At 52.3% G+C, this 69070-nt stretch overlaps 3 protein-coding genes across 4 annotated transcripts in view; 1 reads left to right on the top strand and 2 right to left on the bottom strand.

The window, feature by feature from the left end:
- Positions 1-17222: 17222 nt before the first annotated feature.
- Positions 17223-20089, bottom strand: AEN (apoptosis enhancing nuclease). Of its 2 annotated transcripts, none has more exons than XM_074156218.1 (4): positions 20057-20089; positions 18932-19572; positions 18431-18631; positions 17223-18056 (listed from the first exon to the last, which is right to left on the bottom strand). In XM_074156218.1, the coding sequence occupies exons 2-4, from the start codon at positions 19568-19570 to the stop codon at positions 17853-17855; spliced, it is 1044 nt and encodes a 347-aa protein (XP_074012319.1). In that variant the 5' UTR covers positions 19571-19572; positions 20057-20089; the 3' UTR covers positions 17223-17852. The 2 variants fall into 2 exon arrangements, with proteins under 2 accessions (XP_074012319.1, XP_074012320.1); XM_074156219.1 differs by having other exon boundaries at positions 17591-18056; positions 18932-19575.
- A 20598-nt stretch (positions 20090-40687) lies between these two features.
- On the top strand, positions 40688-53457 carry DET1 (DET1 partner of COP1 E3 ubiquitin ligase). The gene is made up of 5 exons (XM_074156408.1): positions 40688-40773; positions 41555-42663; positions 46254-46444; positions 48089-48280; positions 52054-53457. The coding sequence occupies exons 2-5, from the start codon at positions 41581-41583 to the stop codon at positions 52241-52243; spliced, it is 1656 nt and encodes a 551-aa protein (XP_074012509.1). The 5' UTR covers positions 40688-40773; positions 41555-41580; the 3' UTR covers positions 52244-53457.
- Positions 53458-65525: 12068 nt separating this feature from the next.
- MRPS11 (mitochondrial ribosomal protein S11) overlaps positions 65526-69070 on the bottom strand; it is a 3927-nt gene continuing 382 nt past the window's right edge. The window contains exons 2-6 of the mRNA XM_074156191.1: positions 69035-69070; positions 68714-68803; positions 67832-67961; positions 66316-66381; positions 65526-65913 (exon numbers count right to left, since the gene is read on the bottom strand). The exon at positions 69035-69070 is cut by the window's right edge and continues 63 nt beyond it. Of these exons, the coding sequence (XP_074012292.1) occupies positions 65806-65913; positions 66316-66381; positions 67832-67961; positions 68714-68803; positions 69035-69070 (430 nt within the window). The 3' untranslated portion in view covers positions 65526-65805. The remainder of the gene's footprint in view (positions 65914-66315; positions 66382-67831; positions 67962-68713; positions 68804-69034) is intronic.

Here is a 69070-nt window from a genome sequence, read left to right as displayed (position 1 = left end):
GAAACGCCAGTGTGTCTTTTTCAGGGTTTCTGAGGAGCTGAGCTGGAGGCCAAAGCAAACCAGGTATTGCTATCAATGGCTCCATTGAGGGCTGGGGCAGGCACAGCACAGAGCTGCAGGGCACAGACACTGAATTGGGGGCGGGGGGGGGGTTGGTGTCCATCTGTGGATTTGTAGGGTAACAAGGTACTGGGAAAAGGGGGGGAAGGATGGAGAGATTGCTGCTGAAAGTGTGGAAATTGCACAGATTCGGAGTTTCCACTCAGAAGTTCTTACAAGGTGCGAATTTTGGCAGAGCTTTGTGGCTCCCATGGTAACCCGTGGAGGATGGAGCCAGGATGTCTGGGGAGAAAGATGGCAGCGGTATGTTTTAGAGTCCCGGTAGCTGTCCCCTCACGTATGTGAACTGGGAGCCTCTGGCGTGACTCAGCACACGGGAACACACCTCAGGTCCTGCCAAGATCGCCTGCCCCTGGGGCACAGGAGGCCAGTATGTGCGAGGCTCTGCCCTGGGTGCTACGCTGCCTTCAGCATCACCTTTTACCCCTGCCTACAGAGTTCACCAGCAAAAAACACACCTCTGTGACCAGCCGAAGATCTTCTGGCCGCCCACAGGCACACAGGGAGGTCAAGACTTCGTTCCTCTCCTGGCTGCCTGGGGTGGGACAGATGGGCAGTGAAGCAACAGGACGAAAAGCAGAGATATGTGCTTTAGGATATCAAAACTCAGCTCCTCTCCTGCTCAGTTAAGGGCTCTGAAACATTTATACACCAAATACTTCCCTAAATATCCCACCTCCAGATATCCATCTCTCTCCCTTAGGAGACACATGGTGGTGCAGAAGTCTTGCTGCCACTGCTGGCAGCTGCCTTCCCTGATCTCCCAGCCAGGAGCTCTGCCCCAGATGAGGGGAAGATAAAGAGATGCACAATAGAGGTGGGAACAAGGTATTTCCAGGATAATCTTGCTTGCTGCAAGGCACCAGGGTCCCTTGTCCCTTCTGCAGACATCAGGCTGTCACATCTTTACCACGTAAACTGAACACACTCTTCTGAAGTCTCAGTCTTGGAGACCTGCTTTCCCACTGCTTCCTCAAAAAAGACAGGCACAAAGGAAATTATACTAGACCTTGGGCAGGAGGAACAGCCTGTCCAGGACAGAAACACATGTCCTGTATTAACTGTCTGTCACACAGTGACTGCTGGAAGTGTTGTCCGGTGTCTCTAGGCAGAGGTGCTGCTAGGAGAACATCAGCGTGTACTGTGGTGTTAAAGGAAGCTCAGGTTCCTTTTCTCCAGCAATCTCTGGGTTTTATCTCTTTGTAAAGCACGGTCAGACACAGCTTGTTTCTGAACAGCCAGAGCTCTGGGAGGGTTGTTGTTGCTACAGTCAGCATGGATGAGTGAGGTGTGGGTTTGAGGGACTCTGCCCAGGGAAAGTCATAGATACTTCTGCTTTCCCCAGTCCTGACATGATGGGACAGATCTGGAAACAGAAGCATCCTCTCCATGTGTGCCAAGCCTTGGAAAACAAGCATGCTACTTGAAGAGGAATTCTTCAGGGCTGTGCTCCTAATGATGGTCAACACTGCTCAGGTTTCAGACCCACTTCTCGTTCTGCAGCTGGGTAAGTGGTAAGAGGAGGCTGTGGTGTGCACACAAGCCGGGGCTGGCCTCAGGGAAGGAAAACAGAGGGGCTTGCATTGCTGGGACGCACACAGCATGCTTTGGTAGAGCATACAGCCCAGGCTACGGCTCATCCCAGGGCTCGGCCAGCCCAGTGAAAGCCAGAAAGAGTCCTGGGATGACAGAAGGAGCTCTCAACTCTTCGTCTGACTACGGCTTTTGTGAGTCAGGTTGTGTTTGCATAAACTGGACCTGGTTGCTAGCTGCAGGTTTTCCTGCCCGTAACCACCATGTCTTTTAAGGCTTTTAGCAGCGCCATAATAGTAATTATTACTGGCGACTCTAGTTCTGCCTTAGTGTGGGCACATCCTGGATGGAGCAGCCAGTGTGTGATAACACTAGGGAATAAGATTATTTGGGCAATTTTTCTTCTTTTGAAAGCACTCAAACTACAAGAGATTCCAGTAAGAGAAATTACTGGCAGAATGGACATGGAAAGAGTGATTTTTTTAAGCAAATATTGAAGAGGGTGTTTGGAGTGAGAGATTGAGAAAGAAATTTTACCCGTGTCCCATCAGAGCAAGCAACGCAGCTTTGACACCACTGATGTCCTACAGTCTGACACCCACAGAGGGAAGGAGTTCAAGAACTCATTTCAAATAAACACACACTTTGCAGAAAGCTGTGGGTTTTTTCAAGCAGTGGACAAGATAAAAAGGCAAAAGCCTTTAATAACCTGTTGGCTGACAGGTTTCTCCCCATATCTATTGGGTGAAGGGAAGATATTCATGAACGTACCTTATCTAAATGGTGGGTGTGCCAGGTGGTTCTGAAGTTCTGCCCTTGTTCATAGGCTGAATCTTCCCCCAAGAGCTTGTTGAGTGGTGGATGGAAAGTGTCCCCTTTGCAACCTCCACGGCAGAGCCTTTGGGTAAGCCCATGGCATTGTCCTTATGGAAGAGTTCTTGATCTTCGAAGCCTGCAGTTGTCTTGAAACAGAAAGCCTCTTTTCACTGTGCCTTATATCTTTGCTTTTCCCATACCACAGAGATCAGAACATGTGCCATATGTCCCCATCACCTGAGGTCTGCAAGACTTGCTTTAGGATGACATGCTGACATTGCTGTGCCACAGCACCATTGGGATGCTCTTGACTCAAAGCAGCACAGTCCAGCTGGCAAGAGAGGGGGCATCTATATTTTGGCAATGTGGTGCTTTGCAGCAGCACATGCATATGTCCCGATCATGTTTTCAAAGCCTATTGCTCTTCTTATGCAGCTTAAATTCACTTGCCAGACCTTCCCTGGGGCAAATGACTGTCTCTCCAGAGCCTGGCGTGCTGGCTGGCACCTCACCCGCTTACAGTAGGGAAGCACAACTGCCAGAGGACTGAGTGCTGGGAAAGGCGGGACCGTCTCGGGGAAAAAAAGACATGTTGGACATGTATGTCTGTTGGAAAAGAAATGTCAGAACAACAAAAGAAAATCCAGATGTGCTGCATTCACATGGTAACGGGCTAATTGGAGACAGCCCCACCTGATTTCTAGCAGCTTAGCGTTTCTCTTGCTGTTTATTGACTGAGGATTTTCTCATTATTGGCGCATCTTTAGGAGAAAATACTATTCTTACTTGGCATTTGATTTTCTTTCAGAAATACTGCTTTTATTACTGTACCTTCAGCAAGATTTCCTAATAAGAAACTGGAGACCTTTTAGCTCAGCTGGAGTTTTGCCATGGACTTCTGCAAGGACACAATCTTGGCTTAACCCAAAGGGCTGAGAATAGGTCTGGAAGGCAGTGGCAGCAGATGCTCTCCTGCGCTGCAGAAGCTACAGTTATTGCTGTGCAGAGTTGCTGTGCAGTTATATCAGTACATTTGTATCTCTCACAAGGGGCTAGAAGGGCATTGGACACAAAGCGATATCTCAAAGTCAGGCACAGGGTGCAGGATTAATCCAAAACCCTCCTGGTAAAGGGCAGCAAATAGAGGGAAGCCTCTCTGGGATGGGGAGCTCACCAAACAGGCAGATACACCTTTCCCTGCTTGTGCATCTCTTAAGAGAAAGTTTTTGATTTCCAGTTTGTTCTAATGAGGCAGGTCCAGAGGGCTTTCGATTTTAAAATGCAGTACATTTTGCAGCTGTCTGCTCCAATGGGGAATCTAGCCCCTTTCCAGTAAAACTCAAACACCTGCAGCTGGAGACTCACCTGGTGCTGAGCTGTGACTGCTGCTTTGTGGGCCAAAGTAGTCCCACCTGTGTTCCTGCTGCCTCTAGGGGAGCTTGGCCCCATGTAGCCAGCAAACCTGCTCCTGACCTGAGGAGCAAAGCCTGTGGTACCTCCCATTCCCCACAGCCTGTTTTTGCCCCCTAAGAACCAGCCCCACTGCATGGCTGGCCCCTTTGCAATGCAGAGGAAAGCTCATTTCCAGTAGGACAAACCCAGACTGAAGTGGGTTTCAACACAAACTGAGGAAGCTGTATTAATTTCAGAGATTTCTGGAATTTCAACTATTTCATCAAGCAGCTGTACCCTGCCAGAGGCTCTCAGTCACCAAGGGCTGGTGAGAAGCAAGCTGATAACCCAGCCCAGAAAGAAACACAGGAGGAAAGGCCAAGGCCAGGCTGGTCCCATCCTGGTGCCAGCTGCACTCTCATGCCCATCTTATTGTCACCCTGCCAGCACCTCATGGCTTCTGCCGGGTCCCCCGAAACACTGAAAAGGAACAGGTAGCAAGAGACAATCTTTGTCCCTGGCTGATAACGCACCCTTTCTCAGTGCCCTCCCCACTGCCAAGCTTTAAATCTTGCTCTTGGGGCCATCTGAGCCTGAAGCAGATGCTGGCTGAGCAAACCCACTGGCAGGTTGTCCTGGGGCCAGAGCCGCTAGTGCATGACAGCAGGCACGTAGGCTTGGTGGCCCGTCAGAGGAGACATTTCTCTAAGAGGTGGAACAGGCAAAAAGAAAAAAAAAAAAAAAAAAAAAAGATCAGTCCCCTTCAAGGTTTTCAGTGGTGTAATAAAAGTCCCTGTGTCCTGGATGCCAGGGAGGTCTGGGGGAGGGGGAAGAGAGGGTGAAAGTGAATTAAATGGGCCTTTCAGGAGCAGAGAGAGCACTTAATCTTCTCTAGCCCATTTAGTGCAGATGCTGTTGAAGCCTCCCTGCCATGATGGCCAGCAGAGCTCGGCCCACATTGTCCTTTGCAGACACCATGCAGTCCCAGAGGAGGGCTGGGCTGGCAGAGAGGAGCAGGGGAAGGGTGTATTTTGGCTTGAGAAATTGCGATCAGCTTCGACACGCAGGATGAACCTGGGAACACGGTGTGTCCAGGAGCATAGGGACAGCGTGCACCTCACCTTGGGATGAAACACAGTGTTTCTCTCAGCACTTGCGTACTTCTATGCCAGGTTCACCCACCGATGAGTAAGATCAGCAACAAGGTGGGGTGGGTTGTTGGAGGAGCATAAGGCTGAGAATTGAAAGCCTTTGTATCTGAAAGTCACCAATGATGCCAGAAGGGACCAAAGCCTGGAAGGCTTGGTCAGTGTACAGCCCCAACGCAAGCAGAGGGGAGAAACAGGCAGACCCTTGTGTTGTGTGTCCAGGGCACAGGCAGTGCTCTGGGCAATGCCACTAGGGATGAGGAGTGGGCTACAGCTGCTGGCAGATCTTCAGCTGTGCCTCTATTCCACGGAGGCAGCAGAACCCCCTGCTCACAACCGCCGTGCTTCCTGACAACATCTGCACAGCATCCTCCACTTAGGCCACTTGCCTCACTCTGTAAATATTTAGGATGCTCTGTCACCCGTCGATGGATAGAGGTAAGAGCAGGAGGTAGACCCCAGGGGCACAGGCTGGCACACTGTAAACCTCAGCTATGACCACAGCCCTGTTGTGCCGATCCTTGCTATTCCGTTGATCCATGGTTATCCTGCTCACAGCAGCTGTGCCCCAGATGTGCCTCTGAGCATCTCTAGCTCTCAGTACTGGTGGTGCACCCCTATTATCATCAGTACAGCTCTCTCCCATGACCATATCCCAGCAGCTCAAGAGCATCTCTGTTGCTTTGGGTTTTTTTTTTGCTACAACTGTCTGTCTGGCTTCAGCAGTGAAGGACTCCTTGCTCCTTTGATCAGCCCTAGAAAAGAGGCAGTCCTAAACCCTGCTGCTGCAGTCAGTAAGTAATGTAAAAAAGCACTAAGTAGCTGTAGGACCTGCTGACACCCCAGCACAGGGTGTTTGCACAGGATGCAGCTGAAGAGCCACCTCTGAAAGACAGAGATACTCCTTGGGAGTTACACCCCAGCGCATCCCTTCGAAAACACATTCCCAGCTCACATACTCACTATTTTTCTAGAAGAAAAATAGACCCCCCAAGTGCTTTTTCTCTGATAAGCCTACAGAAGAGTAAATAGCTAAAACCAACTCAGAGTGAACAAGGCTGACTAGCAGGCTCGGATAAGGAAAACAACCCATCCCTCCTCTAGGCACCACAGGCTCCCACATGCTCACTTAAAACAGCCCCAGAGGCAGCTCTTGCTTCCATTCAGGACAGAGGCTACAGGTGGGCCAGTTCACACCAGCACCAATGGGGTATATAAGACCCAGTTCATCGGGGACCTCATCTTTTTGGGTAAGGGTTTAGGTGATGTGGGAGGCAAGAGAGATATTTTTTGTTAGGCTGTTGGTGTACAGCCAGCAGTACCTGTAGAGTCAGGGAAAACTGAGCTGAAGTGTTGTGGAGAGGAGGAGTACTAGGAATATCTAAAAATAAAAGACTTTGGATTATAAAGATTTAAAAGAAAGCTATTCCTTAAACAGTTGGTAGCTGCAACCTATGGTCAGCAATGCCTTCTACCTGAGGCCGTGTGAACTAAGAACGTTAATTGAGCCTCCTGGGTATGTAAGCCTCTTATCTACTTATACACAGTGCTTTATCCGAGCTGGGAAAAAAATGAGATTATTAGCTACTTTTAATGAACAGCAGTAGGATGTGCATACTCACCTACTCTTTGCTGGAAGATGCTTCCCTCTCTCTATATTTCTCTTTAAAACTGTTAGCTTTTTAGGATATAAACCAGGACTTCAAAAGGTTTGTGAGTGTCAGAGGAAGGGAGATGGCTCCTATTCATCATTTAGGGGCTGAGGGTGCCCTCAAAGCTGCTGCTCAGCTCCTTAATCCTACAGGTGCTTCTCAGTTTCTCAGATCTGACATCTCAAAGCTGTCAGGTGGGGTTGTCCCTGCCTTCCTGTCATGCTTAAGTGACTCCCCATTTAGTGGGGCAGCCTTTGAAACCCCTTTCCTTGGCACCTCGCCGTGCCTATGCTCTGTGTCTGGGGTGCACATCAGAAGGAGAGGGTGGATGGACCACAGCTCCTGGTAGGCACAGAGACCTTGAAGATGGATGTGGTGGGGTGGAGGTGATGCTTTTTACATGCCACTTGCAGGCTATGAAAAAGTCTCTGTAAGACACAAGCTTTTACATTGGAGAGTAGTGGACACTGGTCTGGGTTGTGCTTATGGCCTGGTGCCCCGGTGGGCTTGGGGATGGGGTGCTTGGCTTCAGGGGGCTGGCTGGGAGCTCCCCCCAGTTTTGCTCCATGCTTTTTAGGGAACATAGGAAGCAGAGCACTGTGAAATCGGTACCAGGTTGATGCTGGCCCTGAGCTGCTCTCTTCCTCTTGCCACCAACAGAGTGGGGGGACGTGCTGGTTCACCAGCCCTGTGCCCGGAGGAGGAAGCTGATAAGGAAGAGCCTATCTGCAGGAGCAGATTAAACGCCCCTGGCCTGCAGTTTCCCAAGGCAGCCTGTCGCCAGCAAAGGGCTCACGGGAGCCCTGTCTTCACTCTCGCTGCCAGCCCTGCCTGTCCCCCGGCTGCTGGCGTGCCTCCTGATGTGATACCCGTGCTGGATGCCCTCGTGATCCGAGGGTGACTTCCACTGGCTGCTGCCTTTTCTTTCATGTCTGAGAGCGTTGTGTTTGCTTTTCAGATTCCTTTTCCTGATTGTTTTGAAAGACAGATGCCCTCTGCCCCAGCTCTCTTTAAAAGCCACGGCTTTTCTTGCTGCTAGTGGGCTGTAAACATCTTTCCTGTTACAAATGTGCCCTTTCAGTTGCTTTCTGGCTCTAAGTGGTGTTGCTTTTTTTGTTTCTCTTTGGAAGTTGATTCTCATTTATTGCTGCCTTCTCCATAAGCTGCTAGTGCTGGCCAGGAGAGAGGGGGTAATTTCCCCTCTGCTAAGCTGCACTTCCTGACTAAATTATACCTGGATCCACTGCTAACCTTAAAGATGCTGTACTTGAGAGAGCATTCAGGCTGGATGAGGGTTTGAGAGTGCTGCAGGGCTTTCTCCTTGCCCTCCTGTTGTGTTTGGACCTGGAGACTAATTGGGAACCTCAGCTGTGGGGAAGCAGCAGTGCTCTGAGGCTTGGCCAAAATGATTTCTAAGCAAGGGCTGGGTGAGAGGCAGGAGCAGAGCAGGTCCCCAAACAGGGTTTTATCATCCTCTCTGCTCACACCTAGGTTCAACCCAAGGCTTTGGTCAGTCCCTCTCCTTGCAGGGACCAAGCACACCATAAAGCTGGCCAGCGATGGAGCTAGAGGCAGGGACAGGCACCTTGCAGCTCTGCTTCCTGGCCCTGATCCTGCTCTAAGAGGCTGATTCTTCCCAAAAATCCTTCAATCATTTTTTAGCTCCATTTTCAGCTTGGTTTTTCAAAGCTGCCTCTCCTGCTGTGTCTGAGGGCTGATCTAACATCCCTTTTGCACATCTTGCTTCCTGTCCATGCTTAGCTGCTTTTGCCCATAGGAAGCAGCAGGGGGAAATAAAAAACCCCATAATCGAGGATCTCAAAGTGGTTTGCAAACCTCCCTTCTCCCCACTGTGATGCTGCTTGTGGGAAAATTGAGTCAGGGAGCAGCGATGTGCACTTTGAGCACCAAATGCCTGGCAGTGTCGGAGCAGAACTGGTTTGCAGGATCCCCAGTGCACAGTCTGCTTTTCCACCCATCTGCTTTACCCCACTAACCAGCCCCTGCCATACAAAACAGGCTGTGGTTGGCAGTGGTTGCTTTGCACTGGAGCCTAATAGTGCCAACCCCTGGGATGGTGACGATCGTTCAGGCCGGGGGGGGGGGACACAAAGCAGGGAAAGAGCTCTTAAAACACTGGGGGATTGGCACGAGGCAAAGAAATGCAGTAGAGAGAAGGCTCTCTTCCAAACTTATGTATATGATTTAAAAAAAAAAAAAAAAAAACAAACCAAAAAAACAAACCAGTACAGAAACCCAAAAGCTGGAGCTAAAAAGGCAGCTTGAGGAACGAAGCTGCTGGAGTTTTCCGAGAAGGCTCCCAAGATGCACAATGGGAACATCTGTACCTCGGCCGGCACCTTGGAAGGGTCTCAGGCCGCAGAGCGGGGCTGGCGTCAGCCGGCTACAGCCCTGCCTTGATGCCTGCCTTCTTCCCCAAAAACCCCTGCCTCGGCACGGCTCCTCCCGCTGCCCAGCTCTCCTTGCAGCAAGCCGTAAATCCCCCTTCCCACCTCTCCTCCTCTGCCACGGGCTCCGTGGGTTTTGAACAGCTGAGTATCCCGCGGCAGGAGCCCGGGAGAGACAGGTTTGGCCCCGGGAACAACCGTCCTCTGTGCTGCCCGTGAAAGGCGGTTTCATAAGGCTCTTGCTCAAAACGGCCCGTTATCGGGATCCGCCGAGCGGGTCAATCCCGCTCCCGGCGACGGAGAGACAGGCCAAATAGGTGCACACACATGTAGTGTCTTGGTCCTGGCACCAGTGTTTTCCAGCCTCGGGGGATGCAGGCAGCCAGGATGGATCCTGATCCTGCCTGAGAAGGCTATCGGGGGGCTGGGGGATGGCTATCTGTCCCTCTGCCTTTGTACCTGGTACCTGCTCCTGGTAAGGGGGTAAATGTGCACCCAAAACCCTGCAGTGGAACCTGGCAAAACCCTGTGGGTTCCTGCTGCAGCAATTCCTGTCCACGGAGCTGTCGGGAGGTGAAGCGAGTGCCTTGGGAGAGGCAGTGGTGGCCTGAGATGGGGGACGTATTTAGAGGCAAGTCCAAGAGGAAACTCCCTCCCCTTAAACCCGTTCCCCATCAGCTGCTTCATAAGCATAAGTTACAAAGGTAAATTATAGAGATGACAAGGGTGTGCAGCTTTACTCCAGTATTTTTCCTGACACTGGATGTAGGTGCTAAACACGGGTTTTTATTTCCAGGGTTGAAGGCAGTGGATTATCAGGTCCCTGGGCGCAGAGGGGCAGGTCTGTCTCCTGCCCAGAGGTGAGGGTTTCTGAGGGTGGGAGTCAGTGGGGAGGAAGGGGCCATTCCTAGAGGTGGGATGAACCTGTGTCCAAGCAAGAGTATCGTTCCATCATTGAAGAGTGGCCCCCATGGAGGCACCTGGGATTGAATTCCCAATTTAATGGGTTGGCTTGGCCAAGCTTTCCTTCAACAAGGGATACCTGGAAGATCAAAAGCAGGCTCTGTAAGCAGTTGTTGTGTTCCCGTGCTCATTCTTCACATTTGTCCGCAAAATGAGAGATGCTGTGGAGGCCTCCAAGTGCCATTTTGCCCTCTTTTACATCTTTTTATTGGAGCCAATGATGCTGGAGGCCAAGAGGACCATTCCTGCCTCCTGCTGATGTTAGCTCCTCGAGGCTCATTGGCACGATGTCTCCCTCCAGGACATATGGGCTGCTGATGGTGAAGGCAAACATAATTTCTGCCACATTATTTCCAGCTTGATCTGGCCAATATATAAAAAAAAAAAAATTAAAAAAAGAAAAAGAAAATATAAAAATAACAATAAAATTTAGGAGCGGTGCCTGGCCTTTGAGGCTCAAACCCTGACATCTGGACAGTTCTGCAGGACCCATAGCACTGTGGGTCCCTGCACATGGGCAGGACTTGGGGTTTGTCTGGGGCAGGACAGAGATGAGCAGCAACAAAAAACTGGTTTTCGAGCAACTTTTTCACCCAGAACTGCATATTAATGCCACCTCAAAATGACAACAAATGCTGCTCTGTGTAGCTCTGGCTTTGATCTTTTCCGTCATTCTGCTATTTTAAGAGACCAGAAGATTAAGGGGGATGCTGGCATGTCCTATGCTGCCACCACAGAGTCGCCTTGTGTGACTTGACCCCTGGAAGTTGCCACTCACATCTGGTTTCCCCATCTTATAAAGGCATGAGTGGTTTCTAATAAAAGGGAAAGAGTCTCCATCCTGGCAAGGTTAAGGCCAAATGCAAACAGTGACCTCCTGGGATGGCAAACAGACCCTGGCTCTGACCTGCAGCAGCCCCGGCTATTCCTGCCCTGGGTCCATGGGCAGCCCTGCGGATGCTCTACATCCCTGTTCCATCGCATCCTCCTGCTCCATGGCAGGGCTCCTCCGTAACAGAGACAGCTAATGCTGCTTTATGCCCATCTATTTACATTTCTAAATGAATAAATGTCCTCTTAGTAACACTAATGTGTGCTAGCTTGTCTTCCTCCTCTTCCCGCCCTGCGCTGGAGCTGCAGAACTACGGCTGTACACATTGGTTTTGGTGATGATTGTGGATGGTTATTTGCTGCTTTACTCAAGTGCATTCACCAGGGAATTGCCTCTTTGCCTATCCTGTTTTCTCTTCCCACCTTGGGGACGTAAAGCACCTTCACAGCGGCAGAAATATAAAATTCTGAGAGATTCAGACAGACCCAGGATACGGGAGAGAGGCCAGCGCTTGCAGTGCATTACCAGACCCAGACCCTGAAGCCCCCAAACGCGCAGGGATTTAATTGAGGGATTCAAGTGGCTTTCACGCTCCTTTTGTGCTTCTGACCTGCCTAAAACTCAGTCTGGGAGCCCGGGGCAGGGCCAGGCCCCGTCCTGTCCCCAGCCTGCGAGGGGATAACTCAGAAACCGGCAGCCCGAGGGCACCATCTAGTGAACAGCCGGGACTGCACAAACCTGGAGCAGGCAGAAACGGAGTGAAAAACGAGGGGGGGGGGGGCTCCCCAAGGGGTCATCCCAGAGGAGTGGAGAGTCACATCTTGTACTTTCCCCCCATTCCAGTTATTTTTTCATTTTTTCCATCAGGATCCCCCAGAGAAGAGCCTTTGCCACGCTCCATACGTCCAGAGATGTTGGCTTGGGGCACACCACACTTGCTGCTCTGCCCCGGTCAGGTGGCGTTGGAAAGATGACAATATTTTGCTTTCTTGTCTGGGATAAAAAAAACATAAAATTAGTAAAGTGTGATTTCTAATGCTTTGCGAGGGCCCCCCAGGTGTGCAGGAGCAGAGTGGTGCAGGCAGGTCTGTTGTGGGGCAGGCCTGAGCTGGAGGCATGGGCTGTGATTTCAGCTGAGCTGAAACTTCCCTTTTGACTTCCAAAATTTAAAAACCACCACAGGTGCTCCACATCTCCCCAACATCCCCAGGGTGAGTCTGGGGGGATGGAGAAAAGCAGGCTGAAAGACCACAACTTCGGTGCAGAGCTTAAAGCTCCCTGAGATGATGTGGCAATTGGGGATGGAGAAAACTGCTGCTTCCAGTGCTGGGTGGGCTGTGCTGGGTCCTATCCCCCCATTGCCTTACTGGGAATTGCACACACTGCCAGGAGAGAGTTGACCTGTATCTCGCTGGGCCCCAAGGAAGAGGCATTTCTGCAGCCCAAAGGCAATTCTGTGCCTTGATATCCTCTGCCATTGTCCCCAGCTCCCAGCCTGCCTACTGCAAGGTGTCCCCATGCCCCCTGACCCCAGGGCCAGCCCCTGATCCCCTGGCTGTAAGATCAGCAGTGAGTTGGCTGGCAGGGAGGCCGTTGCTAAGGCACGGGCTTATGCTCATGTGCTGGACCCCGCTGCCCTCAAGACCTCTTTCCTTGGGCAGGAAAGGGGAGAACTTGGGAAAGGGACATGGGAAGGTGACATCTCTGAGCAAGACCACAGTGGTGACAGCCCCTTGGCCCCTCTTGTACCTGGCAGTGCTGGGGAGCACCCCACAGGTCCTTGGCATGGCACCCCACGAACCCTTCCTGCCCTAAAGGTGACATCTTCAGCATCTCACGGCCCCCGCGGCCACTTGGCGTCCAGCCCCCAGCTGGCCTCATGGGTGCAGGGTTGTGAGGTGCCTGTGGTGGCGGTCCCCTTGCCATGCTTGGGGTGAGCCTGGCACAGTAGGATGGAGCCACCATTGAGTGGGAGGTGGTTTCTTCCGTGGGGGCTTCCTTGTATTCTGCCTGCAGCAAACCCTGCCCGTGCACCCAAAGCACCCATGGCAGGGGAACCAAGGGGTACACGGGTACTCAGGTGGGGCCACCCCAGCCTGTCCAGCGCAGCCTTTGCAGCCCCCTTTGGGGTCAGCTCTCTTGGGGGGGACAAAGCGTGCCGGGAATTGTGCCTTTTCCTCTCATCCACAGACAGTCATGATGCTTAAGTGGCTTGTTTTTCATTAGGGAAAGGCTGTTGCTAGGCCACCCTGGTCCCCGGCATTGGTCGGGAAGGGGTTTTGCAGCCAATCCGGGAGGCTGTGCTGGCAGTTCGCACACGCACACACATGCACACGCGCACACACACACGCACACCCCTCCTGCAGCCAAAGTGCTAAGCGGCTGCCAGATGTGCCTATTCATTTCCACATCACACCTATACGCTTCTTCCGGCCAAGCGGGTTATTAAGGCTCCTGAGATTTTAATTTATAGCCAGCTGCAAGTTTTCTGCCTTCTAATTTGCACTGGGGGTGTAGAGGAGAGGGGTGATGGTGAGTGGGGGTATCATTGAAGTGCAGTGCGGGGAGGTGGGTTCCTCCCTCCGCTGTGACCAGTTTGGTCTCTGGCGAGTTGCCCAAGCAAAGCCTCCACTCTCTGCCTGCAAATGGGGCAAGTTGTCCCTCTGTGTCACCGCAGCAAGGGGAAAGACTGCTCCAGGTTAGGGACTTGCTCTGGGCTGTTATTAGGTACCAGCATTGTTCCACCCCAAGGAGTTTGGGGCTTACGTGGCACTTCAACCACATGTACCATGATAACCAGAGCCAGCTTCAAAGCAAACCAGGTGTTTGATCAGGAGATGCTGCTCCCAGCCATGGTCTCCATGCAAACAGCCCACGGCAGCTGGGAGAGGTGCTGGACCATGGCCAGGAACTGGCGATGTGGGGCAGGAGGGTCAGATGAATCCCTGGTGTGGGGTCTCCTGGCACAGCTGCTATTCTGCTACAGTGCTATTTCAAGCACCCTATGGCTGTCCAACACCCACCCAGCAGAAGCAGAGCCTTGGGTACATGGGCAAAGCAGTGTGAGCAGAGCCCAGAACGTGAGCAGAATGGAAGCACACGTCTGTTTCTACAGCTGCAAAGCTCTCACCATGTGGGATAGGAATAGACAGCAAAAACACGCAGAAAACCATGGACAATCCATGTGAAATTCAGTTTCTGAGTGTCCCCCATGAAAACCCCTGTGTAGCAGGAGGGCAGGAAGGGGGGGAACTTAATAAAAGCAAGGGAAAGCATTGAATCACTGTCTGCCGCTCAAGGAGAAGCTGTTGCTAGACAAAAGTAAAAGCCGTCACCATCGGCTCCCATTGGCTCAGCCCCACTCCAATGACGGGCTTATCAGTTACCTGCTCTCGCAGCTGGCTGGAAAAAACCCTCATTTGGCAATGTTTTCTCTCTGATAAAAAAGCCCATTGCTGCATTCGTGAGTTTGTGTTAATCATTATTCAGGGTCGTTAAGACAACGGCCGAGTTTTCTTCAGATTCTTCAATTATCACAAAATTTAGCGTAAATGGTGAGCCAGCCCAGCTCTCCTTCGCCTGCCTAAAGATGCTCAGCGGGCTGCTCAGGTGATGAACCAAAGCGAAGGCTGGCGGCTCTCAGCCGTAGCAACTCCCTGGCATGTGGGTGAATATTCACAAACACCTGTGAAAACCCTGCTTAGCTCTTGAAGGGTTCGTCGGGTGCAAATGTGACAAAGGTTGCCATTCAGATTATTCAGAACAAACACCACTTCGTGTGGAGCACTCCGAGCAGGGAGTCGGTCACCAGCACCCTTCATCACCCATGGTGGGGTTTGCTTCTCAGCAACCCTGCCTCGGCAGGGGATGGACACTGGGTGCTGCAGAGAACAACATCAGGGGTTTTCCAGTCCTTCAAATCTGATGTAAATGGGGGCTGACTGCCCCCAGATTTGTTTCTCAGCTTCCCCGAGAGCTGGACATCATGGCATAGAAGCAAAGCTTGCAAGGACGCATGAACACCAAAGGGCAGCCAGCCTTTGGCTTCCTTGCTGCCTTCAAATTTGTCCCCAAAGCAAGGAGGGGGTGATATTTCCTCAGGGGGATTAAATCAGTGTGCTGGTGATGGGGACAAAGCCTCGGAGGCAGCCTGGGACCTTCCCAGTGCCTCCTGCCCCTGTGCCAGGAGGGCATGCAGGCAGCCATGCAGGCAGGCATGGGGGGGTCTGCCGTAGGCAGGCAGGGAAAAAGCTGCCCTGGATCACAGGGGATGAGTGCTTAGAGAAAGTTGTCCCTTGCCTGGAGCCCAGACCAGGTTTACTTTTGGAAGTGGGTCTCACTAAAGTGTTTGGATGGTCAAGACTTCAGAAATTAAGCCTTCCCCCTGCCGCTGGCTGACAGCGAGGGAGGCTGAGACACAGGCTGATAAAGACTTGTGGCCTTCCACCTCCTTTTGCAGCTTTCTCCAGCCTCACCTCAACACAGCTGCGTCTCACATCAAGTCATCATGTGGCTTAGGGCAAGTTGGTGCTATGGGGTGGTGGGACATGGCGGGCTGGGGAGGCAGCAAAGTGGGATTCATGTGGACAAACAAGCTGGGAGCTGTGGGGTGCACCATGGAAGCTCTCCATGAACCCAGATATCCCCCAAGGGGATGCAGTTATGTGGGCCAGGTTACATGGCCATGAGCAAAGCATCCCTCCTCTGTGACCTTCTTCCAGGTCTGCTTTCCCAGGAGCAGAAGACAGTGCTGCTGTGTCAGCTCTGGGATGCCACCATCTTCTGATGGTGCTGTCTGCTGAACCACTGAGCTCTTGTCACCTTTTCCACAGCTTTCCTTCCCTTCTGCCACCTTGGGACAGGTAGAAATGGCAGATAGGATGAAATGGAGAAAACCCCGTGCCAGCTGCGCTCCTCCTGCACCCCCCTGGGTGCCCCCACAGAGTTCAGGTCCCTCCAGTATCCCACCGGGTCCTGCTGACGTTGCACGGCATTGTGCTGGCGCTCAGCTGAGCTGCACCCTGAGGTTCACACAGAAGGTGGTGCCAGCTGGGTTTTACAGCTTGCTGCTTCAGGAACATGCCTGGGACAAACTGCCATGAGCAGGATTTAAAGATCCACCGTGGGACCATGTTTCCTACTGGGTGTGATAGAGAGTGCTTAGACCAGGATCTCATGATGCAGCCCAGGTTATTATTATTTCTGTTGAAGGAAGGCTGTGCTCACACCACCAGGAGGGCAGAGCTTTTTGGACATGTCCAATGTGTTTCAAAGTGTTTCTGAGCTGTCCCCAGCTTCATCTGCCGGGCAGGGAGGAGTTAAGATGGGAAGTGCAAGATGCATCTCTTAATGGCACTGATGCGTGCGTCAGGTGTGCCTGCGTCACCCGGCTCCTTGGCTGCTTCCCAAGGCTGGGGCTGAGCTCTCCTTCCCTCCCCCTGGCCGCCGGGAAGAGCCTGGGACTCATCTAGCTTGGCCGTGGGGAACATGGACTCCATTTCAGTGCTGGCTGCCGTACCCGCATCGTGCTGTGGCCAGGCTCCCAAAAGCCCCCGGGGTGCTGGCAGCCCTCCAGCCCCCTCCTGTCTCACAGCCAGGGCAGCAGGACTTAGCAGGACCCCTAGGCTAAAGGTACCTTGAGGCATCTGGCAAAAAAAATACTGATTTTCTACAGTGGTGGCTGGTCATCTCCCCAGGGAAGCGTGTGACTCCCTATGTCCAGCCCCAAAGCCCACTCTGGTGCTCACACCCAGCTGGGGTGCAGCTGTGCAGCCACACATGGCACCCACAAAGCAGCAGCCTGTGGGCAGAGTCACTTCAGGTGAGCATCACCCCATCCCCACAGCAGCCCACACCGCAGCTCAGCATCATTCCCACGCCGCAGGGCAGGCACGTCGCACTCCCAGAGCCTGTGCACAGGGACACTGCCTCACAGGGCAGGCACGTCGCACTCCCAGAGCCTGTGCACAGGGACACTGCCTCACAGGGCAGGCAAATCCCAGCAGTGCCTCCCCGACCTGTGACAGCCCAGCTGTGGGCTTTCTCTTGCAGTGGGACACTTTCTCTTGCAATGGGCTTTTTCCAAGCAGTCAGCAGCGCTGGACCGCAGGATTCATCTCTGCTCCTCCTGCCTTCACAGGGATGTCCCCAGAAAGGAGGTGACCAGTCCCAAGGACTGCTCACACCAGCCATCATCAGCCCCCTCAAAGCACCTTTTCTGGTGCCAGCTGGGTTTTAAGCACTGGGGCACAGCAGAGGACACAGGCACAGCGTGTCTCCCCCTTGCCAACCCCATCCCTGCCCTCTCCCTCCCGGAGAGCTGCCAGATCAGATCATGCAACACGCACACAGGGGTTTTGCAAGAGGTTTTAATTCAGAACCAGACAAATATGTGACTAGTCTATTTAAAATTATGTGCGTTCTATGCTCTTGTCCAGGCTGGACGTTGATTAGACCCAGACTTTCTTTTCAGGCTCCACTGTGCAAACAAAGTGAGGAGGAAACTGTTTAACTGGCCCTGGAAGGTTTGTAGCCTTTGGGCATCAGCAAGAGACCTCAGCCCTCCCACGAGGAGACTTGCCACTCACCCACCATGGGGGTATCCCCATCCCAGAGGACATTGGAGGTGCCCTGGCAGCCCCAGACCACTGCCATCGCACACACACAGGGGCTCCTCCGGGCTGGCACAGGACCCTGCTCGCCCCCAAGCGCCAAGTGACAGATGAACACGGTGCAGCCACAGCATTTATTTCTGTGTGACGGACAGCAAGAGGCTGCACACAGAGTTTTCAGGAGATCGCCAGTGTCCAAGTGCCATCATTTCTCTGCCCCCGAGCGGGGCTGGGGGCATCGGGACTCCTCTGTGTGCCAGGTCACCCAGAGCACATGGGGCACAAGCCCCAGGGAAGGAGATCAGCAGCCATCTCCACCTTTGATAGCTGGGGGCATCACAACGGCCTGAAATATGTGGAGGAGATGCCATCCTCCGTCACAGGCTGCTTGCCATCAGGTCCGTGGGCCAGTACCGGTCATCCAGGTACTGGCTGCTGTCTGTGCTGGGGTCTGTGATGGGGCTGGGGGGCCGGGGGGGTAGGGTATGGGCCAACTCCGTCTCCCACTGCACCTCCACCAGTCTGTACAGCTCCATGGCCGTCTGAGCATCCTCCACCGATGAGTGCCCCTTGCAGCCAACCTGAGCAAAGGGGTAAAGCCTCGTTAGGAAAAGGGTTTGGCAAAAATCCAACAGGTCACCTTGTCTGCTTGCTCAGAAGGACACAAGTGCTGGGAGTTTTGGAGATGGTAAAGGTTCGATGCAACCCAGGAGACGGATGCACCTCAAGCACTTTCTGGAGGTCACAGGTCCTGTCCCTGCCTTACTGAGATGCTTAATGGTCAGCTTGGGAGGTCCTGGGCTCCCTCATCTTGATCACAGCCAGGAGCACAGGATGAACAAGGTTCATCTCCTTCTCACAGACAGCACTTAAAGAGATTGGGGGACCAGGCTGACCACACAGGCTTGTAGCAAACCCAGGAACCGCTCCCCATCTCAAGCTTCCTGCTGCTTACCTGGATATTTTTATGGAGCAGATGCCTGGCCAAGCTCTTGAGGGAGACGCTGGCCCTGATGGGCAGCCCTGCCCTCTGGTTCAGCACAGGGATCCGGCTGGTGTCTCGGGTCCTGTCTTTCGGGTGGAAGTACTTCAGGGCTTGGAAGTCATTGTGGATGGCGTGTCCTACCACAATCTTGTCTTTCAAGATCTTCAGGATCTGGAAGCGTCAGAAACGGTTAGACAGGCAGTGCAGCAAAGGAAACACCAATTAAACATAAAATAAATCATTTTTGTGTTAAATTCAGTTCCTTTGGTTCTGTTGTTTTAGGTTCCCAGAATTGAGCAGTAACGAGCAAACCAACCCACTGCACGGCTTTGGAGGCTCCCTGTCCTGCACTTGTGTCTTTGCCTCAGAGTAGCTCAGCACAGGCCACCAAATATTCCAATTTGTGGCCGGCAGATAACCCACATCCTTTTTTTATTTTATTTTATTTTTAATTTCTCTCTTTTTTCTCACCTCTGCCTGAGCAGCCTTGAAGGGAATCGCGTTCTTCATGTGCCGCTTGGTGATGCCACTCCAGCGCGTCCGGTAGTCCACGATGGGGAGCTCGGGCTGGACGTACTTGTCGTAGATGACGTCCCCATCGTAGTTCACCACAGAGCACCGCGCCAGCTCGCTCTGCCTGCCCTGAGGACCAGTGCCCACCATCTCGCAGTCGATGGCCACGTACTTGCCTGGGCGCAGGACGGAAGAGGATGTCCTCACCCCCTTGGAGCTGCCATTCCCCTGTGACAGCAGCACAGAGTGATGCCTGGCTATGCTGTCCGGAGAGGTGGATGGGGACAAGGATGGGGAGACGACCTGTTTGGGCTTGGGGGCCTTTCTGCAGCATGGTGCCGCGGTGCCACCCGCCTCAGTGAGCGCGCTGCATGCCTCTGGCCCCACCACGGGGGCTTGTCGGTGGGGGCTCAGCAGCCCCTTCTGCTCCAGCAGTGCCCGGCGCTCCATGAACCGCTGATGCCTGCGGCTCTTCTTCTTGCTGGGACCCTCCGGGGGCTGAGTCCCTGCAGCGGGGCCATGGGTGCTCTGCGGGGTGGGTGTGGAGACCTTCGGGGCGGGCAGCAGCGGGGTCATCTGCCCTTTGCCAGGAGGCATCCCTGCTGGAGTGGGCACAGGGAGGGTATGAGTGCCACGTAGCCCTCATGGCCCCCTGTCATAAGGGACCCACACACCCCACGGCAACCCCCTTGCTCCGCGACATAGCCCCCCCCCCCCCTTCCGCGCTGTGTGCAGGCACAAACAGGAGCTATGGGGCAGTGGAAGGGGGGGGACACGGACACATTGTCACACCCTGTCCCCATGCCCTTGCCCACTCGTTGCTTGGCTCCCACTCGCCCCATTCCCGCTCCCAGGGCCCTGCCCACCCCCTTACCGATCCACAGCCCCCTGCCCACCCCACTGCCCCCCCTCGCCTGCCCCATTGCACACCCCTAGGGCCCTGTCCGCCCATTGCCCAGGCCCTCCCTGCCTCACTCCCAGGCCCAGACCCCTGCCCGCCCCATTACTCGACTCCTAAGCCCCTGCTCGCCCCATCGCCCACCTCCAGGCCCTTGCTTGCCCCCCGGTTGCCCGCGGACCCACCGCTGCCCACCCGAACCCGGCGCTGCTCCCACGTGTCTCGCCCGGAAGCCGCCGCTCTCACATGCCCGGGCAAGTCCCGCCGTGGCCACGCCCCCCTGCCTTCCCATTGGCTGCCCGGCGGGGAGCGATTTGCATGCAGCGCGGGTAGGGCGGGGCCCTCGCTATAAGGCGCTCCGGGTATAACGCGGGTGGTGTTGGTGTGGGTTGGTTGTTTGGTGGTGGGTTTGTCATGGGGCTGCCTGAGCAGCGCGTTTGGTGCTTACTGACCCAGACCTGGGTGCTGCTCAGGGCTTCTAGCCTCTCCCTCCTCTGGTCCTGGTGGGAGAGGAATCTTTCTGGGTGGTGGGTTTGGAATGGTGATGTGCACCAGGGTACCCAGCCACACACGCTGGAGCTTGTGGTGACCCTGTGAGCATCCTTGCTTCCCTAGGAGGGTCCTCAGGCTGCTGGCTGGGGCAGTACCACACCTCTGGGGTGGGCTGAAGTGATGCAGCGTGGGGTTTGTATCCTCTAGGCTCTCCTGTGGTGCTCCATGAGGATGTGGGGGTCAGCTTCGGCTGGGGCGCAGGTGCAGATGGGGTTTCAGACCAGCCTCTCGTTGCTTCGCTCTCGAGGCTCGCAAAAGCAACGGCCAAGGTGGTCAGAAGCAGAGATGGGCTACAGGCAGCCCCAGCCACCAGCTTGTCCCTGTGCCTTTAGCGTCGCTGGAGAGGCCGTGCGCCCTGGGGCAGACTGTGACTTGTTGTGGTGGGATGAGCCATACAACAACAAAATCACTAGTCTTCCAGAGGGAGCCAGGCATGGTGTCCGTCCTCATCCCACGGGGCTCTGTGCTGAGCATCCCCCTCTCCCTGTCACCAAGGGGATCCGTGGGGATGCAGGACAAGTCTTTTCACACTTCCCCCTTCCCACCGCCCCGTGGCTTCTTCAGCCTGGTCAGAAAGAAAAGATTTAGATGACCCTGTGATTTATTTTATTTTTCTATTTTTTTTAATGTTTTTCTGCTGGCTAGTAAACCTCTTCCTTAAATCTGTTGCTCTGTTTTGAATCTATTGCTTCCGTCCCTGCTGTTCAGCTAATTAATTCCTCTTAATGAGAGTAGTTCAAATGTCCCACAATAACTTGCTAGGGAGCCCTGGCAGGTCTATATGTAGAAATTTCTACTTGTTTCTGTTATTTTTAGTGAAACTGTGCAGCACAGCTCTCAGGGATGGTTCATTTGGGGTTGCTGGGGGCTCTTTGCCCTGTTTTTCTCCCCCTGAGCAGGGTGTGAGCTGACTGTCATCACACGAGCGGGATCAAACTCGAGAGAAATGGGCTTGTGTTGCCTGTGGCATTTCTCCACCAGATCCAGGTGGGTGAGGAGGCGGCATCTCCGGCTGCTCTCCTCCCTCGTGCCCTACAGGGGGATGGGAGATTCATGACCCTCGACCGCTTGGTGCTCGTCGATGGACATGCTTGATAGCTTCTCCCTGGACACATGGCTGTTGTGCTCGTGGGTCTGACCAGTCTTGGCTCATCCATAACAAGCCTGGCCATCTCCCCTCATCTTTGTTCGGTGACACCTTTTTTCTCAGGCTGTATGTTTTGCAAGAGGCGTGTGATTCCCCCTAGCAGTGTGAAATTTCAGCTGTACTCTCATGGTTACAAAGAAACCTTGACAGGAGAAATTATGGGCATGTGGGGATGAAGGGAAAGGCCTTTCCTGGTTTCCCAAGGCCACAATAGCCCAGGCTGCAAGGGAAGAGTGATGTTGTTTTTCTCCCCTATTCCAGATGCAAGGATGGAGGTGGAAAAATGTCAAAATAGCTTTAAATGACTCCATCTGTGTACCGTGGCCTCCTCTGACCCTGCGACCTCGGGGTTATCAGTAGATGGTTCTCACATGGTAGATGGTTCTCCCTTTGGTAGAAGCCTTGTGCCCGATGGGGACGCCGCTCGTCTCCACAAGGTCCTGTGGCCTCGCTGGGGGTGGAGGGTTTGGCACCAGGTGGTAGAAATCCCGTTTCAGATTTGGCAGATGAGCCAAGAGCTGAGATGAAGGCAGAGAGCGCCAGAGCCCGGGAGAGGTTTCTGCGCTGTTTGCACAATTTGAAATAATAACGAAATCTGTAAAACTCTGGGTAGAGCACGACTAGAATAACAGGCTAAATTTGTCGGATGAATAATTTACTAGAAGTGATTGGCCCTGCTCCAAGCGAGACGAGCACCAGCCTCATCTCAGGCTGAGCAGCCTGGGTGGCTCTGGCCTTGGCTGGGAGTTGGTCCCTCTCCTGCCACCTGGTCATTGCTCCTGCAATGAAAGCTGGTCTCCAGTCAAGGTGCCCATCCCCAGGTCATCACCGCCTGGGGCTGCAGGGCTTCTTGCAGAGTTCATGGTCCTCTTGTCTGCGATTTATTTTCAAAGCACTGCTTTGCAGAGCCGAGGTGGTGGCAGTGGGTGTCTGTCACCAGCTCCGGGCTCACAGACTCACCCGTCCTCTGCCTCTTTCCCTTCTCCAGCCGCTTCTCTGTCCTCGGCTGTGGTGCCAAGAGGATGGAGGAACCGAGACATCTTGATATTTGGGATGGGATGGGAGATGAAGTCCCAGCGCTGGGAGGAGACAGCGGCTGCAGCCGCAGCAGCCAATTAACGTGATCATGTTTATGAATGCGGATCAGTAATTCCAGGTAAACTCCCTGAGAGCAGTGCTGCCGGTGAACAAAGCCTCCTGCCCACCTGGGAGCCCGCTGGCGGCCAGCGGTCCCCGACAGTGCCAGCATGTTCCTGCTGTGACTCTAAACCACTTCATTTCCCAGTACCAGCCTGGACATGGCTCATTTTGTCCCCTATTACCACAACTTTGGAGCTTGCACCCACCTTTGCAGGGCTGGTTGCACCCATGTCCCCCAGACCTCTCTGTCCCTGCCACTGGGGACAGCTGGTGGGAATGAGGGGCTCAGGGATAAGTTAACTTTGAAAAGTCATCAAAGACCCAGCTTTGCCTCCACGGGTGATGAGGGACAGCTTCAACATCCTGGGCTTTGCTGGCTGCCTGGTGCCTCTCCATCACCACCCATGGCCCGGTGCACCCCACCAGAGCTCCCTCGAGCTGCTCCCATCACTCCAAATAGGTTTGTAGCGGGGCTGGTTTGTGTCCCCCACCATGTAGAAGACCAAACAAAAGATGAGGGGCTACAGAAGCAGGTCAGGGCAGTGACCAGTGCCTTGCTGGACCTGGTTTCCTTTAGAGAAAGAAAGTCTCACCATGAAGGGAGCACCCAGAAACACCACCGCCATCCTCTGCTGCAAGGGACTGGCTCAGGTGGCTGGTGCTGCCTGGCTGCAGATGTCACCACCTGCTGGTCTGAGGGCACCAGTGTGAGGATATCAGAACAGACAAGGACTGCAGTGCTCCCTTGCCTTTGCCACGATGGGTCTCAGAGCGCTGTAGCCCTCTTGCTCCATAGCAGAGGTCCAGCACAGGTGGTCCCCCTGGAAACTCTCCTTTGCCATGCTTCAGTCCCCTCTGAAGAGGGCAAAGCGGTTCATCCTCCAGTGCTTGGCCACCTTGTGGCTTTTCTGCTCAGCAGAGCTGGGCTGGGACTGGACACTTGTTTCAAACTTGTGCTCAACCACCTTAAGCCAGAAGGACAGGAAGTTAAGAAGTCTGTGGTTGTCAACCAAGGGTTTCTGCAACTCCCATCAGTGAGGGCCTTTGTGGAGAAATGAGAAGACTCTGTAGGGTCTCGGTCAATGAGTGCTTTCCTCCTTCCTGCTTTATGCCCTTGATGCTTCAGTCATAGCTGCTCTTTGAGTTCCTCATCCTGAGCCGACTTGTGCAAAACCTCCAGGAGACCATATTCCTTCTGGCTAAGGATGGGGACAGACTGGATGTGACAGCACCTGCCCAGCCCTGAAGACTACTCTGTGCTGAAAAGTCCTGCTCAAAAGGCAGAAAACCTTTTCCTTTCTCTTGGAGCACCAACAATCTCCCTCTTCCTCTGACTCCTCCTCCACCACACTGTGGGAATTGCCTGTATCCCTCCAACATGGGCATATCTCCTCCTCAACCATGTCCTGGCAGGTGCTGGTGCTCCAGGAAGGAGGGATGCTCCCAAAGAAGCAGGAGAGGGCAGTTGATGCTGCCATTTGGCTTCCCCCTCGTTCCCCATTTTCTGGCTCACCCCCAGGAGAGCAGTAAGCAATTACGGGCCACACGGAAGCTTCATTATCGCCCTGTCGTGGCCTCATTTGACGAGACGTTTTATTGCCAAACTTATTAAAAGTGAAACGTGCGGTTTCTGCACAGCAATTTCCTGTCTGCAGCGATAAGCCAGGCTCTGCCCGCTGTGTAATAAACAGTTATTTTTATGTATGGCTCTGGCTGGGGTGGCGAGGAGGAGAGAGGGCCCCGCTCGTGTTAATTGCGATGGTTAATGAGATCTATTTTGGGAGTGATGTGCGAGGAGGTGTGCGCCATCCCCTTGCCACCCCTCTGCAGTGGAGGTGGCCTCTGGTGGCTTCGTGCTCTGGGTGCTGGCAGCGGGGACCAGGCAGGGTCTCCTTCCTGGGGTGCATGGGGGCAGCACGCCTGGAGGGGATTAAACCAAAACCCCTTGCCTGCCTCTCTGTCACCCTTTTGTCACAGCCAGGAGCACACAAGGGACCTGCTGTGCACCCCCCTGGCATGAGAACCCCTCCCCTGCAAGGGCTGCCCCCAAGCTCCGCTGATCCCACCCCTGCGTGATGCTGGAGGGAGTCTCAAAACCCAGGGGCTTTGCTTCACCCTCCCCAAATCCTCCCATCTGCCCGAGAACCACCCCATCTGCAGTGGCATTTGCTGACGATGCCGGTGGCCGAAGCCCAGGGCATCCATCACATCACCTCCCTGCGGTCCCTCCTGCAGCAGGTGGGTGCTGGAGCGGCGACAGCAGGAGCAATAAATTCAAAAGGCACACTAATGCCACCGAAAACCTGTGTCGCTGCTGGGCTGGGACCAGCAAAAATCCGATAAATATCGTTTCATTTTGTCAGAAACAAAATGTCCTCATTAGATGTGCGGTCTGTATTTTGCTTTAATTATATCTTTTTAATACGTATTGAAAGGAAACAGCTTTTTTAAATGCAACATGTCAAAACTGCATTTACAAAAATCCTGACTGCTTTTTTTTTTCCGTACCTGGCCAAAGCTATTAGTTGAACTCAACCTGAAACTGCGTAACTTTTCCCAATAAACAATTTGTCAGAAAAATTCCTCTTGGCTCTGGGAGACCTGTTAGTTATTTGTCAGCAGTCAAAACCCTGTTGGGTATTTCCCACCTGACTTCTTTTCTTAACAGCGGCTTTATTGGTCTGGGAATTAACAGCGGAAGATGCGATACTTGCTATTCATTGCAGTCATCCCAAATGCCACTCATCTCATCAGACCACGGCTCTGCAAAGCATAAGCCCCTCTCCTTCCTCCAACGCACCTTTTTTTTTGGCAGCCGCAGGGTATTTTACCTTCAATTTGCTCCCTGCATCCTCCTGACCCCTCAGCGTGCACTGCTATCCCCGGGCTTGGAGCCACATTGGGTCCCCCCATCTCTGTCCCCCTTGTCCCCGTCCCTGCTGCCCGGCTCAGCCTCTCGCTGGGTAAACTCCCTCCGTCGCCAGCCCGGGCCCTCGTTAATTTGTATTGCAGCGTGTGTCGCGGACTGACGTGTAATTAGAGCTCCTGAAGCCTGTCTCATGCTGTAATTGCCATGACAGGGGCCACAGCATATCCGCTTGTTAATTAGTAAACCACAATATCCCGGGGGCTCGTTGAGAGCTGCCTTAATTGTATTTCAGCTGGAACAGAGGGATAATTACCCTTCGCTAGCGCTGCCACTTTTTAATTCTTTGAAAAAAAAAAAGAAAGAAAAAAAAGAAAGAAAACCCCAAATTGAGCTCCTGTTTCTCTTGGTGGCCACTGCCTCTCCCCTTGGCCATGCAGGGACCTGATTTTGTCCCAGGGTTGAAGGGGAAGGGTTGTGGAGCTCAGCGGTGTGGGGACGAAATGCTGAGAGTTTTGCATGAGGGCACATTCTTGGTCCATCCTTCAAACTGACAGTGGCTGAGCTGCTCCTGCTCAAAGGGTGCTTCTGTGTCCCTGCACATGGGACTCCACTAGGAACCCTGTTTGTGGATGCAGGTTGGCTTGCTGGGAGTCCTGCTTGCCAGGAATCCTGTCTTGGCCGGTGGACAGCCCCCCAGTTCACCAAGGGGCACTGCCTGGGATCCCGGCATGGCTGGCTTGGAGGAACAGCCTGTGTCCAGGGAGGAGCGAGCCAAGGTCTCCAGGCTCCTTACTGGCTGGAGGGGCTGAAGTCCCCTTGAAACACAAGTGGGAGCTGCTGTGGGTTGCAGGGAGGCGGCTGTGGATCTAGCAGGACTTGGTGTAACCTTATGTTGCTGCCAAGGCTGTTCTTATATTTCACATCCCCAACACACTTAGACCACCAGCATCAAGTAGAACCTCAGCATGCTCAGTGCTGATGGTCTCCACTCTAGGAAAACTCATGGCAGCAGGGCCCCAGCCCACTTGGCTTTGATGGACCCCAGAGGTAGATCATCTTCCTTCTCATTTCCCTTCTTGGTAAACCTTACCTCATGGGCAACTGGGAGCCTTCTGGGACCTGATTAAAAGCTTTTCCTTGCATGGGAAGGTATGAGTGTGTCTGCGTCTCTCACAGTGGTCATGGGGGGACCGTGGAGCTTGGGTGTGAGATGAAGTAGGTGCTGAGGCTCAGCATCACCTTTCTGTGGGCAGTGCAGGCTCTAGGGCCTCTCTGCGCAGCACCGCAGGGGAGCTATTAGGTGGTCCGGCATATTGGTGGAAGGTTAACCTGGGAAGAGGTGCTAACGCACGACATCCATCCCTTTTCCTATGCTTCTCCCCACACCGACACAAAGAGCTCAGCTGCCATCAGCCCTGCTGATTCCTGCTGTTCAAAAAATCGTGTAATGGACAACTGGCCTTCGGGAGCCGGTTTCTGAATTGGTTTAAATAACAGGCCTGGCTCTCTCCTGGGAAGCTACATGGAGGTCAGGCTTGAAGAAAAGATCAGTACGGTGGCTCCAAGCATTAGCAAGAAGAAATAACTGAAGCAAAGAGCCTTGAACATAATTACAGCCTAAGAGCTGCGATGGGAACTCAGCAACCTGAACCCATCTCCTGGACTTTAGTGCAATCAACAGATTGACACTGCTGGGTCCTGAAGGCTGGTTTTTGGAAGCCACACACCAGGGTTGAATGCCAGAGCAGGCGGAGAAGCAGCACAGGTGCCAGTTCCAAAGGTTGGAGCTAGAAGAGTGTCTCAAATGGCATGGAAGAACCAGATGGAGGCAACCACTGGAACGCTCCGTGCGTAATTGAGGGCACCTTCAAGGGTGAGCACGAGGTGGCTGCCCATCTCCAGGATGCTCTCCGCTGCTGCCATGCAAGTCACTGTCATTAGAGCTGGGGATGGAGTTTATAGCTGAGTAACCACAACAACTTTGCACAAATTAAACAACATACTGTAGGTTAATTAGATTTCGTACCACTGCCTCCATTAACTTAGCCCTGTCGTCTGCTGTCAAAAGTGGATGGACCCCCTTTGAAATTCACAGGCGTTATCACTCAGAGATATGGATGGCTAAACCTCTCCCTGGGCAACCATACCAGCGTGGGTATGGGGGGGAGATGCCACCTTCTCTGCTTGGAACCCCCTTGGTGCAGCAGAGGAGACCAAGTGGAGGCACAGTGCAGGGGCTGGGCTGGATTTCCCCAGCTGGCATTTCAAAACCACCTTCTCATAAGATGATCTTTAAGAAAAATAGGTATTTTTGCAGCAGAGTCGCTCTTTCATTATTCCATGGGGCGCCGTGTGAATACAAATAAACAAAAGAGCCCCCGTCAACAACATCTGAGAATGCGGCTTCATATTTTTAAACCAATTTCCTTCGACCGTGTCAGGGCCTGTTTTGTGTTTGCTAGACAATTATGTGGCTAATGAGGACAGCCACGGTTACATCAGGCGGGATTAGGAAGAATAAGGCTACAAATGTTGTCGTGCTTAAAACAACCACTAACTAATGGGGGCCTGGAGGGCATGCCCCAGGGGCAGGCGGCTCCTGGCAGGGCTCCTGGTGCTCTTCTGAAGGAGCTGGAGCAGGCAGTGAGGGAGACTCCTGGTCCCCAGGTGGTGGCTGTGCCCATGGGAAATGAGAAAGTTTGATGGTAATTAGGACTATTTAGGGAAAGCCATGCCAAGCGCGTGGCCCTGAGGTTGTCCCATGGAGGCACAGACATAAGCAGGAGGCATCAGCCCAGTGAGGCTCAGCAAAATGGGGTCAAAAGCAATAGGGGAACTGAGCCTTGCAACTGAGATCACCAAGAAACTGGTGTTTTAGCTGAAGCCTTCCCGTCCCGTCTCTCTTATGGTCAGCACGGAGCTTTGTGCAGCGTTTCTGCAGGGCTATGGCTGTCTCCCACTCCTCTGAAGAGGGCGAGGAAGGAAAACAGGGAGGATGTCTGGTGCTGCAGCGAGACCCTGCTCCCTAGGTCATCCGAGGAGACGTGAGGAGCCAGCCATGGCCTTTGGATGCCTCCTCCCAGCCACCTCTCCGGCTGCCTGCTCAACCACATGCTGTCTCTCCCATCGGTCAGCTGTCCAGACTCTCCCTCACCCGTCGGGCAGCTGCATCGGTGCTCCCTGCAGGTCCCGTAAGTCACATTTAATGAAATCCTACAACGACAGCATTCCTTGCCACTCCCACACAGGGAGAGAAGCCTGGGCAGCTGTGCCAATGCCCAGAGGGATTTTGCTTTTTCTCCTGAAGACCATCCTCCTCTTGAATCCTATCCCATGTTTCAGCTGCATTTTCAAAAACCTTTTGGCTAAAGCAAACCAGGACAGGTTTACCCACAGACGGATGGATGCACAGCCACGACCACAGCAGAGGTGCGGCTGCATGTCCATCTTAAGACCTGAGCAGGAGACTGTCCAGACCCAGCACCTGAGGTGTCCACCACCCCTAAACCACATTTCTGTGCCAGCCCTCCGATGCACCCTCAGATCGGATGCTGTCAGAGCAGGGCACAGAGCTGAGCATCTCATCCTCATATCCCTCTTCCTCACCTGTCAGTGCCATCAAGGAGCTCCTGCCTTTCCTCCTTGGCATGTGGGCTCGGGACAGCTGGGCACAGTCACCCTCCAAGCCTAGAGGAAGCCCTGTCCCCTCAGCCTTCCTGCCAGAGAGCAAAGGCAGTGGTGAGGACCCTGTGGAAGGGGAGCAGCCAGCTTCTTGCTCTTCCTCCCACCCTTTCTGCTGCCATTTTGCTGCCATTTTGCTGCCATTTGCGGATTCTTCAGCATTTAGTCCCAATGCTTAGTCTCAGCATCCAGCTGCCCAACGAGCCCAGTGGCCAAGCAGAGGCAAGCACAGCTCATGGAGACACTCTAAACCCTCTTGCTGACTCTGCTCCATTCCTGGTCCCACCAGCCACAGACCTTAGTGCCGCAAGGACCCTGCTTGCCCCATCCCTGTCCCTGCTGCGGCCACCCTCCCTGCGCTTGCCACCCGCCTTCCTGGAAGAAGATGGGACGTGCACTGCAGAACCTCCCTTGAGCACAGCCACTGAATCGCACTCCGGATGACTAATTTGCACCCTAATTGGTGTGGAAACGAATGCCAGAAAGTGCTGGAATACTGAGAAGTGAAGCTCTCCATCTTGGCTTCCTTCAGGGAAATGGTCTTAATTAAGAGTTTGTCTTGCAAAGAGAGATAATTTCCAGCTACGTGTCGAAACAGGAGCCAGGATGGAGGTTGTGGCTGAGACCAGCGTCTTCTCCTCACTGGGTCCACTTGGCCGTTGCAAAGCGACAGCAGATCTGAGTGTACGTTCCTCAGAGTTCTGCATCTCCAGGGCATGGCCAGCCCTGCCTTGACCTGCAGAACATCCCCATGGCCCTTGCATCTCCATTATTTCTCCTCAGCCCCAAGCGTACCTTCCCCTTTTTGTCCACGCATCGGGCCCCACCAGCAGCAGCTCCCATCAGAAGTGGTCACATTAGTTGCAGAAGACAATTTTACCAGCCTGGGCCGTACTGGTTCCTGTGGTGTTGACTCCGTGCCTATGATCTCCACCAGCATTTCGATTATGGCTGTTCAAACTTCGTATCACTCATTGATTAACCCTGGGCTCTCTGTTGGGTCTTTTCCCTGGTGTTTGCTCTGGACAAGCAGTCGCATCCCGGCTCCTTGTGGCAGGTGGTCCCTGTCATCCCACACATCTGGCACCCCTTCCTCCCCTGGCCAACGGGAGCATGCCAGGAGGGGCTGCACATGGCAAACAAACTGGATTGGCCTCATGTTGTTTTCCTGGGTGTGCTAGAGCCCATGGCACCGTGCTGGCACCACAGGAGACACCAGCAAGCGCTGGCACTGGTGGGAAGGGGACTCTGGGGTTACCAGCTGCCATGGAGAGATGCTGGACCTGGCACTCCTGCCTTCATAGCACGGCTGGCATTGAGACGCCCCAGCCCCTTCCCCATGGCCTTGTCGTGCACAGCTGTTCCCTTAGAAATAGCTGTTGCTATGGTTTTTCCAAAGAAAACACATCTCTCCCCCCCTTCCCCACCACCACCACTCCCCACCGCCTTAACCTTGTGACAGCAGTGATGACGCGGCTCCCTGAGAAAGGCCACTTCACGTAACTATGGTAACAATTAGCTTTCTCTTGATTTTACCTCGGGGGTGATGCTAGGGAGAGGGACCCAGAGCTGCTCTCCTGGAGCGGGTGCTTCCCTCGGCCTCGCGCCCGGAGCTGCGGCTGGCACGAGCCAGCTCGCCCCTGCAGCATCCTGGGCAGATGCCTCACTTGGACATAGGGATGTCTGCAATTCCCCTTTATCTTGGGTGGCAGGGACATGCCCTCCATGTCCTTTATAACAGGATGTGCCCCAGGACCCTATGCAGCTCCTAAGCATCTCAGCAGGGCTCCACCGATGTGGGGAAATGGGTGGGGGGAGCATCCCCCAGGCACAGGGAATGGTTGGAGCCCCCGCACCCCCCAGGCTCATCCCAGAAGTGTGGGGGAAGGAAGGGGGAAATCAGCCAGGTGTGTCGGAGAAGGGTTGGGACCCAGCTGGGATTTTGGCATTGGGGCTGGGGGCACACTGGGGGCATCCGTAGGTTGGATGAGTGGTCTGCAACGGTGCTTCTACTCCGAGAGGCGGGTGGGTAAACACCGTGTGAAGCTGCTCCTTGGGTACATCAGAGTCACAGCTGCCGACTGCAGCGACTAAAATAAGCATTTGCCTGCTTTTTATTCCTCTGAGCCCAGCAGAGCCCACTCAGCACCAGGAGCGGAGCAGGAGTCTATTCTTAGCCCTGCAGGGAAGAGAGCGGGAGTCCCTGCGCTGCTGCTGTGCAGGGCTGGGGGCTGCCGGGTCCCATCCCCTCCCGGTCCCCAGGAGCTGGGCCTGACTCCCAGGGGGACATGGAGGTGGGAGCGACTGTGCCCTGATAGGGACAGTGTCCTACTTTTTTGGCCAAGGAGGAGTAGGGAGACAGTGGGAGGGAGGGATGCCCCAGCACCTCTCTCAGCATCCCTGCAGGATTCGGCATCCCTGGGGAGCAGCTGCAATGCGGGCGGCTTTGGAAGGGGTCCCCGCTCTTGCAGAGCTGCTTTTCTGCCTGGGCATGGGGGGGAGTGGGGGACCTCAAGTCACAGCTCCTGGTGCCTCCAGGGAGGGGAGGTTTAAGGGGAGTTAAGGACCCCAAGCTAAGAGTCACCCCTCGCCCTGTGCTGTGCTGGGATCGGACCTGCTTTGCACAGCCCAGTGCTTCCCAGTGGTTTCGACGTGTGCTGCAGACCACAATGGCTGGGGAGCCACCAGCTGCCAGCATCACACCATCCCCACATCGCACTGGGGGTTCTGCTCCAACACACGGGGAGATTCAGTGTGACACCCACACCAGTCTGGGGGAGCAGCGGGCACAGTGCAGGGAGCAAAACACCCATGGTTGGGCACACTGCGGCCAACGCAGTGCTTGGCTCTGCTCTCCATCCCAGCCCCGCCAGGATAAGGGCAGGATGGGGGGCAGGCAGAGATGCAGCCATGCATGGGGGGCTGAGGGGAAGAAGCCCCGGCTCCATAGCAACAGGTACTTGCCACGTAATGGAGTCCTTTCCGCTCGGCCTCCGCAGCCGCCAGCCTTATTCGCATGGCCATAAATAATTCAATTTTCTCATTCACACACATGAATGCTGCGGGCCGGGGCTCCGGGTGCGCTCAGCCTCCATCTGTCCGGGGGGGAAGGGGGAGGCAGGGCCTGATAATAGACTCCAGCATTTGTTTAACATGGATGAGTGTGGCCAGATGGCCTGGGGATGGGAGGTGGGGATGGGGAGGTGGGAGGTGAGGGATGCTCTGGGGTGCTCCTGAAACCCTGTGTCTCCCCTGGATGAGAAGGGGAGGAGAGCAGGGGACCGGTGTGGGGATGAGCTCTGACATCTCCAAATCAGTGTCTCCCTTTGGGCTGGGAGTGGGTTAGGTGGGCTCGGGCAGCCCTTCTTTGTACTGTGCTGTTAGTGCCTTCCCGACAGGGAAGAAGGGATGTGAGGAATACTGCACTGTGCTTAGGATTGCCGTGATCCCTGGTGAGACCCTGTCTCAGCATGAGCTGGGTGCAGGAGAGTCAATCCAGAACCAAGATAATTTGGCTGGAGATGCTGAAGGGGAAACAGCAAGGGGTGCTGCCGCTCACTGCCCCATCTCACACTGCCGGGCAAGGGCCAGCAGCCCCCAAAACAACCCCAGAGAATAACAGCCCCAGCAATGGAGAGACATATCGCAGCTCGCTAGTGCAATTAGCAGGCTCTGGGCCACCCCCTGGCAGGGGTGTAGTGGCCCTGGCAGGAGAAAACAAGGGAATTAGCAGGGTTAAGAGGCTGCGCTTGAAAAGCCTGTGTGTCACTGCTGAGGAGCCGGCGCCTGCTGTGTGCACACACTGAGCTTGGCTAGGTGAGGGATGCTGGCTACTGCCCAGTGGTATCGATTCCTTGCCTTCCCTCCCTGTGGCTTGGGCACAGTCCAGTCCAAAGCGTGCCGAGGGTGGCGTGAAAGCCAGCACCTTCATCCCCTCTTGGTGTTTGACCAGAGGGAGCCATCACTCCGGCACTCGGCGACAGCCTGAGCCTTGGTGGGCTCAGTCCCCAATGAGAAAATACAGACCAGGGAGGAGCCCTGAAAGTGGAATTGGTCACTTCACCTTAATTCTGCCTCTCATGGGCAAAAGGTTGGGCTCATCACCACCAGAGCAAGGTCCCGACCTCATTCACCACCTGGAGAAATCTCTGTTGGAGACCCCATCCCTACTTAATACAGTGGCAAGCAGGGGCTTAGCCTTGAGCTCAGGCGCTGTCTCGAACCAAAGGCTACAAAGCCGGTAAAGGGAATTCGGATGCTGCCAGAAGGAGGGTCAAGAGAGGAGCCTGCGCTCCAGTGGCATTATCCGTCACCAGCGTTGGAAGAATTTCCCCCGTGGGAATGGGGGGAGGTGGAAGCGCCTGCCGGGGGGAGCTGGGAGCGTAACCGGCTCACACACTGGTGTTCCCCAGCGCTGCGACGTATTTGGGTAGGACACGTGTGTATATATGTATATTTAGGTGCCTTCACGCACAGGCATGAATTCTTTTCTGGATACATGCTCTCACAGGATTTTGAAGCAGTAAAAGAAGATCAGCTACACAGCACATCCCTGGACCATCAGGCACGGCCAGCCACTACTCCACAACTCCTCCCGCGTGTTGTACAACCCCTGCCTGCTCCATGCATCTGTCCGCCCGGAGCAAAGCCAGACCCCATGCCCCAGGTCTGCTCAGCTGGACTTGCACCTTGTAGCCCCACTGGAACAACAGGCAGCCCTTGGCTGTGCCCATCTAGGATTCAATTAACACCTTTAGCTTTTCCGTGGCTGCTGCTCAAGCATCCCCTGCCCCATGCACAGTGCAGGAAGGGGACAAGCCCGACTGCACACCTGGGAGCCGACCCCCCCGGCAGCTTTCTGCCATGGACCCCGCGCTCCTTTCTGAGCGTCCTCCTGGGAGCTGCCCATGGAGCAGCAGCCTCAGCCTCCTCAAAGCCCCCTGAAGCAAGGTGGCTCCAGCCAGGGCTGCCTCATGCTGCGCTGGGGCATAGAGTGCAGCCAGAGCACCCCAGTTTACAGCTGCACCCGTAGGGTGCACCCATGGCAGACCATCACAGCGGACCATGCGTGCTCCCCCCCAAATTTCTCAGGCCATGAGGCGGGAGGTGCAGGCTGTGCCCTTGTGCTTCAGCTGCTGCCAGGTGGGTAAATGCCAAGGCCACCCAGACAGAGATTTCCACCCATCAGACAAATTGCATTTAATCCCTTCCACCCCAAAAAACAGGCCCAGCCCAAGCTCTCTGCATCTTTTGAGGGATAGATGGCCAGAAATGTGCCACTGCTTATTCCTTCAGCTCCCAGCACTGCAGGAGCGGGATGCGGAGAGCCCAGCTCCAGCACGCTCCTCTCTCCCAGGGTGTCCAGGGGCAGGTGCACTCTTGGATTTTCCCAGGTCCTCAAGGATGGACCACAGAGTTGCTGGAGCATGGTCCCCTTCCCCGCCTGCCCCGTGTCCCCATGCCATCTGCCCCTGGGAAGGCTGCAGAGGCAGCCCAGGCTACTAGCCGTGGCTTTGCCCCAGTTGCCTTGCTCCCATCACAGCCACCCCTGTGCAACCAGCAGCTCTGTAGCTACTGGGAGTCCACGCAGGCTCCAGTGGATCTGGATTTGCAGGCAGCTGTGGGCTTGGGAAGACCTGCAAGGGCTGCCCGGTGGAAGCCAACGAGTTTAGTGACTTGCACGGTCACCATTGGGGTATGTCCTGTGGGAAGGGACGTATCCTTCCTCTCGCAGGAACACACATGCCAATCTCTACAGGAACATCTTCACCCTGTTCTTCTCCGAGCCTCTTTCAGTTCCCAGACCATTTTACTACCCCGCTCCCTGCCCGCACATCCGAGTGACACTGAACGGAGGCACTTACCTGCCGCTCACCTCATCAGAGCTGGAAACAGTAGGACAAAGCTGTGGGGACCCGAGATGGTCCTTCTCCCCCTCGAGGAGGGCAGCTCCTCTTCCCCTGCCCCTGCCCTCTCCTACAACATGCACCACAGCTCCTGGCATCACCTGTGGCTCCTGGCATCACCCATGACTCTTGGCATCACCCACAGCTCCTGGCAGCACCCATGGCTCCTCGGGGCTTAGCCATGCTGTGTTTCATGTGCCCGACGTGGTACCAGCTCTGAGGGCTACAGTAGGTACCAGCTCTGAGGACTACAGCAGGGACAAGGAGATGCCCAAGGCATCTGCCCAAAGCAAGGCAGGTGCCCAGCCAAGGGGTTGGAAGGGGTAGGATTCTTCCAAGGTGGTCTGGGAAAGCCAGCTGGCAGGGGATGAAGACCCTGCAGACCCCCACACATCAGTGCTACGCCGAGTGTAAGCATCCCAGTCCCTTTAAACAAGCAGGGACCTGCCACCCCAGGGGTTTTGTTGTCCCAGGGGTTGTCCTGTCTTCTGGAATAATCCCAGTGTCCTGCCTGGAGGTGTGGAGAAGGTGGCAGGGTCGCAGTGGAGGACAGAAGGGATTGGTCCCAGCTGGGGGTGACCCGTCTGGGGTTTGGATTCCCTGGAGGACCCTGGTGGGCTGCAGCCCCAAACGCTGCTGGTGGCATTTGGGGCTGCAGCCCATCGGGGTCCCCGGATGGGACAGCGGAACACGGAGCGCAGCCTTACCTTGGAGGAGCCTCTACCGGGAAGGGATGCTGGACCCGGCTTGGGCCACCCCGGTCGCGGGAGGGATGCGGTGGAGGAGGCAGGGACTCAGGGATGGGGTGGGATGTGGGGATGGGGTGGGATGGGATGGATGCGACAGGATTGGGTGGGATGGATGGGTAAAATGGGTGGGATGGGGTGGGTGGGATGGATGAGTGGGTGGTCTGGGGGCTACAGGTCCCCCCATTCTCAGGTGCGGAGACAATAGCCAGGGCTCCTGTTGCAGCTGCAGACTGTCTCTTTAAACCCCTCACCAGCCCACAGGTGGCCCTGTCACCACCGTGGTCATCCATGACGTCATCGGGAGGGAGGGAAGGGGAGGAGGAGGAAGAGGGGGGAGAAACGCGATCCCCCTCCACAGCAAAAGTCCCCGAGCGTCCATGGCAACAGACTGCAAATGTCACTGCGCATCAGCCAGGAGGAGGCTGCGGGGCTGCCCCCCCACTGGTGACACGGGGAGGGGGGGGGCAGGACTGTCACGCCACGGGTGGCATGGGGGGGACAGAGCTGTCATACCACAGGTGGCATGGCGGGGGGGGGGGGGGGGGGGTGGGGGACGACACAGGGCTGTCATTTCCATGGGTAGCACGGGGGTAACACGGCGGTAAAACAGCTATCAGGCTATCACCCCATGGGTGGCACAGGGGAAGCAGGGCTGTCATCCTGTGGTGGGTGCATGGGAGGGGACAGGGCACCCAGCCCTGGCTGTCCCCATGGGCACCCCAGTGAGCCCCCAGCTCCTGCCCCTGGGGTCCTGCCTGAGCTCTGCCCCTGCAACAGGACGTTTTGCAAAGGCCAGGAGACTGTCGGAAGGTGTTTAAAGGGAATCTTGCCTTCAAGCAGTGACAAGATAATCCTGGGAGTAAGAAAAGGGGGGCCCAGTCACACACCCATAGACCCCAGACCCACAGACCACATCTTGGTGGTGGTGATCCCATTAACAGCCTTTGAGACGTGCCCAGTTCCACCTCAAACAGAGCCTCTGGCACCAGTTAAAACCAGAGCAAAGGATGTTTTGATGGCAAAGAAAGGGGTCCTTAGTGCTGCAAAGTTTCACGGGTGTTGCAAGCTGCAAACTTGGCTTTGATGGAGCCTGATCCTGGTGAGACCTGCCCAGTGCAGGGAGAGGGGCTGTATGTCCCACAGGTTTTCCGTGGGGCTGGGGAACCATAAGTCCCAGCCATGGCAGGCAGGACCTTTTTATCCCCTTAATAAAACTGTGTGTGAGTGTGCACATGGATCCCGATGTGAGGGGAGCCCAAAACCCTGTAGACATGAGAAAGTCCCCCAGGCTTGGTGAAGAACTAAATATTGAATTACAACCTTGTTTTCTCGGAAGAATGAGGGACATACAGGGTCTCCCACTGCTCCCTTTGCTCTAATCTCACACCAACAAGAATTCCCCCAGCTGAAGTTTGTTGCTACCATCACTAGGATGCTTCACCCTAAACAAACCCCCCACGGAGGCAGCTGGTTCCCGCAGAGCATCTGGAATCATCCCCACACAACTGGGACCTGGGGAGGACCAAAGCAACACTTAGGGCTATGTGGTGTTCCTCTCCATGCGGGGCTTCTGTGTAAACTCCTTTTTTTTATATAAAAAAAAAATTGTTGTTTTTTTTTTTTTTTTCTCCGCTTTCAGCACAATGGGGAAGTCAACAGCAACCAAGCTCAGTGGCTGCAGGAGGGAGACGGTGGTGCTCAGGACCTGGAGGGTTTTCTTCCTCTGCAAGCACCCCTGCGAGGAGCTTTTCCCTGCAGTAATTTTGTGCTGGAGGCTGTACCTGGCTGGTGGGGCAGGCAGGACAGGAGCAGCCCATCCCTGCCATCTCCCCAGCTCTGTCCTCCTTACACACCCTCTCTAATCCCAGGAAAGCAGCCGCAGGATCCGGAGCTGGGAGGCTCTTGGTAAACAGCCAATGCAAGAACAGCAGAAGGGTCCTTGCTTCAAGAATGGGAGAAACAATCCAAAACAGCCCAAACGGGCTGTAATTTATTAATTTAATTTTTTTAACCCACCTGCTGGATCTTGAGAAACAGGCTGGAGATGGCTGCGGCGCTGACAGGGAGGTGGTGGGGCTGGTGATGCTGCTTCAGAGCTCGAGCTTGCTATGAAGACACCGAGCATCCCACTCCTCAGCACACTGCTAAAGCCTAGATAAGGGACTGCCTCTCCTGGGGAGGAATCCCCCATTTCTTGAGGAAAGACATGCTTGGGGCTATTTGGGGTGAGACAGGGGGATTTGCACAGGGGAGCAGCTGGCGTGGGGAGCTCAGAGCTGGACAAGGGATGAATTAGGGGAGGGACACCCCTGACCATCCCAGCTGCCTGGCTGCAGGCTCTCACCTGGGGAAAGCGGGGCGCATCTTTAAACATCACTTCTTTCACCAAAACCAGCCCGATGACACCCAAAACCATGGACTGATAGTTGCTCTATGAGACTGGAGAAGCCCAGCAACCCCCTGGACCAGCCCTCAGTAACCTCCATACCCATTCCCTGTAACCCCCATTCCAGCCCCCAGCAACCCCCATACCGGCCCCCAATAACCCCCATACCAGCCCCAGTAACCCCCATAGCAGTGCTCTGGGCTCTGAGCTGGGGCTTGGCATCTTCTCCAGGCTTGGGGACATGCGGATGGGCTTTCCCCTTCCCCACTGTCCCCTGGCAGGCGAGGACGGTGGCAGCCTCATGTCCCCTGTCTCCATCAGCGTCGAACCCCCGAGGGGCAGCAGGAAACGCTGTGGGAGTTGGGAAATCGCAGCTGGTGAAAAATCCCAGGAACTCTTAGCCTTCAGCATCCACCCAGGGAGAATCGGGGGGAATCCGGCCCCATGACCCCCCCACCTCCCGCCTCCCCTGGGGCCAAAATAAGCGGGAATTAAGCTTGCTCCCAGCCTTGTGCCCGTGATGAGATTTATTGCACGTGATGCAAATCCCTGCCGATGGGTTAAACCGCTCCAGAGAGAGTCCCCTGACCCCTCCTCAGCACTGGGGGGGGACCCATGGCCGTGGGAAGATCGCAATGATGAAGTTATTAGCTCTGGAAGCACTAATTGCCACTGTATTAATGGCTCTTTTGTCCAGCGAGCTGTCTTTCAGTGTATGTGTGCTGGGCGACTGTTTTTCTGCCAGCTGCTGTGTGGTTGGATGCTCTTTGGTATTTAGTTTGATCCTATTAAGGTGGATCTCAATTAATTAGGCAGGAGGCAGAGAGACAAAGAGGGACACCGGGGCCATTCATTTTAGTCTTGTCATCGCCCCTTCTGCAACCGGGAGGCAGTGGGGAGAGCGGGAAGGGACACAAGATACGGCTGCTGGGGATGAAACCGCCGGGAGATGGGAACAGGGCGGGCTGGTGGCGTGGCAGCGGGGTCCCCCTAAAGGTCCCCTGGTCCCCCCGGGTCCCCTGCCCACTGCCCAGGAGTGCCAGGCAGGATACCTTCCCCCATCCTTGCAGAAAGGCAGTTGGAGCCACCCAGGTTCCATACCCTGGGGTGGTGGGGTCCTGCTCCACCCCACTGCCAATGGGGCCCTAAAGCATCCCCCAAAACACATGGAGGATCCCTGGGAATTTCAACAGCAAGAGCTTTGGTGCAGCAGGAGCATCCCCTCTCCATCGTGCTGTGACACTGGTTGGGTACCACTGCCTCATCCATGCGGGGCCACCCACCCCAGGGAAAGGGGGTGTGTCTCGGTGGGCTCTCCAGCACCCCTCTTTCAGCATTCTAGTCTGCACCCCCCACTCCGAGCTCCCGCGCCCACTGGTGGAGTGGCTCCAAGTGCCAGCATGGTGGCTCGGCCTCAGTGAGGAGCTGGCAAATGGATCTCAAGGGCCCCCCTGACATTCTTCCTTCCTTCCCTTTGAAGGCCAAGTGCCCCTTGGAGCTGCCCTTGCTGCCTCAGCGGCTAATGCACGGGGCGGGAGGGGGGATACTGCTAAAAGCCTGGGCGAGCAAAAAGCTTTCAAGTCCCTTGGAAAGCCCAAAGGGGTGCCCGGGGCTGACCCCAATCTCTGTCACCAGTGCCAGTGTTGAGGTGTTGGAGTGCAACCACAATACGCTGGGTGGCAGCAGGAGTGATGTCCCCTGGGGTGTCCCCATGCAGGGACTTGGGGTGCAGGGGGTGCCTGGGGTCGGAGGGGTATGGGATGCTCAAGGCATTGGGGGGTTAGGGGAGTGTTTGGGGTGTGGGGATGGGGGTGCAGGGTGGTGCGGGGGACTTGGGAATGGTTGGATCAGGGTGCAGGGGGTGGTGGAATGGGGTGCAGTGTGGGTCGTAGAACCATAGTTCGGTTGGAAGGGACCTTAAAGATCATCGAGTTCCAACCCCCCTGCCATGGGCAGGGACACCTCCCACTAGAGCAGGTTGCTCAAAGCCCCATCCAGCCTGGCCTTAAACACCTCTAGCAATGGGGCAGCCACAGCTTCTCTGGGCAACCTGTGCCAGTGTCTCACCAGGCACCCACTGGGTGCAGGATGGGTGCAGTTTCAGGGGGTGCAGGGTGGGTGTAGGGATGCAGGGGGTGTCAGATGGGTGCTGGGAGGGTGCGGGGTTTCAGGGGGTGCAGGATGGATGCAGGATGGGTGCTGGGAGGGTGCGGGGTTCCAGGGGGTGCGGGGTGTGCCCGCCGCGCCCCGCAGAGCTCCCTCCCTCCGCCAGGGGGCGCGCTCTCCCCCGCTATGCCGACAGTCTGGCCCGCCTCGGCCCGCCTCGCTGGCCCGGCGGCCGGAAGCGGAAGTTGGGAGGGTGACACCCTCCCGCCGCCACTGTCGCTGCGCGTCGTCGTGAGGTGGCGGAAAGATGGCGGCGGCCATAGAGTGAGCGGCGGCGGCGGCGGGACCCAACGCCGGGCCCCAGCGGTGAGCGCAGCCGCGGCCTCCTTCCACCCCGGGCCCGGCCCCACCGCCCGCCTCTCCCCGGGTTCTTGCCCGGCCAGGAGGCCACCGCGGCATCCGCTTCCGCCCTGTCCCCTCACTCTCTGGGCTGGTGGGAGAGCAGCTGGGAGTCCCGCTGCCATCGGCAGGCGGGCCCACAGCCCCCCCCCTAGGCTTCCCCTGGAGCTCAGCGTCCCCCACAACCGCCGAGTGTCCTGGGCTCCCTGCGGCCCCTCGTCGGCAGGCAAACCCGTAGGCTTCCCGGTGACCCCTGACGTGCCCCGCCGCCCCCAGCTCTCTCTGTCCTTTCCGAGCTGCTCCCCTGCGCCTTCATGTCAGCAGGCTGGTCTACAGATTGTCCCCGGCTCCTCTCACTCCCTCTCTGGTCCCTGGGGACTCTCCATTCTCTTGGGGCCCACCTGTGCCTGCCCCCGTCCTTGGCTCCCTCCATCCTCTCCTGCTGCCCCCCTGTGTCTCCCTCATCAGCAGACAGGTGCACCCCTGGTGCACTGGCGCTCCCTCTCGGTTCCTCTGTTTTCCTTGGTACCTCCCACTGAGGTTTCTCCCTCCGTCTCTCTGGTCCTCCCCAGTGTCCACTTGTGTTATCTCCCCGCTTTCCAAAGGCATGTCTGCACTTTTCAACTGAACCCCTGCTTCCTGGGTGCTATAGGGCTACCCCATCCCTGAAAGCAGGTCCCTCAGTACCCTGGATTCAACCCCTATCTTTCTGTGGTCCCACAGCATGTATGTGCTCCTTCCCCAGCAGGGTGAAGATGAAGTAAAGCTCTGACCATGGACCATGACGCCCCCACAATCAGGCCCCGCCGCATCCAGAACCAGAACGTCATCCACCGCCTGGAGCGCCGCCGGATCAGCTCAGGCAAAGCCGGCACCCACTGGCACCAAGTCCGCGTCTTCCACCAGAACGTCTTCCCCAACTTCACCGTGGTCAACGTGGAGAAGCCACCCTGCTTCTTGCGCAAGTTTTCCCCTGATGGCCGCTACTTCATCGCCTTCTCCTCTGATCAGACCTCTCTGGAGATCTACGAGTATCAAGGCTGCCAGGCAGCAGAAGACCTCCTGCAAGGCTACGAGGGAGAGATCCTGGCCAACGGCAATGACCAAAGATCTGTCAACATCCGGGGGCGGCTTTTTGAACGCTTCTTTGTCCTGCTCCATATCACCAATGTGGCCTCCAACGGAGAGCACTTGAACCGTGAATGCAGCTTGTTCACTGATGACTGTCGGTATGTGATCGTCGGGTCTGCTGCGTACCTGCCTGAGGAGCCTCACCCTCCCTTCTTCGAGGTTTACCGCAACAGCGAGTCGGTGACCCCTAATCCCCGGTCCCCCTTGGAGGATTATTCCTTGCATATCATAGACCTCCACACGGGCAGACTCTGTGACACACGGACTTTCAAATGTGACAAAGTCATCCTGTCTCACAACCAGGGGCTGTACCTCTATAAGAACATCTTGGCCATTCTCTCTGTGCAGCAACAGACTATTCATGTCTTTCAAGTAACACCCGAGGGTACGTTCATTGACGTACGGACTATCGGCCGCTTCTGCTACGAGGACGATCTCCTGACTCTGTCTGCGGTGTATCCCGAGGTGCAGCGGGACACTCAGACGGGGATGGCCAACCCCTACAAAGAGCCCTTCATAAACTCTTTGAAGCACAGGCTGCTGGTGTACCTGTGGAGAAGGGCTGAGCAGGACGGAAGCGCAATAGCAAAAAGAAGGTTCTTCCAGTACTTTGATCAGTTGAGACAGCTCCGCATGTGGAAGATGCAGCTTCTGGATGAGAACCATCTATTTATCAAATACACTAGTGAAGACGTGGTCACGCTGCGGGTGACGGATCCTTCCCAGGTACTGCCTGCTTTCTCAGGCTGCTCCTTGCTTTGGGGCAAGTGCTCAAGCAGGTACAATGCTGTGAGCTGCGTTTCTTAGCTAAGCCTGTGAATGTTGTGTAAGATTTCCGGTACTTCATTCTTGTGTGAACATTTGACGCCTGTGATAACTGAATAACATCCTTACCTTTTGCTCTCGTAATTTCATTGCTTCCTTCTCAATTAAAAATGAGAGAGAGAAGCTCTGACGTGGTTATCGAGTCCCCTTTCTCCAGGGATTGTTCCCTGTGCTCATAGATGCTGTACAACCCTCTTCTGCTTCCGCAACCCTGGCTGATTTTTTTTTTCAGCTACTATTTCGTGTAGTACACTTACGTTGTAGAGGTAGTCTCTCCCTTTTCTCGTGCATCTTCAAGCATGTTTTTCAAATATAATAGTCTTCATTTTTTCCCAGTAGAATTATCTTTTCTATTCTGCCTACATACTTACTCTTTCAAGCTTCTATCAGAGATGGTATTTATGATCTCTCCAAATTGGAGTAGCAGCTCTTAGATCTAGCAAATGTGCCAATTGCTTCTCCTTTCAGTTTAGTACTAAGGAAGTTGAATTAGAGCAAATATAGCTCAGTCAGTGCTGGGTCCCTCCAGACATTTCATCATCCCACAGGTTGATCATCACTTTTCACTACTGTTAGAGTGGTGGTCAGGTTTTTAGCTTTGTGAAACTGAGGTATTTTTTTAATCTGTTCTATTCCTTTAATCTGCTTGGATTTTATTCTGTTGAAAGTATTTAGCAAGAATTTATCATAAAACTCCAGTGCTGCATGTAGGTCTGATTGTTCCCCACGTGTTTGTTTTTCTTTCATACCCTTCTCTTCCTCCCTATCTGCCAGATCCAGGACTTAGATCCTAGAAGAAATGAACAGTAGTTCTTTGTGTTGCCTTAGTCTAGTTCTTCCTGGAAGATGACTGGTTTGTTTTATTTGTTTCTTATGTGGTGTTTGTTTGAGGGAGTTACTTTGGGAGGGAATAGGTGAGGCTTAATTTAATGAATTTTACCCATTCATGTAAAACTGAGTGGCTGTCTTAAAAACATTAAAGCTTTGTGGAAGTGGCCTTCAGCGTTCTGCTTGTTGCTGGTGTCTGGAAGGGTGCTCCTGACCCCGATGTAAATGTTTGCGGTAGTCTTGGCTCCGCTCTGTGCTGTGGTTACCAAGGTTTTTGTGGTGGGTTTGCTGCAGCGTGCTCTGGTCTTGCTTCACCCGAGGGTTACTTTAAGATGCAGGTTGTGGTTTGTTTGCGGTGTTCCTCAGGCAGTGTGTTTTCTGCTGGAGGAAAAGCATCTCATTTCTCAGTTCTTTCAGGAGATAATTCCAGATGTGTAGCAGTCTCTGCAGACCTGCCTGAATGTCGGCTTTGTGTCAGGGCTTCCTGAAGAAAACTCGGCTCACAAAATAACTAAACCTCTGATTTTTTTCTTTCATCTATAAGAGAGGAACATGAGGTTTCATCTCACTTTAGGCTCCTCTCTTCTTCCTGGCTTCTCTGTCAAGAAGGTCGAGGAAGTCGCTGTTCATGCTTGAGGGTTGCTTGTATATTGTCAGGGTTTGCACTGAATCCTTCAAGATTTTTAATTGTGTCCTGTGTATGTGTAGCGTGGGGATTTTTGTTGTTCTAGGCTTGTGTTGATAGACTTGCCAGCTTTGCTGAGTGATTTCTGTGACGTTCGACTACCACCACCCACGCTGTGAGGATGTTTTGCCCAGGTTATAGGTGCTGCTAAAAAGCAGTGAGGGTGATTTCTGTGGTCACAGAATCACCGAATCTTCATGGTTGGAAGGGACCTTTGAGATCATAGAGTCCAACCACAAAAAAAACCCAAAACACAACAACAAAAAAAACCCACCAAACCAAAAAAATCCAAAAAAACCCACAAAACACCACACACCACACCCACCCACAAACAGACACAAACCAACAATCTCGGGCACTAGAGCATGCCCTGAAGTCCCATGTCTACAAGTTTCTTAAATACCTCCAGGGATGGCGATTCCACCACCTCCCTGGGCAGGCTGTTCCAGTGCCTGACCACTCTCTCAGTAAAGTAATTCTTCCTAATATCTAATCTAATCCTCCCCTGCCCCAGCTTTAGACCATTTCCTCTGGTCCTGTCATTATTCGCTTGGGAGAAGAGTCCAACACCCACCTCTCTACAACCTCCTTTCAGGTAGTTGTAGAGGGCAATGAGGTCCCCCTTCAGCCTCCTCTTCTCCAAACTAAACATGCCCAGTTCCCTCAGCCTCTCCTCATATGACTTGTTCTCTAGACCCCTCACCAGCTTGGTGGCTCTCCTCTGGACATGCTCCAAAGTCAAGGGCATCCTGTAGATGTGTCTGGGTGTTAACCTGGCTAAGGTACTTTTTTTATTTAAGGTTGGAGGATACTCCCTGCAATCTTCAATGATGTAAATAGTTTTTCCTTCTCCTGTCTCCTCTTATTTTCTCTCTGCTCCAGCCCTGTATTTCAGAAGGGCTTCCCTTTCCTCAGGCAGTAGTCTAGTGAGTAACCTCTTCTAGCGCACTTCATTTTGACATGTGGAGGCTGGATTGTATTATCACAATTTATTTTGGGGCTGTAAAACAAACAAACCTTTTGATATTTGCAGGTGGGTAGGGTGAGCAGAGTATCTGCCGTCATCCCTGAGCATTGTTTGGGAGCGGGAGGTGAAGCATTTAGAAATTGCCTTCACCGACAGTGGATTTAACCAGATATGTGTATCTACCATGGGAATTAGTTGCCTTTGAAGTAGGATCAGGTTCTTGCTTTGGGGTGCTAGGGTGTTAGCACTCCCGTCTCTGACAAAAGCTACCTCAAACCAGGGCACTAAGGATTAAGTCTGCCCCTTCCCAATGGGATAGGAATGTCCTTTCCATTCAATGTAGCCGCTCTGACACAATGTCACCTTTTTCCCCTTTTCTTGCTTGCTCATGCCATGAAATGTTGCCATTGCCAATCCACAGCGCGGTGCCTGGACCTTCTTGCAGGTGAATGTTGGCATTAAAAAGAAGTCGTTAGTGTCCTTCAGATTTTCATTTCTGTGCCAGCAGGGTACCTGGAGGGCACAACTTTTTGTGGGCAGTGGTGTAGTGCACAGTGCACTAAAAAGGCTGATCTCTGTGTGATGGAAATATTAAGAAGGAGATGAAAATAATGTCTCTACATAAAGGAAAAAATAATTTGTGGCCAGCTAGCACTGGATTTTAAATAATTTTGTCAGCAGGAATGAAAATTAATTTTGGCACTTTAGAGAGCATTTTTGGATTTGGTGGAGGGCAGAGAGGAAGAGAAAACAGAAATATTGACATGTGGTTTAAGCTGAAAACTTGGAAGTCCATTACGTTTTCTTCATAACTAATCACAGTTAAGAGGTGGATAATTTGGTACCTGTTGAGGCATTTGATTAGCAGAATGGATTAGTGTGAGGAGGTGGGATTCTCCTGCACTGCAGAGAAATTTGGATAGGGTCTGCGGTGTCATGAGGGGAGAAGGAAGGGACAGCTTCCCCACCTGAGCTCCCCTGGGTAACCGCTACCTCTGCCTTTCTCTCCAGCCTTCGTTCTTCGTCGTGTACAACATGGTGACCACAGAAGTTATTGCCGTATTCGAGAATACGTCTGATGAGCTGCTGGAGCTGTTTGAAAACTTCTGTGACCTCTTCAGGAATGCCACCCTGCACAGTGAGGCGGTCCAGTTCCCCTGCTCAGCTTCCAGCAACAACTTTGCCAGGCAGATCCAGCGCCGGTGAGCCATTCGGAGCATGCTTTATACCGTATAGACACACGCTCGCCCCCGACAGCTGAAGGCTAGTATCAAATAATGACGGCAACCCTAAGAAAACCAGTTCCTTTAGTCGCTGGGTCTGGCTTTTACATGGTATATCTTGCAGCCTCATGAATCTGATTTTATATTCCACAGCATCTGTCTTGTTGCAGGAAGGAACAAAACAGCGGCTATCCAGTGCTTAGAAGAAGAAAAAGGAATTTTGAGGGAAAGATGATTCCGGCTCTCCTTGAGTAGTAACTCTTCTGGAGGCTATTAAAGTGTTACTGCCCAGTGGCTTAGGTCCCTGAATATAAGATTTGTCCACATGATAGTGTCATCTATTTGGACATATTTTGCCAAGTGGCATTCTCTGAATTTAGTGTGTATCAAACTGGGTTCTGTAGCATTTTCTCCAGCATCAGGCAAAATGTTGTGGTTCTTGTCAAACGATACTAGGAGAAAGGAAACTTGTCTGCCTAGACCTGTTGTGAAAGTTGAGCAAAATATCAAAATAACCTGTGTTTCTAGAATGTGCTGCAACAGTCAAATGTGGTTTTAATGAGGCTGAGTGTGTTATTTCTCTTGGAATATATTTTTGTATGACTCAGGGTGTTTTGTTCTTCCAGTGACTTGTTTCACATCATCCAAAGTGCTTGGCAATCACTTATGGGTATGAAGCTTCTGTTGATTTTAGGTTGACGTCACATAAATAAGAGGAAGTTGACAGTGTCTGTAACTTTCTAGAGCTGCCTGTCAGGAAATCCATAATGCTTAGTGGAAGAGAGAAAAAGAGAGCTCACTGCAGACACACGAAGAACAACTCCTGCCTTGTGTAGTAGAGAGGAGAATCTTTTCTCCCCCTTGGCTACAAGGGGCTCTAACAGGGGTGTTTAGCTTACATAGCAAAGTATAATAGAGCATAATCCACAGCGAGCTGGCTTTTGGCTGAGTGCTTCTGGTCAAATGGAAGTGTTTACCCTTCTTGATGTATGACATCCATGCAGCTGATCTGACTCTTCTTGCACATGGAAAACTTAAATTTTACTTGGAAAGAGAAATCCAGCCTGTGTTAACTTTCCACTAGGAAGAACTTTCATCTCACTAGTTTCTGAAGAGCTTTGGGCTTCTCATCAAGGTTCTTCCTCATCTAAGGTTTCTCCCTTTTAAAACATAGCAGCTAGAGAGAGGGAGATTCTCAAGTCAACATTAAGGGCTCAACTGTTACTGTGAAACCCGCTGGCTTTTGCTTACGCTGTTTCCAGGCTTCATGGTAAAACTTGGATTGACTGATAAGCTGCTAATCCATCTGTCCCTCTTTCTGATCCTGTTCATTTCCTGTACTGCAGGGCAGCTGGGGCCAGACCACAAGACCACAAGGGTAGGCACAGAATTGTCCTTCTGTCAGTTTGCACTTCAGAGCAGAAACAGTAATGATGAGGGAGGATAAAAAGGTCACCAGAGCTGGTTGATGCTTGAATCACTGTGATACATCTTTGGAAATGAGCTGTTTTAGTTCTTACATTGCTGCTGTTTTTCTTTCCCCATCAGTTTTCCTCCTTAGTTTAAGTTGTGCTGTTCACCTGTGGCCTTTGTGAGTAAAACCTCTTTCTTGGTTTTGTACAGGTTCAAAGACACTATCGTGAATGCCAAGTATGGAGGGCACACGGAGGCCGTGCGGAGGCTGCTGGGCCAGCTCCCCATCAGCGCCCAGTCTTACAGTGGCAGCCCGTACCTCGACCTCTCCCTTTTCAGCTATGATGACAAGTGGGTGTCAGTCATGGAGCGGCCCAAGACCTGCGGTGATCACCCTATAAGGTATGGAAGAGGCCAAGAAGTTGTGTGCGAGGAGAGCAGTGTTAGAGTTACTCCAAACCTGCCATGTGACATCAAATGTGCAGGAAAGGCAGTAGATGAAGGCCTTTTTCTCTTATAGCATCCTTTCACCAAGAGGGTTTATTTCAGCAGTCCCACAAAGCTTGGCCTCTCTCCTTGCGACAACTGTTTTATCTTGTGTGTATGGGAGGGCTCTTAGGTCTGCATGCTGAGCTGCTCTGGGGAAGGTTTGGGAAGCAAAGCCTGAGCTTTTTCTGTATGAATGCTCTTGTTCCTCCTCCTCTTCTTGCAGTCCTGCTGTTGTGTTTGGGCTGCCGAGTCATATGGTTCTGGATGCCTGCTTTCCTCTGCTGGAGGGATCCCTTTAGACCATGTGGGTTTAGCTGGCAAGGATGATCTGGTTTGTCCTGTGAATAAAATAGCAGCTGGGTTAGGTGTTATTCAGATGCTTGTGGTATTGATTTAGCTATTTTCAGACTTTCCTTGTTTACAGTTCTCACACTGGGAGCTGTACTCCTCTTCATATCCCCCTTCTTTCTGTGATCTATAGGAAATTTGATTCTGTAGTAGGAGTTTTAGCCAGATGTAAGGGCCATTCTGTTCCTTTTCTCTCTGAGTCTTCAATGCTGGCGGAAGGAATAAGTCTGATCTTGAGAATAAGGAGGTTTGCAATGCTTCTTGCAGAAACATCAGGACTATTTATTTCTTTTTGTTGGCTGCAGCCATGGCTGCAAGTAGTAGTGGTTAAAAATCCACCATCTCTGGCTTGAAAGGCTCAAAGAGGCTGAGTTCTCCAGGCAGAATAGTGTTTCCACTTACAGTACTGTAAAAGCAAACCTATGCTCTGAAAACAAAGAGAGCCTTCAATGCCTAAGTGCTTTGTTTAGTGACTGCCCACATGTTGGGGGCTCAGGCAGCCTAGGGAGACCATTCTGGCCTGTTTCCCAACTTTATTTTCATCAATGCTTTCTCAAAAAGTGGTTTCATGTCTCCCCTGGCCCTGACTCAGGTGGCGGGGAACCACTGATTATTCCTGTGCTCTCAATTCCCAAATTATGTATATTTAATTGATTTTTTTTTTTTCTGCCTGTATGATTTGGTTTGATCTCCAGCTCCCGTGTTATCTGCAGAGAAAAGCTTGCCCTTTCCCCCTTGTCATGCTTGACGTGGGGAAAACTTGCAGGGCAGCAGTTGTCTGCCAGCGCCAACCTGCGTATGGCTCCCGCAGACAAAAGGGAGCAAAACCGCAGTCATTTGCTGCGGTTACGTCTTTGTAGTAAACAAAGCAAAGTGCCACCTTCCTTCCCTCCCCTGAGCAAACAGGCGTTTCAGAGCCAGAGCTTTTAAAGCTCAAAGCTCTGCAGAGTCAATTAGGACTTGAATAGGGCCTGGGAGCAGTGGGGCTCCTGATTTTTGGAAAGTAAGCAGAAGAAGAGGCACTAACCTTAACCATTCAGTAGCTGAAATAGTGCTGCTGTTTTTCTCACATGCAAAACAAAGGGATTAATAAAATAATGCCACTGCCTGTTGTGGTTAGAGGGCTTGGAAATGAGGGGCCACAGGATTTGTAATGTAAGTCCTATAATTGGCTGGAGTGCAAAACCTTTCAGCAGCTACGGGTGTTGTAATCTGTGTGCAGTTTCCTGGCACAATGTGAGATAGGAAGGCCTCTGTACCTTTTACACATTGGTTTTAGTGCCTCTGTGGGCTGTGTCCTTTTAAACCCTTAGTGCCTTTCTGCATCCCAGAAGGTTCAGCTCTCTTCTCTGGCTACTTGAGAGACCAGGGGTTGTTTGCTCTCAGGAGGGAAGGACTTTAGGTTTTCCATCACTGTCATCTTCCAGTATCTTTTCAGGAGGCTTGAAGAGATATTCAGCGGGTGAAATGATGGCACTTGTGAAGAAGAGGCTCTAACACAGCCATACCTATAGTAGGGGTCTCTAAAATCCATCTAGATGGCTAATAGGGAGCCATTTAACCAAAAAATTGGTCTGCAGATAAATCTTCCATTTTCATACAGTTTGAAAAGGCTGGTCTTGCTGTTTCTGTTGACATACAATTTTATATTGCAGTGCCTAATTTATCCCCAGAGTGAGAGCCCATGGAAATGGCCTCTGATTGCAGAGCACTTTTAAAAATAGATTTAAAAATAGCAAACTGAGCACATCTTTGAGATTACAGGGAGCTTCATCTTGAGTAATAAATTATTGTGAATTGGGGAGAGAGAGAGGAGCAGATGGGGGACTGTGCTTTATTTAAAGAATGACCCTCTGCATAGCCAGCCTTGTGTAGGAGGGGAAGGTCTTTTTGAAAAGCCAAATGCCAAGATTGTGACTCTCTTGCTGGGTTCTTGTGTGCAATTTTCAGGCAGGGCTGGCTGGCACTTTGATTCAGAGGAAGGGAGAGGAGAGTGGCCCTCCAGGAAGAACATGAGGTTCTCAATAGGCTGCGTTGTTAAAATGTGGAGTATGTCTGCTCCTGAAACAGCATCGCCTGTATCTGTCATCACCCGTTCTTCCAGGCTGAGAGCTGAGTGCACCGTATTGCTGGCGGGGGGGAAATGTGCTCTGAGATTAAAAGCATTCTCGGAGTTAAAACCAGAGGAAAATGCAAAATACCCACATGTACTAAGTGATGGTGGAAAAAGAAACAGCTGAGAGGCAAAATGGCAATTCTGTGCCCAAAACTGAAGAGCAGAGAAAATGGTCTAAGGAACTGAGACAACTTGAGGGTGAGGACTTGAGTTAGAGCCCAGCTGCTTTGTGAAGGTACCACATCCAGAAACCTCCACCAAAGTCTTGGGGAGGGTGGGGTCATCACAGAGAGTCCCCTCTTCCCACAGTAGCACAGGACAGTGGCTTTACCTGGGCTTGTGTCGGTTACACGGAGTATGCAGAGAAGGTTCAAGAAGCAAAGAGCTTGTTCAACTCTCCTGTCTCTTCAGCGCTGTTTGCCTCATCCCCTTGGCAGTGATTGCTTTGTGCTGAAGCTGTATTCTGGACCTCACCTGTTTGGAGACACAAATGAGCTTGACCCACAGGCAGGTTTGTGGGTGACAGCAGATGGATGCAAGGTTTTCCTTGACCCCTGCTCTTGCTCTAATTGTTGAATGCAATCCACCAGGTGCTTCCTGCCCATCCTATCTTGTTAATGGTTTTGGTGGAAGTCTGAAACGAACTGCAAAGCCTTGCTTGAGCTGTAAAGTACAACTTGGCGTCTTTGAGCAGAATTGGATCCAGATGTTTACCTTCATTATCCTGAATGCGGATATAGCAAGGCACAAGAGCAGCAGCATAAAGCCTACCTGGCAGCAGCAGGAGAGGAAAGGGGTGGCCTTACACTCTGAGTGAAGGCCATTACTAAAGCAAGTGAGCTCAGTTCTGTACGGTATATCTGCCTTAGGGATCAAGGAGAGTAGCTTCCATTAAGAATTAAGAGAGTATGGAGAGCCAGGACAGGTGAGGTCTGGACCAGACTTATTCCCCCTTGTGAAGTCAGCTATGTCCACTGAAATGACAGGCAGAGTTCTCTCACTGGTGATACTAAAGTGAAATCAAGCTTTTCTAGGCATTGGAAAACTAGCTGCCCTGGGAGGGACTTTCCGGTATAGCCAAGAGCCAGACACCCAGCTGAGGACCTCTTGCCCCTGAGGGAGTACCAGAGATTGAACAAGGCACTTGTCTCTGTGTGTGAAGAGCCCAGATGGAAAAGTCAGTAGTCGGGAACAGCCATAATTGACTTTCTCTTCCTTTCAGATTTTACGCTCGTGATTCTGGCCTCTTGAAGTTTGAGATCCAGGCGGGACTCCTGGGGCGACCCATCAATCACACAGTGCGACGCCTGGTTGCGTTCACCTTCCATCCCTTCGAGCCCTTTGCCATCTCGGTGCAGCGCACTAACGCCGAGTACGTGGTTAACTTCCACATGAGGCACAGCTGCACGTAGCGCGACACATGGGCAGGGCGGCTGCTCTCCTTGGGTCTGGGACTCTGCCACAGACCCACCAAAGCCAGACGTTTGCGCCTTCTACGAAACCAAACCGTCATTCATGTCAAGAAACCTGACCTGGGAGCTCCTACCAGCCGGCATCTTGCAGGGATCTCAGCTGTGGAAAGCCGATCCCATCAAGTTAGGACTGTGAATATTTCTTCTGACCCTGTTTGTACTGTGGAGGTCCCCGCTGCATTAAGCGCTGCTGTCGTTCCCTATTCCTGTTGGTGAACAACGCGTAGCTGAGGTTCCTTTCCTGGTTTCCCAGAGGCACGTCCGTTTTTCTCTCCTTAGGATGGCAGAGATGGAGCTTTGCAACACATTTGTGGAGTGCTCCCTTCTGCACTGGTGCTCTCCTGCCATGTTGAGACAAACAGCCTCAGTAGAGGCTCCCAGTAGAGGGAGTGAATGGGAGCCATGGGGAGGGCTTAGAAATACAGCTGCCCGTGTTTGTATCTTCAGTATTACTAGGGAAATGAAATCCTGTTCTCATCCACACAATCTACTCACTTGATTTTAATATGCAAGAGGTCAGGAAAAAAAGATGTGAGAAATCACATCGGTTGAGAGACATGAGGTGTGTTCCTGACTCTTATGCAAGTCACTTAATCTTTGTGCCTTAATATCTCTAAAAGCTCCTAAGTGAAAGGTAGGATATTAATCCCAGAAAGCCAGGGCAGCTGCCTGTGTCTCTAATGCACAAGGATGTGGGCACAGAAGGAAGATGGGAGGCCAGGAAGGGTGTGGGGAGCAGCAGTAGCTCCTCGATCACATCGGATGGACTTTTCTGCAGCGTGGGGGTGAATCCTTACGGTTCTGCTGCTGAGGGGAAGGGAGACCCAGCTGCTGGCACCCTCCTGCGTGTTGGAGTATGAGCACGGAGAATTGTAGCATTTGGATTTGCCCACGAAGGAGGGGGGAGAGCCGAGTTAACGTGCATTGCAGCAGGTTTGCAGTTGGGAGACGAGCTTGTTGACTTAGGTTGCTTACCTATCTCTGATACGCTGTTCTCTGTGAGAACCCCATTTGCTGTTCCCAGGCTTCAAAGCACAGCTGGCTGGTGTGTCGATGCTGACTGGACCACTGCGGTGTTTATGATAAAATAGGCTCCTGGGTGTAATATTACCTGCCACTGTAGGCTGGTGAGGATGCTGGCCTGCCCTTCTCTTAAAAAAAAAAAAAAAAAAATGGAGTTTTTGGTTGTAGGCCAACATTTGGGTTTTTTTCTGCACACAGGCTGGTTTATGACTGTGTGCTGCCAGGCAGTGCAACCATCCCAGCATGGCGAGGTGCCCTGTCGGAAGCTGGAGCCTGCTGTTGTCCCATTCCCATGGGAGAGACAGAGGGGGCATTTAAAAATTGGTGCTTATACATGGGAGACCCTCTACTTCAAAGGACCCTGTGGGTGTCTTGTTTGGACCAAAATGAGCTGTGGGTGATATGTTGTGGCCTGTGAAGAACAGTATTGAAGTCATACATTCATTTTTCATGGTAATGCATAGGAAAATAACTGTGTGGGTGCCTGCTTATAGGATGAATAGTGGACCTTGTAATGGAGGGTGCCCTGGGGTCCTTGAATCAGCCTTTACTCTCTGTCTCATGGTACTTGTCTCCTCTCCTGGTCTTGCTAAACATATTTCTAGGCTAAGACATTGTATTTCACCGTGCTTTTCCTGGTGTTTGCACTGTTGGTTTCTCAGGTCCGTCAAGAGCGACTTCAGGTCAGGAGACTGCTAATAGAGGAGGTGTCAGGCCACGCACGCTTTAGTTCCAGGTTCCTCTCCATCTAATAACACTATTTGTCAAGGTTTTAGGTTTTTATCCTGTGATCTGTTCCTCAAACATTCAGTTAAAGCTCCAAGTGGAGAATCATTTGCACATTGTAGGTAATGGATTTACGTCCTTCTGCACCGCTTTCACATTTGTTCACACTTCCAGTATGAGACTTTTTTTTACTTTTTTTTTTTTTTTTTTCCCCAAAAGCTCTCAGCAGCTCCATCCAAGACTGGGTTTACTCCTTGGTGTCACAGCCTCGGAGGTCAGTTCTTATTGAAATAGCTGTCAGATCTCCATTTAGACTTTTTTTTTGTGTGTGTGTCAAAAATATAAACCATTTCTGCAGTTGGGGCTTTTGCCAAATTCAGGCTGTCCTGCGTGGAGCAGTGAGCGTGGCACGGATTGTTGGACTAGGGGCTGAGACCAGAGATCTGTTCTTAGCTCTGCTATTAAATTGTTCCGTGACTGGGGGCAAATCTCTTCCTGTTCCAGCTGGTGTTTTCTTCTCCGCAAATGAGGCCAAAAACATATTTTCAGCTTTTGTAAAACACTTTGAGATTCATGGGTAAAAAGTGCTGGATAAGTGCTAAGTATTTTCTTATTATGTTTGCAGACAAACTGATTGATCATTCTGGGTAGTAATTGCCTTGGAGTAGCGTAGCAGATCCTCTGGTCTTGGCTGCTGCATTTTATATCTACAACAGAGTTAATTTTATGACAGAAATGTATTGAAAGAAAAGTCTCTCATGCTTGAAATTTTGATTCTTTTATTTAAGAAACAAGAAGTGTGTGTGTGGTGGGGAGGGTGGGAGGAAAGGGGAGATATTTTCTACCTGATATTTTTCCTAGGCTAGAATAAACGTTTGTTAGCCACACAAGACAAAAACGGAATAAACAGAATTTGCTTTAAGAGCCTGATTTGTTGTCTTTGTCTTCCAAAAATCTTAATGGTGCAGACAGGAATCCCTTTCTCTTTTCTAAGAAGAGATGGCAGGGGTGTGCCTTGGACCACGCAGGCATATCGCATGGGAGTTTGCTGCCTCTTCCTGGCACTTGGGGTACCAGCCTGTTAAAGGATGTTCCTACCTGAGGCATTTCTCCAGTTACTACGGATTTCTCAAATTCTTGTCTACATGAGCTGATGCTGGGGGTTGAATACTTGTCCTTGGTTACGTTTTCCCTGTTGTATGTTATTACTCACCCAACTTGTATTCAGAAACTCTTCCTTTAGCATTTGTCTAACCTGCTGGCTGTTTTTCTGCTGATGCTCTGTGATCAAGAGATGAAAGTTGAAGGTCACACCTTGTTTGGCAGAGGACCCATCACCTACCCACTGCTTTTAGGATGGGCCAGGGCACTTGGATTTTCTGCTGCGTGCTGCTCCCAGCCGCGATGCAGCTTTGCAGAACATTGTGGCTGAGAACATGCAGGCAGGACCTTCCCAAAGTCTGGGATCCCGCTGGAATCCACTGCTGCTCTGTAACAACTTGGCGGCATCCCCGTTTATGTTAGTTCCTCTAAGCATCCACATCTTGGCATGAAAGCCACTTTCCTTCAAACCTTTCCTCCCTTTTCACATGTGCAGTTCTCTGATGCTTTCTTTTGGAGACCGTGAGAGTATCAGAAAGCTCTTGAGCCTGTGGCTTTTCAGATAGGCACTAAGTGATGAGAAGATGCTTGACTTGGAAACCATGTTTGACTGGCAGCAGAATTCCATCTTTTGTTACTTCTTGTGCTGCCTTTGCTTTTAAAAACAAACAAACAAGTAGTAAAAGCAGGACACTTGCAATATTTCTTATATAAACTGCATTAGACAGCCAGCCACAGAAATCCCATTAGAATCAAATCTATGTATCCGTTAATGGTGTGTCCTACTAAAGACTCCTTTCAATTAACCTTCCAGCACTGAGTGGCTGGCCCTGATTTAGCTCCCTGATGTTCTCGGTGTACTTATAGGACCTTCCTTTTGCTCAGGTGCTGGCGTCTATTATGCTTCCCTCAGTCCTTTTTGACCCAGCCAAGAAGAATCAGATTTCTGGTGTTTTAAGAAGTCTCTTTGTCTTTCTTGTTTGTGTGCTCTGTTTTGCTGCTTTTCTGCCAGTTTCTCCTGCAGGATCTCTCGGGGCTGTAGGCAGAGGGATGGTAAAGGCTGGATGGCAATGGGACATGTGGCCCTCCGTCAGCTTTCGTCCTTGTGTGAACCTTTATCAGATGGGTGCACGCTGCAGAGCAAATAGATGGTGCTGTGGGCAAGCAACAGGAGAGGATTTTGTGGGTTTGCTTTTGCCTTGCTTTCCGAGTTTCAGAGCCCAGGTTGCTGGTGTGCTTCAGTCCTTGTGCTTCCCTGTCTTGTTATATGGTTGTAAAAGCTTTTCTGACCAAATACTTCTCAGGAGGAGGGAATGGTGAAAGGGCTTTTATTTTTTTTTTCTTTCTTTTTTTTTTCTTTTTTCCTTGCTCCAGGGCTGTGGGGGATGTGGGTTGAGCTGTGCAAAGTCAGTCATTGGAGCAGTAACAGCCTGGCACTACCTGCCCACCAGGCTGACTGCTCATCAGGCAGCAGCATCCTCTGCTAGAGCCGTTTAAGGTCTGATTTGCCTTTGTTTCTCTCAGGGAAGAGCTGTACTTACCGCGTAAGGAAATGAGTTCTCAGAAAAATACCGATGTGGGAAAAACCCTGAATTGCATGTTCTTTTCCTGATGTTTTGACATAAAAATACTGCCCCGGTTTTAGACTAGCAATCTGGAACCTAGTAAATCGTGGGTGACTTCGTGGTCCTGCATGTGAGGAGAACTGAAAAGGGGCACAGTGCCCTTAGTCCCAGCTATTCAGGGTTATGCTGCAGCATCGAGGTAACATGTTGGCCCTTGCTTGGTGAACAAAGAATCAAGGACGAGCCTACAGGCTTTGCTGCATTTGTGCAGAGGTAGCTTTTTACCGTGTCTCGTTTCTTTCCTCCCAGAAGCCAAATCCTTTCCTAGGGCACCTTCTAGCTGTTGCAGTTTGCTAGTGGGGTGATTGCTGTCCTTGGTTTTGCGAGGATGCCAGTTGCACCTGAAAATTGGAGGATGCTTTTAGAGGAGCGTGGCAGGGAGATGCTCAGTGGGTGCCCAGGGCTGCTGGCAGGCCAGAGGGAGGAGGACCACAGGGAGAAATGCCTCCAAGGGGAGCTTTCCTAGAGGAGGAGCAGCACAGCACTTGGCCACTGTGGAAGAAAATCCTATAGAAACTGCAACAAGGGAATGGAAAATTGGAGGTAATACAAAGCCCCCAACATTTTCTAGATTCTGCTTTGCCCAGGTACAAACTGGAGCCTTTGGAGGAGTTACGTTTCTATGGGTGACAGAACTAGTTTGAATTCAGCCTTCTTAAAGCCAGGAACATGCTACTTCTGTTCTCCATGGCTTTCCTTCTCTTTCTTTCTCCCCAGCAGCTTTGCAACATACCTCTGAGCGTGGGCCAAAGCAGCCCTGGCTTTGCCTGGAGGACTCCCTGAGCCCCTGCTCTTGGTAGGACACCATCACCCTCTGAAACTGCTCTTGCACAAGTCTGTCCCCTCATCTGCCAGTGTCCTTCCTCCATCCAGGTGTGTTGTGACAGCCTGTGGTAGAGAGGCAGAGCGGTACAAGAGAGAGTTGGGTGGCCCAGCAACCTGTCTCCATCCCAGTGCCTGATGAACTGGGTGGATGCTTCTGGTTACCTTGGATAGGGCTGGTGAGGATGGGCTGGCGGTGTTGGCATCCAACCCCGGGTCTGAGCCCTGCTGGAGGACAGCCATGGGACTGGCTGTCTCGGCTGTGCAAGGAGGTCTGGGGGGGTGGGAGCCAGGTGGCCAGCAGGGAGGCCCCATCAGAGCTAGCTGACTGCGGATCGACGTGATTTTAGGGTGTTAATAACAGCAGCAGGCAGCACTGCATCCCTCCAATCGCCTGCTCGCTGCTGCCAGGCTGGTCATTTGATAGCTCCTTGGTGCTCCTCAAAGGCGTAAAATGGAGCGATGCCGGATTAGATGTACCCGCTGCCCTTGGCAAGCGCTGGGGAGATACGGTCCTCGCCCTCCCGCCTCCGGCCTGCTGGCGCCCAGTGCTGTCGCCATGGCAACGGGGAGAAACAGCCATCCGCATGGAAACGGCCTTGCTGCGCCCAGCAACCGATTCAGGAGGGAAACAGTTCAAATGGTGAGTTTGGAGAGGTGAGGGGCACCGGCATCCCTGCGGCAACCAGTGGGGAGCACTGGCCCGCTATACTGGGCTGAACCCACATCCTGTGGGATCTTGCAGCATCAGTACTGTCCCCACAGTGGGACACCCCTCTGAAACACCAGCATCGCCCCCATCGCATCTCCAGCTGTGAAGGATGGTCGTTGTTGCTGCTGCCCTACTTTTGGGGGCTGGTCCCTAGGTCAGGGTAAGGTCCAGATTAGCTGTGCTGATACCCGTGGCAGCGTAGCTAGGTCACTGGTTCAGCCCTGACCGGTGAGTCCTTAATGCTAGTAAAATCCCCCTCTGAAAGGGAGAAGGGGCAGCCAAACAAGGTCTCCTGTAACATAGGGCAGACAAATGTCGTGTTGACAGCGCGATTGTGCGGTGCAGCCCGTCTGGCTTCGGGCAGCAAAGTCCGAGTTAATCTCTCTCCTCCTCCTGCCTCCTACCCCTTATCCCCCCAGACAGTGGCTCTGCCCACGTTGGCTTCTTCCCCAGAGAGGGCTCAGATTTTAAGATGTTGGCGCTGACCTGCTGGCTCCGATAAGGGCTGGGGAGAGCAGCCCTGCCGTGTGGCTGCTGGAGACCCAGCAGGGTTTGTCCCAGTTTCACACTGGCCCTTTGGTGAGAGCACTGCCACTCTTGGCTGCAGGATCACAAAGAAGAAGATCTTCCCAGCCAGCTGCACTGCTTCTCTTGCAGGGATGTCAGTCAACAGGGCTGGTTTTCCAACCATGTCCAAGGGCAGATTGTTTCAAAGCATCTCCCAGCGCTGGAGCAGGCTGCTTCCCGGCTGTCGGCATTACAGAGAAGCCCAGAGGGTTGGCCCATCTGAAGTCATTTGCAATCCTTGGTTGGTTTGACCCTGGCAGCTCAGGAAATTGATAATTTACTTCTGTGGATTTGGCAGGAGTAAAATGAAAGGCAGCATCTAGGTCTTGTCAAGGGGCTGTGTGAGAGTCTTGGTGGGCAATTAGGAGAGTGAGTTGTTTGCCTGCAGGCTGGTGCATAAAGAGGTGAGAGTTGTGTTTCTCCACCTCATCTTGGGACCTGCTGAAGGTGCTGGAGATGAGTGGTTGAGGGATGAAATATGTGTCTTTCTCCTGCCTGGGGCCCTGAGTTTTATTTGTTACCTGGAGTCCTGCGTGTGGTGGGAAACCTGGTCTGCTTCTGCAGAGAGGAGCAGGCAGAGGGAGAAAGGGCCAAAAGCTGGAGTCTTTAGTGATGTGGCCAGGAGATGCAGTGGACATCAACCCCAGCCACTCTGGCTTAGAATTTGGCTTTGCAAAATGAATCATTAAGTGGTGAAGCACAGAGGAGGGATTTCAGAGCCAGCTCGGAAGGGGAAGGAGGGTTTTGAGCACTGTCATTGCTGCTTGAAGAGGCTTTGGAGCAGTTTCTAAATACAGCTTTGGGATGGTCTTTGTGCCTTCTGTAAAATGGTGAAGTGAAAGCCCCAAAGAGCTGGTCATGCTGGCAGGGAGGGCTCCTAAGCAAAGCCACCCAGTGCTTCTGACATGGAGGTCTGGCTGGGAGAACAGCAACAGGGAGTGCATCTAGCCTGATCCTGAAACGCAGCTGCTGCGGGAGAGCCCTTTCCTGCATCCTTCTCCTAATCCGTGCTGGCTCTTGGACCACCAGATGGGAGATTTTAGCCTTAGGAAAGGGGTTTTTTAATGTTGTATTTTCACTTCTTGCATTTTTCCCTCCATGTTCTCTCCCTTTCCCGACCTACTGTTTCATTCCCTGCATCCTTGCTTAGAATTCAGCCTCTTGCACGCAACCCTTTCTCCCTTTTGTCTCTTTTCTCTGGAAAAACAAGCCGTCAAGCTGCTGTCGGGATCAGCTGTCCCAAGTAACGGCTGGTGGGGCTCTGTAGCTGCTGAGAGGTTTGGGTCCAGGTCCCGGATCTGTGCACAGCATCTGACTCTCAGTGGATGAAGAAAGGCTGAGAGAGCTGGGACTCTTTAGCCTGGAGAAGAGAAGGCTGAGGGGGAGACCTTATCAATGCTTGTAAGTATCTCAAGGGTAGGTTGAAGGAGGAGGGAGCCAGACTCTTTTCAGTGGTTGCCAGTGAGAGGACGAGGGGCAACGGGCACAAGCTGGAACATAGGAGGTTCCACTCAAATATGAGAAAAAAATTCTTCACAAGTGAGGGTGACAGAGCACTGGAACAGGCTGCCCAGGGAGGGTGTGGAGTCCCCTTCTTTGGAGATTTTCAAGACCCGCCTGGATGCAGTCCTGAGTAACATGCTCTGACATGCTCTGGGCAATCCTGCTTCAGCAGGGGAGTTGGACTAGATGATCTCTATGGTCCCTTCCAACTCTAACAAAAATTCAGTGAAATTCAGTGATGTGGGTGTAGGAAGAGAGCTATGAGCTCCAGAGAAAGGAAAGGACCCTGCCATGTGCCACTAGTGCAGGGGGAGCTTGGGGACCACGGCAGGGGAGGCGTGAGTGGTTTCAAAAAAAAAGGGGATAGCATCAAAGCTCGGCTCCCTTCTGCACATCCCTAAGAGGACCCTGCAGCCCAGCTTCACCATCAGCACGGGAACTTGGATGCTATTAGGCAGTTCATTAGTAAAACCTCTGAGCAGTTCCCATTGCTGTTGAGTACCCATTTAATGCCTCTTGAGGGAAGAGGAGAACATTGGAAAAGCACAAAAACAATCTGAGGGCCCTTGATCTCGTTTTGGTCTGAGAGGTCATGGGCTGAGGTTGGAGGGGCAGCTGGGGAGGGGAAGAGGGGCCGGGCAGGGACGGATGCCAGGCATGAAAGCAGCACCGTGATTATCCGCCCAAGTCCGAGTGCAAAAACATAACCTGACTTGAACTGTTACTTCTCAAAAGCTCCCCTAAGGGTGATTTAGGGTTATAAACACCTACTCACTGACCTGCTTTGTGCACATCTCGAGCCAGGTATTCCCGCTCCAGAGGGAAAGCCGGCAAAACCTGTGCAGATGTCCCTAACAGCTGCAGCTGGGCTGCGGTAAACCACCCCTGCTGCTACCGTTTATTAGCGCTGCAGGGTCTGTCCCCTTCTCCTTGCTTGCTTGTGTATACAGTCAGCTGTTAAAGGACACTGACATCACTTAATTAATGGTTTAATTGAATCTCACAAAGGGATCGAAATTGGCTGCCTGACTCCCGTCACCGAGATGTTCACATAAGAAGTAGTAAATCACCAATTCAGCAGATAAAGCTGCTTCTCTATGTAGAAACTCCTTGTCGCTGGGGATAGCGAAATAATTCCTCTTTGCAGAATAATATACTATTAGGGAGAAGGCTGGGGGCCGTTTATCCAAGCCACCAGGTGCCACCCATGTCCAAGAGAAGGGTAACTGAGTTAGACTAACTCCCCAAGGTGGTATAGCACTCATTAAGGGGTAAACAGACCCGAGGTAGCATTTTAGGTGTAAGTCTGTTTGTGTTTCACCCCCTGTGTGATGGAGAAAGGTCCACGTGGTATTTTAAAAGGGAGGGCAAAACCCCAGAAAGACCAGGGTTGAACCACGATAAACCTTTGTGGTCAGTAGCAGCTTCTGAGCTTGTTTCCAGAGGAAAAAAAAAGGCTTGAGAGCAGGGAGTCAAAAGTTTGGAGGGAGTGGAGAGAGGTGATGATCTAGATAAGGGGATTGAGTGCACCCTCAGTAAGTTTGCGGATGACACCAAGCTAGGTGGGAGTGTTGATCTGCTTGAGGGTCGGCAGGCTCTACAGAGGGACCTGGACAGGTTGGACCAATGGGCCAAGGCCAATGGGATGAGGTTTAATAAGGCCAAGTGCCGGGTTCTGCATTTCGGTCACAACAACCCCAAGCAACGCTACAGGCTTGGGGAAGAGTGGCTGGAAAGCTGCCTGGCAGAAAAGGACCTGGGAGTGTTAGTGGACAGCCGGCTTAACATGAGCCAGCAGTGTGCCCAGGCGGCCAAGAAGGCCAACGGCATCCTGGCCTGTATCAGGAATAGCGTGGCCAGCAGGAGCAGGGAAGTCATCGTGCCTCTGTACTCGGCACTGGTGAGGCCTCATCTCGAGTACTGTGTTCAGTTTTGGGCCCCTCACTACAGGAAAGACATTGAAGTGCTGGAGCGTGTCCAGAGGAGAGCCACCAAGCTGGTGAGGGGTCTGGAGAACAAGTCCTATGAGGAGAGGCTGAGGGAACTGGGCATGTTTAGTTTGGAGAAGAGGAGGCTGAGGGGAGACCTCATTGCCCTCTACAACTACCTGAAAGGAAACTGTAGAGAGGCGGGGGTTGGCCTCTTCTCCCAAGGGAATAATGACAGGACCAGAGGAAATGGTATGAAGCTGCGGCAAGGGAGGTTTAGATTAGATATTAGGAAGAGTTACTTTACTGAGAGAGTGGTCAAGCACTGGAACAGCCTGCCCAGGGAGGTGGTGGAGTCACCATCCCTGGAGGTATTTAAGAAACGTGTAGACGTGGCTCTTCAGGGCATGCTCTAGTGCCCGGGATTGTTGGTTTGTGGTGGGGTGTTGTGTGTGGGGTTTAGTTGATGGATGCTGCTTTTTTTTTTTTTTTTTTTTTTTTTTGGGGGGTTGTTGTTTGTTTGGTTTTGTGTTGTGTTTTTTTTGTTTGTTTGTGTGTTTTTGTTTTTTTTTTTTTTTTTTTTAATGTGGTTGGACTCGATGATCTCAAAGGTCCCTTCCAACCACTAAGATTCTGTGATTCTGTGATTCTGTGAAAATTCCCCAAAGCAATGGGAAAGCCCAAAGGGGAGAGGATGTGACCCTAATGAGGGTGCTAATGTGGTGACCGCGCTACTGAGAAGTGAAGTAATTGCTGCTCAGGAGGAATGTGAGCCAGCAGAAAACAGTATTCCACCCAGGTGCCAAGAAAAGCAATTAGAACTGGTAAACACCAGTGGCTGACTAAAACCAGGCCCTTAATTAATAGTTTCATCTGAAGGGTAAGGAAATCATTAAGTGCTATCGGTGTCTATTAATTCCCTGCAAGATGAACAACAACAGTTTTAAGATCTCTTTCACTGTGCAGCGTGTGCAGGAAGAAGCGATGAGCCCCTGCACGAGGTGGGAGAGGTTGCTTTGTGCAGCTGTGCTCCTCGCTTCACTGACGGCTGCCCCGGAGGCCCGGGACGTGCTGGAGGATAAACATCTCAGACCGAGCATTTAGGTAGGACATGGCTTTGGGGCTGCTCCGTCAGGGCAGGAGAGAAGGTGGGTGGAAAAATGTGACTTCAACAAAAAGCCGTGTGGCTGAAGCGCTGTGCTGGAGAGCTCAGGGAGGGTATGCAGAGCTGGGGGTTTGGAAGATAAATATTCGTGGTACTCTACAGATCCAGCCACTGAACCATGGAGGGTAGTGTCAGCCTCTTCTGTCCAGCTCAGAGAGTGCTGTATAAATATCAGTTGGAGGAAGAAATAGGGATGGGTACCAGAACTAGGGAAAGCAGATAAAACTTCCTACTGTCTAAGCTCTGGTGGTGTATTGCTGGACTTCATGAAGTGTTCCCAAATCCTCAGAAACCAAGAGTGTTAAGGAGTGGCCTTTACAAAGGGCACAGCCTTGATTCTAAGTCTGGATAAGATGAAGATTTATTATTGTTGCTTTCTGACTCTCGAGTCATCCACCTACCCTTCCCTGAATTTCGGAAGGACTGCAAATCTCTTCCCAATCTTATTTTTCAATTTGTTCTCTCATCTTTATCTGACGTGGGCACTTGTGCTGCACAGAGGCGAGGAGCAGCTTGGGGTGGAAAGCGGCAATGCTTGGTTTTCCTGCTGTGTTAGGCAGCGCATCGCTGACCAGCCTTGCCAGCGCCGACCAGTACTCCTCCTGTCTCAGGGCTGGTCGCTGCTGGTGTGGAAATCAGCCCAGCCTGGCTGTAAGGCACACCAGCATTCACACACGCTTCCCCAGCCGGCTGCCTGGGTACTCGGAGCGTTAATCTTGGCAGTTTATAGCTGACCTGGTGTCTTCTCCATCAAAAGAGGACTATGGAGACACTAGAAGCTCAGCCGTATTTCTGGAGTGAGGGGGAAGCTCTTCTAGTGTGTCAAACACCTATGGAAGAGCCTCTCTTCCTCGCTGTCAAATCCGTGACAGCTCAAGGAACTTCCCTTTAGGATAACCTACCCTTCTCTTCAAATTGAGACAGTTGGAGTAAGGCAAGGGGATTCATCCCAGTCTTGTTTTCTTCTCTTCTGTCAAATGCAACTCAACAGGCTCTTCTCAGCAGACTGATTTCTTTCAAAACCTGCCGTCTGCCATTCAGCCCCATGAAGGAGGCTCACTGCCTTGTTGCCATGGTACCCTTTCTCTAAAGAGGAATAGTTAATTACACAATTTAAAAAACTAAGGAGGAACGACGGAAAGAGAAATAATAGAAAGGAAGATTCTGGGCTGGTGATAGAACTGCTGGCTGCACCAAAATACACTGTTTCCAAGTGAAATATTTGCCGGGTGTATGCTGTGTGCAGCCAGGGCTTCTCCGTATTCCAAGGAGCCGCCCTTTGTTGGGCGGTGTGCCTCTGCCATCCAGGGAATCAGTCCTGTAGTCACTGCTGTTACCTTCCCTGGTTAATGCTCCAGAGCCCCAGACATATTTGCTTGGCTGAAATTCTCTCTGGATGGAGCTGGGACAGCAATAATACATCACAGACCCATGACAAGCTCACACTGGCTGTGGATAATACAGAGGTACAGTTCAGGATTTCAGCGTTTTAAATCTCGGCAGCATTTCGTTGTTCCTCAGCCTTACTAATCCCCTGCTTGCTTTACCCAGGACCTCAGAAAATCCAGTTTGTGGCGCCCAAGGTGGGACCAAAGAGACAGTGAGCATCAAAACTGGCAAGATCCCAGCCCCTTTAGGACTGGCATTTTCCACTTGCCAATAGCACCGGCTGGCCAGCTACAGCCTGGGCGAAACAAAGCACCGCAACAGATCTTGGCCAGTGATGGATCCAGGCTACAGTGCTCCGTGCTGTGAGAAGAGGGAGAGCAGCCTCTCGCACGGCACCCTGAGCTCTGCAAGACAGGGGGAAGACGAAGAGTTACCCCACAACCTGCTCCTAAATATGGGCAGTGAGAGACAGAGGGAAGGAAGATGACGTGACCCCGTGCAGTTGTTTACTACAGAGAACTGGAAGGAGATCTGTTTTGGTACAGACCTCAAGCTCCCCTTCTGCCTAACGAGGGCAATAATAGCACCGAGGGCTAGACCACAGCCACATACGGTGCTGAGGAAGAGAGCAGTCGAGAGGCAATAATAATCCAGAATACTTCTGGGAACACAGCGGGAAAAGCTGTCAAAAGACCAACATTTTAATCAGCAAACTTCATACACAAGAGCCTTCCCACTAAGGGAGTAAACGTGTTCCTGCTTTTACCACCAGCTTCTACCACCTGGGCTTCTAAGGCCCAGGATGGTCTGTCTTCTTCAAGCTTTCCTTAGAAAGCATTTCCAAGGAGGGTGGATTTCCAGAATCTGTCACAGGAGCAACATTCAACACAGTCCCTGTTGCATGAATTGATGTTGAATGCGGTGTGTCTTCTGTTCTCCCCTCACATCCGCCTGGCTTTCCGTGGGCGGCAGCCGTTGTGCGGAACCGGGGTGTTGTCAGTGATAGAGATGATCTCCAGACCCCCCATAGTCAAACCCTTGATGGCAGCCTGCAAGAACAAGACAGCAGAGAAGGGAAAAATCTTAGAGAAAGAGAGTTTGGTCCCCTGTCCAAAAATCAACTTTTTCCAATGGTTCTACTTTGTAATTATCTTAAAAATAAGTAATTCATATCAGAAAACCCGGTTTAAACCTATCTGCTCCAGTCTTTCCATGAGAGTTCCCATCAGCTTTCCCACTTTAGTTGGAAGAAGTCCCAAATACAGCTTTTATTCTGTCTCTAAAGTGAAATTACTCTAAAAATTTAATTATTCTAAAATTTTATTACTAGGCACTTTACATCACCTCCACAAATACCAAGTTAACAGATGTAGTCAGGAGACCAGCCTGAAATTACAAGACCTGGATGATGCCTGAGAAAGAAAAATATGAAAAGAAACTCTGACACCTACTTTGCGTCCTGGTCCCAGTCCTTTCACCATGACTCGTACGTGTAACACGCCCTTCCCACGTGCTTTCTGCGAAAAGAACAGGTTGGTTAGTGTTCTCTTTGGTATTATTAATGCTGCTCTGGATCCCCTGGAGTCTTTCATTCCCTTTTGACCCACTATCATAGTATTTAAGTGAAAAAAAAAAAAAAAAAAAAAGAGTAGGTAGTAATGGATACAGAAGACAAATATGGGGATTATTGCCCAAAGACAGAAGGAGAAAAGGAGGCCTGGATACAGCCATGGTAGTTTCAAGAAGACTTCTGTGCTCAGCTGTCAACTCTGCGTACAGAGAAAGCTTTAACATCAAACTATCCGTGACCTAAAGCCAGGGCAGAAAATGACATATCCATGGATACGTGACTGAACTGGCAAGGGACTAACAAGGACTAACTCAAAGCTGTTTTCCCTCCTCTAATGCAGCGACTTCTCTCCTGTGATCAGTGGATTCCTTCTGGAGGGTAAATGAGAAAAGCAGGCGAACTTTGTATTTGCTGTGCAGGAGTCCACACCTTCAGTGCAAAAATTCTAGGGGCCTGCAAATTGAAACTGAAAAACACCTGCTGTAAAGCATAGCCGTGCTGCCACCAAGTGGATGGAGCTCTGCTGGGCCTCTCACTTTCCACGTTCGGGTGCAATTCATGTACTAACAACTTTAACAGTGACGGAATAAATCTGTCCAAGCACAGCTATGCAGCTATTATGAGGCTCTGATGAGCACAGATAAATAGCACAGATAAATCTTATATTCCTCTGAGCCAACCACAATAAGCTGTTGGCCAGCAGCAGCATCAAACACCTCTGACATGAAAGGCTGAAGTGAGTTCTGCCTAATTTAAGATAAGGATTTTCAGTTTAACCTTGCCTCATTCTGCTGTAATGAGGACCATGACACAGCCAGCCTCATCTTCTCCTGCCACCTGGACACCCACATGATTTTTTAGGAACTATTGCAGTAAACCGTATGCAGCTGGAAATTGCATGTGCAAGGACATCACCTTCTCTGACTGGAACTGCCGGCAGCAGCTCAATTCTCCTGTGGCAGAGAGCAAATATAAAACATTCAGCCAGTAATTACAGCCACTTCTCAGTCCCCTACAGTGCAGAAATTGAACTGCTGCTGATTCAGGGTCTATATTTCCAAAATGGCTGAAAGATGTTCACTTTGAAAAAAGGAGCTCTGCAAACTGGAGCTAGAAAAGGATACGCTCCAAGTTATGTTTCCCAATCACAACTTGCACAGCCGAGTTTACCCTCTGGGCATTTCTAACTGCTGTTTTCAAACACACTTTGTCTGTGCGAAGATGCACAGTGTCAGATGAAGGTAGGGAAACTGTCAGCAGACAGCAGCGCGCTGCTTGAGCACTAAGGAACAGAGCTCTGGGCTGCTGCTCCCCTTGAGTGAGGCAGGTACCCAGGCAGCGGGGGATGCCGTCAGTGCTCCCCTCTGGGAGGGTGAGAATCATCAGCACAGACTCACCACTGCTGCTGCCATGGCTGCAGTCTGCGCCGCAATGGCAGTTCCCTTCTTGGCATTCTGGAAGCCTTCTGTGCCACAGGATGTGCGGGCAAATGGCCTGTTGTCAAAGCTGACCACTTGGATGTGGGTGCTACAGAAAGAGAGGGGCAGGAGAAAGAAGAAAGCTAAAACAAAGCTTTATTCTCCAGTTTCTTCTCGCTCACCTTACTGGCATGGCTTGCCACAGGACCCCTGTCCCCCTTCTCCAAGCCACCCTAACTCAGCACTCCCTTTCAAGGTATCCCACTTAACACGAACCTGCTGCAGAGACCTCCCAGCAGCGATCTTTCGGTCACCGTAGAGAGCCTGAGCGAGGTGGCAAAACCTTTCTGGATAAGGTATACTTTATGCAGGTATTCCTCAAATACTACTTAGCCCTTTCAGACACACCTCTCATTGTATTTTACCTCTTCTGCTTATTAAAAAAAAATGCACAAAATATTTCTAGAACTTGAGAGAGCTTTAAGAAACTATCACACTAGAGATCACTAATGAAACACAACAATCTCTCATGGAGAATATGACAATTTTTTCAACAGCTGTACAGCAACAGTGCTGGAACTGAGGAAGTAACCTGCCATTAAAGCCGTCAGCATCCAATTATTCACATCAGAATGTAGTCAAAACGTGTAATAACAATCTTATTGCTGTAAAATACACTATAAGCAGTTATGCTTTCTGAACAGCGCTGAGGTTTGGATTCAGTAGTATTATCTTCCTAGTCATGGACATCACTCCCCTGGCTTTTTTCCTTTGAGCCTTTTGATCAAGATGATGACTGGCCAAAGCCCAGCTATGTTATAAGCTTTCAGAGAGCAGGAATAGAGCAGCTGATTTGCTTACTTGTTGTATGTAGCTTTGATGTGAGCTATTGGGATCTCTTCATAGACCTTTCCATCCCATCTCATGGAGTTCCTCTGCAGGATTAAAGGGCTGAGGAGCAAAACAAGAGTTATCAGGCATTCACTCTTTAAACTTTGCAAAGTTTTATTTCATATTGGGAAGGAAAGAAGGGATCGAGCCTCTGGAAGACACAAGCTGCGTTTGTGATTGAGTCAAGTCACTTCCTTTCCTTCCTCAGCTGAAACACCACCGAAGGCGAGAAGACCTCCCAGCAAGAGGCAATTGGCAGAGCCCTCCCGGCGCGGCCTGGCCGTATCTCACCTCAGGTCGGTCTCGCTCTGTTTCTCCGCCTCCTTT

This window comes from Numenius arquata, chromosome 11, assembly GCF_964106895.1.
Source record: "Numenius arquata chromosome 11, bNumArq3.hap1.1, whole genome shotgun sequence".
Classification (NCBI taxonomy): domain Eukaryota; kingdom Metazoa; phylum Chordata; class Aves; order Charadriiformes; family Scolopacidae; genus Numenius; species Numenius arquata.
Note: the sequence above shows the minus strand (reverse complement) of the source record. Positions and strands in the feature narration are given on the sequence as shown.

What these genes read in the sequence shown, in the direction of transcription:
- DET1 (XM_074156408.1), top strand. Translation starts at nt 41,581, where the DNA reads ATGGACCATGACGCCCCCACAATCAGGCCCCGCCGCATCCAGAACCAG. An exon ending in GGGTGACGGATCCTTCCCAG is followed by an intron (nt 42,664 to 46,253) that starts GTACTGCCTGCT and finishes CTTTCTCTCCAG; the next exon opens with CCTTCGTTCTTCGTCGTGTA. An exon ending in TGCGGTGATCACCCTATAAG is followed by an intron (nt 48,281 to 52,053) that starts GTATGGAAGAGG and finishes TCTTCCTTTCAG; the next exon opens with ATTTTACGCTCGTGATTCTG.
- AEN (XM_074156218.1), bottom strand. Translation starts at nt 19,570, where the DNA reads ATGCCTCCTGGCAAAGGGCAGATGACCCCGCTGCTGCCCGCCCCGAAG. An exon ending in TCAAGGCTGCTCAGGCAGAG is followed by an intron (nt 18,632 to 18,931) that starts GTGAGAAAAAAG and finishes TGACGCTTCCAG; the next exon opens with ATCCTGAAGATCTTGAAAGA. An exon ending in TGCTCCATAAAAATATCCAG is followed by an intron (nt 18,057 to 18,430) that starts GTAAGCAGCAGG and finishes CCCTTTGCTCAG; the next exon opens with GTTGGCTGCAAGGGGCACTC.